Here is a 61,842-nt window from a genome sequence, read left to right as displayed (position 1 = left end):
CAGACTCATTAGCTCCCTTAAATCACCATTCAGCCAACATGCTTGGAGAGCTCTCTAGATATTGGATGGCGTAACGGAATGAGGAGTTTCTCTGAATGTTGATTCTGCCATCTTCACTGGGTAAAATCATTATGTCCTCTAATGGGGGAGTGGGGGGGGGGGGGGGGGGGGGGGGGGGGGGGGGGGGAGGGAGGGATTGATGTGGAGAGTATGAGAATATGGAAATAAAGCTCACATCTACTATTGAACAATTCCAGCTGCACTTATAATAATAATAATAATAACTTTATTTATAAAGCACTTTAAACAACTACAGTTGCCACAAAGTGCTGTACATGAGAACTCATGAACAAAAAGCTATTACAAACAATTAAAAACCGTAAAACGAAGGACTATAAAAAACACACTAAAAATTAAAAGACATTAAAAGCACTAAAAACAGGAGCAATGCCTCAGCCAGTGTCGAAAGCCAACGAATAAAAATGTGTTTTTAGCTAGAGATTGCACTATCCATGTTATCTTGTGGCGAAAGCAATGTTAGATAATATGTGCTTGCTCGACAAATAGCAATTGAAAGTCCAACACATTGCTCATATCTGCCTTAGTGTCTGGAACAGTATAACACAGATCAATTCTTATCCCAGCCTATGTTTACTGTCTGGAAATGTACACAAGAAAGCATATAAAGCAAGTAAAGAGATTATATTTTTACTGACAATAAATCTATTGAATTAGGCTCCTCAGATTAGCAGATGATACTTTCAGACTTGTTTGACATCCAGTTCAGATAAATAGAAACTTCACCCAGCTAGTGAAAAGACCAAAGTCTTTGGCTGTGGACTTTGTTACAAATGTTGTTTCCTAACTATTGACACCGACCGTCTCTTTAACGAGTGTCTGAAACGGAATGAGTTGGTTTGCAACCTTGATGTGTGACACAAAATTACGTTTCCATGCCATCACTGAAAATCATTATTTGCTCCTCTGTAGATCACTCGACACCATTCCTGCCTCAGCTTCTCTGTGGCTGAAACTATTCTTCAAGCCATTATGTCCCTTGACATGCTTTATGAATTTGAGACCATCCAAAAATCTGCCACGGTTTCCTAACATGCAGCAAGGTGTGTCCACCAATTAATCTAGCTTACTGCTCCACCCCAAGGTAATAACTTGATTTTAATATCAGGTTAAATAATAACACGTTTAAAATTCTCACTAATAATAACTTGAGTAATAGCTTGATTCATTTATAGGGTAAGTGATATCTCGATTCATTTTATTTTCATTCTTCCTTTTAGTTCCCTCCTTACTTTCTCCATCATATAACACTTCATAATGATATTGCTCCAAGTCTCCGGGGAGAGAGGTCGCGAAGATCAAAGGGGACCTGGTGTTTGGGGGGGGGGGGGGGGGGGGGGACGGGACGCAGAGAACAAGGGTAACTGTGGTGGAGATGGGGTGTGGGGGACAAAGGGACCAACAATATTTAAGGGTACTTTGTAACTTTCTCTGCACCTTGTGGCAACTGTTTTGTGCTTTGTGCAAAATATTTCAAAATCAGGAGGGTTGAGCAATTCTTCATCTCACTTGTTTAAGAAGGGTCTCAACCCGAAACGTCGCCTATTTCCTTCGCTCCATAGATGCTGCCTCACCCGCTGAGTTTCTCCAACATTTTTGTGTACCTTCATCTCACTTCCTGTTTATATACCACTTATGCTCTTCTACAACTTATGTTCAGAAAGAAGGTATGGAAATATTTAACAAGAATCTGGAGGTTTGGATGATCCTTTGAATTTGAGAGATGTTATCGCAACAAAAAGACACGAAACAATGTGACCACTTGATTTTTTTTAATAACAATTAAAACATGAACACTATACGTTATGTCTTATACCACTTCATAAAGCAGTGACAAATAATTCATACAAAAACTATTCACATTACAGCTACATTCAAATCAGTTTTATTCAGTAAAAAGTTGAATGTACAATTCATATCTCGGAATATATAGTCTTCTGAAGCAAAAATTTTCACTGATTAAGCGCTTAATGGAAGAGTCTGGAACACAATGCAAAGTTGACAATTAAATAAAGCACATTTGTATTTCTGTGTTTGCTTATGTACATGGCAATGTCAGGTCACTTAATAGCAATCTCAGATTTAAACCAACAAGGACAAAGCAGATACATTCTACATGACTTTCGTCACCACATATTATTCCAGGGTTGTACAAGGCTCATATTTAATATGTAAAACGCCCATTGGAGAGGCACAATTACTGGGACCCTTTTAGCACAGATGGTGTGATGATATACAGCGTAACATTATAACAAAGTTGAAACAAACCACTATTGGTGTTGACATTACTCTTTGTATGCTTTGTTCTTGCAATGAATAGAAATAGACAAATGGCTCAATAAGTTATGAATATCATGAGATTGTGCATTAGAGACACTTCATTTTCAGCTAAGCCAGTTTCAGAGGTGCCTCACATTGCTTTGTAATTGCAGAAGTGATTTTATTTTTACCACTTCCACTATGTAGTTTGTTTTGAAATTTACAGCTGAAATGTCATGGAAAAAAACCAGCATTAAATTAGATTGCAAGTAAAATTCTCATTTCAGCACAAGTCAGGCTAACAAAAATTGAGTTGTTTAAAAAAAGCAATTGCGTACAATTACACACGGTCAATAGTAAACAGCAAAGCAAAAATGACTTTAAATCTTAAAACAAATGGATCACAACTAGACAGTATCCTCAGGATTCACCCAATTCATGCCAGTGGATGGATGGGGTGGGAGCATACATACAAAACATTATACTTGAGCTGCGCAATGGTTATTGTGAATGACCCTTCAAACCAATAAAATGATATCATAAGGGTAACTGTTAGAATAAAAATGAGGCACGGGTGGCATCAGCAGTAATATTATAAGCTAAAATTTGTCTGGCCACTGTTGAACCAGATTGTCTGAGCTTAAAGTGCATCATTCACCGTAATGCTGCTTGGAACAAAAATCACTTACACAATGGATCTGACTGCCCAGCAGTGATTTATGAGTAAACCGACTATTAAAAAAATAATGCAAAGTTTTAGTTGTTGCTCAGAAGGCAAATCAATTTGAAAAGTCATATTATATGACATATACATTATGCCCATCCATCCCTACTCTAACACAAATTCTGCACAAGGTTCAGAGCATAGACATTCCTCAGTCTCACCCCTACATTTTCAAGCATACACAGAGCACATTCACCCCCAGCCCCAGTTTTTCACAGATCTAGTTCACCACAACAATTGATTATAACAAAAAGCTCAGTAAATTCAATTCTTTGAATACAAACATCAACACGTAGCCTGGGGAAGAAACTCAACTGCATGCACAAGTTTTTTTTCCAAAAAAAAAACATTAATATGCTACACATACTAAATGAGTCTTCATTAATGTAGTCTAGATTGAGATGGCAATAATAAAAATAACATTAGCAGACCCAGTTTGACAATTTTGAATTAGGTGTTGCAGTAATTATAACCCCATACAAGGACTCCTCACCTATTAAACATTATTCCATTCTGCAAATGAACACTCAATATTTACAAATTATCTAACATGAAAGGCAAGGTTGTCATTTGAAGACGTCCAATCGCATTTTGTCTTGAACTGTATTATCATTCTCTGAGCTGAAGATAGTATGCAGCCTCGTTTCTTTGATTCTTTGAAAAGGGCTACTTAACTGCTGAATAGCAACATTAAAAACTAAAAGCTAATGCACATGCAGAGATTACCATTACAGTTGTTCCAGAAGATTGCAGATAAAATGATCAAATTTAACCTCACTTTTGGTCATTTCTTAAGGCCAAAAAGTGCCTGTTTATCAGCCACCCCAGTATTTTTTTACTATAATTTTACATTAGCTAGTTTGCATCAGAATAGCATTTACCCATTAAGCTTTTTTTTTTTAATATATACCCAAGTGCAGTGTCGTTTGATGTCTGAAAAATCTCCAAACCTAACATTTGAAGAAATTGTATTTCATGCATGCACCTGGTTTATATTAAAAATAATAATTTTAGTTGTCTTTAACCCACAATTTTGCAAGATGATAGAGAAACATGTATTTTTGGCCTTCAGAGCTCCTCCAGTTATATTTTCAGCTGCAAGTGTCAGGCAAATAAATTAACTCAAAATACTAGGATACACAAGTAAAAACTATTGAATGTAGAACTATTTAAAAGTCTTTGTACAATCATAATACTTTTCTTCATTTATACAATCAGGAACACGGTGTTCATACATCAATAATTTCTTCAGCTGTGCCACCACAGCGCAGTTTGTAGCGACCTGTCCGCCAACTTATGGTAGGATCCCAAAGGGCAGACAAGAATATATATATTGTCATCGATTCTCTGATAAACCAGGCAACTGCATAATCAAGTTTTGAGAAACACAAAGGTCCACCCTGGGTTGGAGAAGAGAAAACAAATTATTAATATCTCTGCAGTATTCATTAAAAGATGTGCATTGAAAATATGTAATGGCAATACACAATGTAAAATGAATTGCTAATGCTTAATTTTGGAAAGAAACTGCCACCCAATTCCCATGGTTTCTTCAATGCTAATTATCTAAAGTATTGACCAGATCTCATCAATTGAAATGTGAAGGCCCTGCATTTCTAAGTTTACATATGCCAGGCTTCCAGGGAACATCACAGACTAGTTTATTTATTTTGTTGCTGATTGTGGTAGTTTGATATGTACAATTTGGCTGGAATTTCCTCCATTCCATACTTCATGGGTTTTGAATTACCCAAAATCAGGCTAGCCTCGAGTATTAAATTGTTTCCAGAAGTAGCTTTTGTCCGTATGTTAGAAAATACAACAAAAAAATCATTTGATATGGTAACCACACGTCCACAGTTTCATAATCAATGACATCTAAAACATAGGAGACTGATAAGAAAGAACAGTTACTAGCAGTGGAGAAAGAGGGGAAATTAATTTTACTGCTCATAGGAACAAAGGTATGTATGTACATCGGACATTTGGATAAAAATATTACGGGATTTAATAATAATTTAATAATATTATTTATATATAAGGATGTCCATAAATATGGCAATCATAATCCGGGGACGGCCTGGGTTTATTTTTAATCTCTTGTATTCTACATGCATTCTGTAGTTATTTAAACGCCTACAGGAGAGGGATGGAATTAAGGATGTGGAGATGTGGAAAGTGGAAATTCTCAGAATATTCCAAACCCATTACAGCCCCTTTGCAGGATACACATTGTTGTACTATAATTTTTTCTATTGAACTAATTCAAATGAAATCATAATGTTCCAGTGAAAAATGCATTAATAAAATCACCCTAGCAATGGACACCCCCCCTCCCAAGCAATTAAAAAAAAACATAATTTGCTGAACAAACATTGGAAAATGCAAAGGAAATTCAAAGATCAGCAAACTGAACATTGCTCCAAAGTAAATCTGTACAGTTAATATCCTGTAGATGGTTTTATGACCCACACCAATTGACATTTAGTTCAACTGAAATATTCATTGAAAATCTAGGACAGGGTTTGTTTACCCTAATTTTCTTTCCTACAGCATTCTTTTTCTAAATATACAAACACTGCTCCCTCTTAGCTCAACTAGGGCACAGGTTTTCCATAATAAATTAAAAACAGGTTATGTAGATTCTCCCCCCCCTCCCCCCCCACTCCGAGATGAATTTAATGTTCTGAATCAGTCAGTTACATACCTGGATTCCTCTAAGCTGGATGTAATCAGATATGAACCATGCCAAGCAGTGACACATGAAAAACACCATGATGTCCCATTTGAAAACATGATGAGCTGCCCATCCAATTATTAAACTTGCAACAAAGCACTCAGAGATCGGTTCGCATATAATTGTAGCAGGCAGCATGTTGATACGCAATTTTGACCACCTTATTGAGAAGAACAGCAAAATATTAGACTGTCAACAATACGCTTCATCATGTTTCCCCCTATTTAACACAATGTTCACTCTCTCTGAGATTGCAAGTTCCACTTTAGATTCCCGAGCACTAAATCTGTGCTGGCTCTCTATTGTCGTACTGAGAGAGTGCTTTACAATTGGAAGTGCCATCTTTTGGATTCAACAAAAACCCCATCTCTTCTCCCAAGATAGACAAACAATTTACAAAGGCACAATCTTGAAAAGCAGAGGCCTAATCTCAGGTATACCTCCAGGTATTTATTCTTCTAATAGTATCACTGTTTAATGCTTAACATTTTTCTGTATCATGTTGCTGTTTAGGAAGTTTCTGGAACACTCTGCCTTGTTCTGGTACATTATGGTAGTGGCTATACTTGATCGACCATAAAGTACTTCTAGGTTCATGGATTTCCTGCAAGATAATTTACAAACAAATTTCTTTTCAGATTTATTACTTGTGCCTGCTGTTGCTAGGCATTAGATGCCAGCATTGTTTTGAAAGAAAATCATTTTGAGATTATTTCTTCTTTGAACAATGAAGGCACTTAGATTCACAAATGGCCAGCAGTGATACGATTCCTGTACCATTGTGATACAATGCTACAAATAGGTTGATTTGAGCACAGGCAATATTATTCAATGAAATCAACCTGCTGAACCACATTGATTATTCAACCTCTATTTCTAACGGTCAAAATAAGCTGGAAACTCTCAGCAGCTGACTATGGGTGGAGAGAGAAGAGTTAACAGTTCTGTCCTTCAGAGCTGACACAAGTCAAGGATGCAGTAGGGGGCGCGGATGGAGAGAACAATGAGAATGTCAATGCTAGGGTGCGGACAAGTGAGATTCAATGACACAACTGGCGATGGTGCTGGTTAAGGGTGAGGTGGGACTTTAGGCCACAGAGCAAGGCCATGTTGAATTGCAGCTGATCTGCCTGGAGGAGACAAATTGGAGATGCAAGTAGGAGACAAATAATTGGGAAGAAGAGGAAAACTTAAAGGTACAAAAGGTGAGAGAAACATACTGCAGGTGTTGGAAATTTGAAACAGAAACAAAATGCTGGGAATACTCAGGTTAGTCAGCATTTACAGAAATACGAAAAGTCAACATTTCAGTTTAATGATCAATCAGAACTGGGAAGCCGGCTAAGGTTGGTTATATGAAATATTTGAATTCAAAATATTGAATTGAAGTCCCAAGACTGCAGTGAGCCATTTCAGAAGATGAGTTAACATTTTTCAGGCTTGCACCTGATTGTGTCGGAAGACAGTAAGTGGCCATAAACAAAGAGGGCAGAATGGGAGTGGGATGGAGGATAATTGGCACTGCAAGGCTTAGAGTTACCCTTTAGGACTATTATGTTCTATTATGTGATTCCCCCAATCTGTGTTTGTTTTTTCCAATGCAGAGGAACTACATTGGCCAGATGGAATACCGCACACTAAATTGGAGAATATCCAAGTGAATCACTGTCTTTGCACTGTTCCACTAAACTCCATTGTACAAGAAACAGAATACCATCTACTGATCCAGAGGAGTTGACGGTGGATTCAATTTAAGACAGTCAGACTTTCCAGTGAGCATTAGAACTGGCCAGTTCTGATGAAAGGTCATCAACCTGAAATATCATTTTTTTCCTCTTCCACTAGTGATTAAAAAAAAGAACTTTTTGCCAATTCCTAATTGTCTTTGGTAAGGGTGACAAGGTTGACAAGGTCTCCACTTTTATTAACCTGCTTCTCCCACATTTGTGTAATTCAATCTCTTGGTCACTTCCCTATCACTGATATTCCCATTGTTCTATTTGATGCCTCTCATTTCTCAATAAAAAATCAAACTGCTATGTTGATTTTCTCTCTCCACAGATCCTGGGCCTTGCCTGCTGAATATTTTCAGCAATTTCCGTATAGAAAAAGAGAGATTTTATGCTCAACAGGTGTCTTGACAATCAGTGGATTTTGGAGGTCATTCATAAAACATCAGAATGTTTGTTTTTCGTCAGATATTACTTTGATCCCATTCCCACTGCACAACTGAAGACTCAGCTTTTCTTTATAGGCTAGGTTTCAAGGTCAGTTTATTGTCACATGGTACATTAAGGTACAGTGAGATTTGAGTTACCATTGACTAACATTTTAAATAGCTCATTTGCAAAAATAGTGCATACGCTTAAGTAGAATTCTATTTAAATTTCTCAAGTCATGTTTTATAAGATCACCAATGCACCTAAAGGACTTTCTCCTCAACATATCCAACATCACCACATGCTCAATAAAACTGCTCCCAAACATTCCACTCATTCCATCCCATCTGGAATATTTGCAGCAACAGCACTTGTCACCAAGTCCTTTACCTACAATTATCCACCCAATGACACGACTAGCAGGTGCAAGGTCAGCCAAGAACACCCACATCATTCTCTTCGGGTTGTTTGTGTTCCCTTCCCAGACCCATATCCTCCTCCACTATAAAGCAGTTTATACAAACTCTGCTGTCTATTCCTTACCACTCATCCTCATGCTTGCTGTGTATGGGTTCTCCAGTACCCCAACCGTTACAAACCAAAGTTAATATTTTCCTCTACAAAAGCTTTCAAAGCTTCCTTACTTTGATCACCTCCTCCAGCCCTAGAATTCTCTGTTCCACCCAGCTTTGTCCTCTTATGCATCCCCATTCCTCCATTCCTCCGTCCATTCAAGACATTGATGTCTTGTTTATTCTTCTGTACAGCACTTTGGTCAACATTGGTTGTCTTAAAGTGCTTAACAAATAAAGTTGGATTGGATTGGATTGGATTCAAACTCCTTATGGGCCTGTCCCACTTAGGCGATTTTGCAGCGGACTGCCGGCGACTGTCAAATAGCCGGCAGTCGCCTGAAAAACCGTGAACTGGAACTGCGACTGTAAGAGTGGAAAACACACACACACATCGCTTCCTTCACCAGCACGTATGAATATTTTAGACAGCGCTCCCCCCCCCCGCTTGCCCTGTCTAAAATATTCACATGGTGCAAAGCCAAGGTGATACAGACACACACCGCGATGAACAGGAATGTTAGCGTTGTAAAAAGACGGCTAAAGCACAGTGTACGGTAAGTCCTTTAAAAGAGGGGGGGGGGGGGGAGAAGAAGTGGAGACAACTTTTAAGAAGCCGGAGGTACACAGCCGTGAAGCTCGGCGGACATTTAACATTATCTGTCGGTTATCCTTAATTCTGAAAACTACTGCTTACCTTTTTTTCCCCCAATGAGCCAATTAAATTCACCGGGCAGCACCGGCTCCAACCTACGAAAACCTCGGCCCTCCTGGTGACCCACCTACGGCTCGAGAATTCTCGCTAATCTCCATGGTGGCTTCATTCTAGTTGATGCTAATTTTTCAACATGTTGAAAAATTCACAGCGACCATAATAAGGTCGCGACTAGTTCCCAGAATGCGGGAACTCCTCACGACCACGAAGGTGACTCCCCGGCAACTACCCGCGAACATGTGGCGACTACATAGTCTCCTGCAGTCGCCTAAGTGGGACATGCCCATTAGACACAATTTCACCTTCTATCCTCTCCCTTTAAGAATATTTTTAAAACTTTCACCAAGGTTGTCAGTTCCTCTAGCTCTTTAAATTTTTGTGCAATTATACTACTGCAAACAACTCTTTTTTTTTAAGCATACTATGCTTATGGAGCAATACCAACTGACTGATGTTAACATATTGCACAGAAGTCAGTGGTAAAGAATGAGAACGTCTTAATTATTTAATAGATGCTAAAATACAAAATACTTGACAATATTACCAAAACTTACCTGATCATTCTTGACTGGAAGAGAGAAATGGAATAGCTGCCTGAATTTTGCATTGCTACTTGACTTGCCATAGCAAACTTCCATCCCCTAAAAATAAAATAAACATAAACTAAATTCACACCACGCCCACACAATGCATCAAAAAGTACTTCTGAATAAAATTGGGCAGATTACATCCTGCTCAGCTATTGTTTTATTGCAGATGCAGCAATTAGAATTGAATTGAGTTGAATAAATTTTAGTAGCCATGTATGTATACATACAAGGAATTTGACTTGGTGCTTTGCTCGCAAGTAACAACACGATATACAGTAGAAAATAAAAAATAAAACGTTATAATTTAAACATGTGAAGAATTAAATAAAATACCAGAGCACAAGGAGGCTACAGACTTTTGGCTGTTGAGTAGAGCTACTGCTCGTGGAAAAAAGCTGTTTTTATGTCTGGCTGTGGCGGCTTTGACAGTCCGGAGTCGCCTTCCAGAGGGAAGTGCTTCAAAGAGTTTGTGGCCAGGGTGAGAGGGGTCAGAGATGATCTTACCCGCTCTCTTCCTGGCCCTTGCAGTGTACAATTTGTTGATGGAACACATCGTAAGTCAAAGACAAGGATCCGCATGTGCCCACAAATATTTCCATTGCCAACAAAATATTAAAAGAGGAAAATTTCCCCGACTTCAGATGATTTTTTTAAATTGTCCATTCTAAATTAATCTGTACACTATAAAATGGGTTTAAATGCATTCCTCAAAGGATACAAAGCTTTGGAAGAAATGCAACATAGATTTAACCAGAATGTTACTAAGGCTGCAAGGATTTTGAGTTAGAGTACACAAGGAAGACTTATTTTTCCTGTTACATAGGAGGTTTAGGGCAGGCCGAGGTATTTTGTGTTTGGAAAGATATTGACAGGATGGCTGGAGAATCATTTTCTCTTGAAGGGATCAGCAGACTTGCATTCAGAACTAGGTCACTCAAGAAGTTTTGCAAAGAGAAGCGTGAAACTCTCTCCAGAAGAATAAATTATAACGGGCAGCAAAAGTGTAACCTATATAAAGTGCAAAAGCTGAAGGCGTTAGCTTAATATCAAATCTGAGCTTGCGAAAACTCTCTCAAAGGCACGTGATAATGAGTCAAATTAAATGGATTACAGGGATATGGATCAAACAATTCCCATATTTTTATGGTACCATTTTTTTTTAGAATGAAGCACATGCATTGCCAAGTACAAGAAACTAATACTTCAGCTTAAGCAAACATATAAAAAGGGGACAGAAGGCTGTTCCTGCCCTCTGGATAAGAACTTGGGATTGCTGCATGGTCCGTCTTGATAGAAACTAAAATGCCCCAGCTGGAGAAATGCAACACAGAACCAACCATACCAATGCTCGATTTCTCAACACCAATGATGTCAACAATAAAAGCAAATTCAGCATATAATTTACACAGGGACATTATAGCAAATAACAGAAATATCCATCGCTAGACTTTGGATAATTTGTACAGAACATAAGTGAATTTCCCTACTTATGGATTGTCCAAATACTAACCTGTCTGCAATTGCCTTGGACATAAAATAATCTTCAGCAATATACTGAGCAAAAGCAACAAGTCCACCAGCCTGATCCAACACATCTTTCCTCATTAAACAAGACATTCCAGTTACACACTTAAAGCCAGTTACATTGGCTGATAGATACGTTCTTGGGTGCGACGTCCCAAAATACACCTGTAACACAATGTGATTGTAATCAAAATTCCAGAATCGGGATATATTTTACACATGTTAAAATACAGTAAATATATATATTAGATATTGATTTAATTACTAAAAAGCATAGGATAAATATCGCATATTGCACTCAGATGATATCAGCCATCATTCTGCATTAACTCAAGCTTATTATCATAGTGATGAAAGTGAATTTCTTCAACTGGTTGCAAGCAAAGTAGGTAACAACTTGCACCCAAGGTAATTTTGTACAGAAGATAGCCCCACTTTGTAAGAACTCTATAGCATATCCCGGCAATACAAATCGATACTTATCAGAGCCTCATATTGGCATTAGTGAATTAAAACTACAAACTTCAACAAAGCAGAATTTAGTAAGTTTTAGATCTATATGGATGTCATATTAAGAATACATATAAAAGACTACCTATTAAATTTGTCACATTGAGGACCCTCAGACTATCTTTGCTAGCTTTATCTTGCACTAAACCTTATTCACATTATTCCCTCTGTCATGTATCTGTACACTGTGGATGGCTTGATTGTAATCATGTATTGTCTTTCCACTGACTGGTTAGCACACAACAAAAGCTTCCCACTGAACCTTGAACGTGACAATAAACTAAACTTGTATGTTAAGCATTTGCTTTTGAGTCAACTTGGTTTCACTAGGGTCTAGAAAAGTATTCCATATTTGACCGTCTAGACCAGCTCAAAACACATCCCATCTTTTAAGAAATTACAAAACTTAACAGATTTTTAAAATAAAAGCTGTAAATGCAGTCATCAATGGGTGGTGAAATGCAGGGGTGAAAAACAGCATTATGACATAACAGATGGGGGAGACTTGAAAAGGATGCAGGTTTAGGAAACCTACTGGTTCTGGAGGGCATATAGAGCAGAAGGGAAATAGAATCTGCTGAAGTTACTGAATGAATCTGTCAGTATTAGTAACAAGAAACTTCATAAGCTCCTAGCACATGTTGGGAGCACATGTTGGGAGCAAGAGAAGGAGAGTGCTTGAGGAACTACCAGCAAGGCAGCATAATGATCTCTATACCAGGATGACTCTAAGCAGTGGGCCAGTTGACAGGACAAAACTAACCAGCATTCAACTGATCTGGAGATGGATACATAAAGCAATAACATACTGCACATGACAAAAGAGTGTTCACTCAAGCACAAATTGATGCTCTACCAAGGGGAATTGGCTGGATTTGAAGAGAGATGAGGCTTTGCGAGGATAAAGGTATCAACTATTAGTTTAGCAGTAGCTGAGCCAAATGGCAGTAGCCAGAAGCGTTATAGCAAATAAAGGGACATACAAAGCTGAGCATTTGAAACTTTAAAAGTGCAACGAAAAATGGTTTGGACTGCTTACTTTCCAGTTTCACTATTATAAATAACACGAGGATCTTCAACAAAATCCTTTGACTTGTTTAGCTAAATTGTTTAAAGGTCTACGACTATTAATAAACAAAGGATCTTCTCCAATAAATTCAAAACATGAAGTTATTAGTTTTTATTTTCAATTATTACTTTTTCTTTCAAGTAAACTGGCCATAAATAGTGCTCTAGCAGCCAAATAATTTTGCTCTTACCTGTTCTAAAGTAGCAGCAAATCCCTGTCTGTCTGCAACATATGGCAATCCATGGACCAGACCCACTTTCTCACTCATCATATTGGTCATGTCTGTTAGAGTATCTGGTTTCACTGGACATCAAGGAACAAAGTGAAAGCAGTTTACAAAGTGATCACAGACTTGAATACGTTTCCTTAAGAGTTACCAGCTATTTGCGCATTCTCTCTCATTAACTTTCCGTGGAACAAGAATTAACCAACAAGTTGTAGGCCTGGAGAATTTATTAACTCAGTTTCTCCTGGCCTACTGAATGTTTCCAGCATTTTTCATTTTAGTTTCTGATTTCCAACATGTACAGAGATTTACTTTTCAATCCTCAATCAGTTCTAACACAACTCAGTTTTTCTCTCCCCATAGATAATTATCCAAATAATTAGTTTTATATCTCAGCTCTAGCAGATATTTATCTTTCCGATTCTCCTATTAACACCTCCTCCCTGTCAGACGCGGCAACATTAATAGATCTTCAGAACCCTCACCTAGTTTCGTCATGATAAGATGGATAAGGTCTGTTCTCTCCAGACCCGCCATTCTCCATTTGTTTAAAAGGGCCTACTTTCCAAATTTTCTGAAAATCATCACCCTAAAATGTTGACTAATACTTTCTCCACAGATGCTTCCTGGTTTTTTTTTTTCTCAGACTTACAGCATTATTTTGTTTTAAATTTACAAATTTCTTCAGACCGAGTCAGGGAAAAGAGGAACAAGAGATATAGAGGGTACTAAGGACAAATGAATGGAAGATATGCCTATATCTCCCATTTCCCTTTCCCTTGACTGTCAGTCTGAAGAAGCGTCTCAACCCGAAATGTCACCTATGCCGCTCTATGATCGTTGCTTTCGTCCGTCTGTCCACGTGTTCGCTCGCTCTTGGTGCCGGCGCTTCTCCCCTCAGACTCCGACACACACACACACACACACACACACAGCATGTACGGCAGATCGGTGCGCGCCGAGACCAGGAGCAGGGCGAAGGATGACATCAAACGGGTCATGGCAGCTATTGAAAAAGTCGAACTGAAATATCACCTATTCCTTCTCTCCAGAGATGCTGCCTGATCCGCTGAGTTATTCCAGCCTTTTGTGTCTGTCTTCGGTTTAAACCAGCATCTGCAGTTCCTCCCTGTACAAGGTATGTGCCGTTTTAACTGAACGCATAACTGAAGTCGGGTCGGGTCAAAGATAGGGTCGAGTTTACCGAAATGGCAGAAGTTACGCTCCGTTGCGTACTACACGACAGTCCATTGGATTTTGCAGGAGTGGTCTATCTTGCTCCGCTCTAAGATCCTTGCTCTAAACTATGCTAAGAAAATGTTACAAAAACTCAGGTCAGGTACCATCCACGAAAAGAAAAACTTTCCACAGATGCTGCATAACCTAATTAATTTTTCCACCATTTTCTATTTTATTTCAGATTTATCGCAGTTTTTAAAAATAATTATTTGATAAATACATACATTTAGGAACATCTTAAAGATAATTGTTACCTCGAATGCCACTGTCACAGATCCATACAAGTTCATATTTGGCTACCTCATAACCCGGCATCAAGTTATTTATCTTGGGATTAATGCCAACCTTTTTGCCACCTGAAAGTTACAAAGATTCCTCATTAGTATTACCTGATAAACAATTTATCCAAACACACATTAAAACATTACCTTAAAACATCTGAAAATGGATTATAATTTCACATTATATTTTAATTGTATCACATTTGCTCTATTGATTAGATAAGTCAAAGGGACAGAGTGAAGCCCTTGCCCTAACCCACAGCTGCACAATCAAGGAGACCCAAGGGTAAATATTTCCCTAAACAGTCTTAGTTAAAAATATATAAATAAACCACTGAGAACTTGCGCCACAAATATAAGTGCTGATGACCCACATTAGCCTCCTCCCATATTTGCACCATCCCACCCCAAAGAATTATCCTTTTCAGTTCTCCTTCATAAATACCCCATTTAAATGTATTTGAGCCATTTGCCTCACTCATTACGTGCGTTGGAAGTCTCACATACAGTGCCCTCCATAATGTTTGGGACAGACCCATCATTTATTTATTTGCCTCTGTACTCCACAATTTGAGATTTGTAATACATTTTTTTTTTAAATCACATGTGGTTAAAGTGCACATTGTCAGATTTTAATTAAAGGCATTTTTATACATTTTGGTTTCACCATGTAGAAATTACAGCAGTGTTTGTACATAGTCCCCCTCATTTCAGGGCACCATAATGTTTGGGACACAGCAATGTCATGTAAATGAAAGTAATCATGTTTAGTATTTTGTTGCATATCCTTTGCATGCAATGACTGCTTGAAGTTTGTGATTCATGGACATCACCAGTTGCTGGGTGTCTTCTCTGGTGATGCTCTGCCAGGCCTGTATTACAGCCATCTTTAGCTTATGCTTGTTTTAGGGGTCAGTCCCCTTCAGTTTTCTCTTCAGCATATAAAAGGCATGTTCAATTAGGTTGAGATCGGGTGATTGACTTGGCCACTCAAGAATTGACCATTTTCTAGCTTTGAAAAACTCCTTTGTTGCTTTAGCAGTATGTTTGGGATCATTGTATTGCTGTAAATGAACCGCTAGCCAATGAGTTTTGAATCATTTGTTTGAACTTGAGCAGACAGGATGTGTCTATACACTTCAGAATTTATTATGCTACTACCATCAGCAGTTGTATCATCAATGAAGATAAGTGAGCCAGTACCTTCAGCAGCCATACATGCCCAGGCCATAACACCCCCACCACCGTGTTTCACAGATGGGGTGGTATGCTTTGGATCTTGGGCAGTTCATTCTCTCCTCCATACTTTGCTCTTGCCATCACTTTGATATGTTAATTTTTTGTCTCATCTGTCCACGAGACCTTTTTTTCAGAACTGTGGATGCTCTTTTAAGTACTTCTTGGCAAAATGTAACTTGGCCATCGTATTTTTGCAGCAAACCAGTGGTTTGCATCTTGCAGTGCAGCCTCTGTATTTCTGTTCATGAAATCTTCTGCGGACAGTGGTCATTGACAAATCCACACCTGACTCCTGAAGAGTGTTTCTGATCTGTCGGACAGGTGTTTGGTGATTTTGCTTTATTATAGAGAGAATTCTTCTGTCATCAGCTGTGGAGGTCTTCCTTAGCCTGCCATCCCTTTGCCATTAGTAAGCTCACCAGTGTTCTCTTTCTTCTTAATGTTGTTACAAACAGTTGATTTTGGTAAGCCTAAGGTTTGGCAGATGTCTCTAACAGTTTTATTTTTGTTTCTCAGTCTCATAATGGCTTCTTTGACTTTCATTGGCACAACGTTGGTCCTCATGTTGATAAACAGCAATAAAAGTTTCCAAAGGTGATGAAAGACTGGAGGAAAGACTAGGGGGTGCTGAGAGCTCTCTTATACCTGCATGAAGGAGGCAATTAAACACACCTGAGCAATTATAAACACATGTGAAGCCATGTGTCCCAAACATTATGGTGCCCTGAAATGGGAGGGACTATGTATAAACACAGCTGTAATTTCTACATGGTGAAATCAAAATGTATAAAAGTACCCTTTAATAAAATCTGACAATGTGTACTTTAACCACATGTGATTTTTTTCTGCTGCAAATCGCAAATTGTGGAGTTCAAAGGCAAATAAATAAATGATGGGTCTTTGTCCCAAACATGATGGAGGGCACTGTATGTGAAGAAAGGTCCCAGTCCAAGAGGATATAATTGGCCCTTCATTAGCAAACGAACCCTCCTACCACAAATAAATACATCAAGACACATGGATATTCATTAACAGTTACAAACACAAATTATGTGCCAAGTATTTTCTGAAACCACAAGTAATGTTGAGATCAGCATCAGAAATCTATTAGACTCGTCATAAAATCACAGGAACTGCAATCATAAGTCTTGCATGTCATTAATTAGTGCGGTAGGTTTAGCCAGTTGAGCTCATACCACTGAAAAAAAAAGCATTGAGTAACATACATTCAATTCAATTCAATTCAATTCAATTCAATTTATTGTCATTTGGACCCCTTGAGGTCCAAACGAAATGCCGTTTGAATGCCGTATAACCATATTTCCTTTATTGCTAAATGCTTGACTCAAAGCAGAAACTAATATGTTTAACAAAGAAAAACAGTAATTGCAATGTTTAAAAAAAAAAAAAAAGAAGCTTCGGCACAACTGAAAATATGTGCTATGAAGAAGATAGAATGAACGGGAAGATATAAAGACATAGATGGAATGCCAAAAGGATGTTCCTTTACATGCTGGAGAAATTACCCAATAAAATGTTAGTCATTGTCTCCTCCACTACTTTATCTATTGCTCTTGCCTCATTCTTACTACAATACAAATGAGATGAAGAATACTAAGGTAGACAAAAATGCGGGAGAAACTCAGTGGGTGAGGCAGCATCTATGGAGAGAAGGAATAGGCGACGTTTCGGGTCGAGACCCTTCTTCAGGTCGATGTCGGGGGGTGGGGGACAGGAAAAAGAAAGGAAGAGGCGGATACAGTAGGCTTGTGGGAGAGCGGGGAAAGGGAAGGAGGGAGAGAGCAAGGACTACCTGAAATTGGAGAAGTCAATGTTCATACCGCTGGGGTGTAAACTACCCAAGCGAAATATGAGGTGCTGTTCCTCCAATTTGCGCAGGGCCTCACTCTGGCAATGGAGATGGTCCAGGACAGAAAGGTCGGATTCGGAATGGGAGGGGGAGTTGAAGTGCTGAGCCACCGGGAGATCAGGTTGGTTATTGCAAACTGAGCGGAGGTGTCGAGCGAAGCTATCGCCAAGCCTGCGCTTGGTCTAACCGATGTAGAGGTTAAAGTAGAGATGTAGAGCTGTGCAATAGAACCACATATTTTGTACCACTGAGCTAAACAATCCAATGTGCAGTACTACTTAAATTGTACAGTACTTGAAGCATTTTACTGGGGTTGGGTTAATTTATTTTCCAGTTGTAGTAGCTACAACACTGAAAGCAGATAATTTAGTTTAGTAGGTCTAACAGATGTTTGTGCTTCCCCCAAACCTGCTCTAAACTCAATTTATCTAACCATGTATACTTCACTTCCCATTCATAGCTTTTTGCCTTCAACCTACCATTATATTCAGTAAATTACTTAAGCAAAAATGTATAAATAATGCAGAAGGAAAACACATTTAACTGATTCTGGAACTTAATTGCTTAACATTATACAGAATAAGAACAGGAGGAAGTTATTTATACCGTTGAGATCTTCTGCTGTTCTTCAACATTATGGCTGATTAATAACTTAATACCACTTACTCAGCTCTGATTACATCCCTTGATATCTGTTCAACATATGTCTTAAACATTTTCAACTAAGCATCCAAAATCTACTAGAGAAGGAAGCTTTAAATTTCCATTGTGTAGGTTTAAAGGGGCTTCATTACATCACATCTTCATTAGCCCATAATACAGGAGCTTGAAACTCAAAATAATTAAGACAAATTTCTGTGACTTGTCCTTAATTAAAAAACATTAAACTCTCATTTCATTCTGATAAATGTGCGCCACACTCCCATGGCCAATATATCACACGATACAGAGTAAATTCTGTCCTCTTGTTGGGATTTGACGAGTGTTAAGTAAAAGCAAACTTCCTCTTTGCATTGTAACTTCCTTTAAATAATGAGTGATATCTCATCCGTCTTTTTAATTACTTTTTATCCCTTTGCATTAAATTTCAATGCACATGGGCACCCAAATTCCATTAGAAATATAGTACCTTAACCATTAATATAATTTTCCAATTCCCCTTTCTTGCAAACTTACTTATATTCAATAGCATCGGCATTCTCACTTAATCTGTGACCCTTTAACTTCTCATTCTTACTAGCGCAATTTACTGAGCTATTTAGAAATCTAGGTAATATGAAATTACAAACATTCGGAGAACACCAGCTGATATAGTCGACTAATCAGAAATAATCTTCACTCCTAATCAGAGATTTTCTATCTCTCACTCAATTACCCAGTTACCAGTAACATGATTACTTCCAACTCATGTTTTCATATTTTTTTTGCTAAAAATGTGTGGAATCTTACCTGTCCATTTTAATCCCATTACCACCTGACAACTTTCTACCTCTCTCACGAAACAATTGTTAACAGCTGGGTTATTTTTCACTGGGTGGCACAGTGACACAGTGGTAGAGTTACTGCCTTACAGCGCCAGAGACCCGGTTCCGATCCTGACTACGGGTGCTGGTCTGTATGGAGTTGTACATTCTCCTAGTGACCAGCGTGGGTTTTTCCCGGGAGCTCCGGTTTCCTCCCACTCTCCAAAACCCACAAGTTTGTAGATTAATTGGCTTGGTATAATTGAAAATCGTCCCGAGTGTGTGTAGAATAGTGTTAATGTGCGGGGATCACTGGGTGGCGCGGGATCGGTGGGTCAAAGGGCCTGTTTCTGCGCTGTATCTCTAAATTAAAACTAAACTAAATCAGTGCTGTACCACTGATCAGTACAAAATGTCACCAACAGAGGTTTATAGATTCCAGCAAAATCCTTGCAAATAATATTAAAACAACAGCTCAACAATTAGCTAATTTCTCTCACTCTTTTCACAATATTGTTCAATTCTAAACAGACAATTCACAAACTTGTAATGATTTTTAAAGCAGGAACCCAACCGTGATGGCACAAAAAGACATCAGGGAAAAGTAATTGCAAATTGAATGTTGAGAAAAGCTAGGGAGAGAAGGCAACAGGACAGTGAGTGAAACTATAATGTACAACAGTAGAAACACTTCTGAAAGGTGAAAAAGCTAATCCACTTCCATCATATCAGACACAACAGACCAACTCAATCTTCAGCTTTCTCACTGCATCCAACTGTTCTATTTTCAAAGGTAACACCACCCAAGGCAATTTAGAGAGCAGCACATGTAGACAGAATCTGCATAAATGTGGTATGAATTTATAGAAAAATATTCTTATATGCTTTCATATTAAGGAAGCGTAGGAGCTTATAATTAAGGACGTTTGCAAATCATTATTTTAAGTGTAAAGTGAAGCAAGCCATTCTTCCATGTTTTACTTGTGTTACATCCATACCATATAGATTGGATTATTTTTGAATAGTTTTCATGCACTAATGCAATGTTTCTTTCTTTCTCTACCACTGCCTTATTATTTTGAACAGTAAAATTCATAGACTTTCCTAAATTATTTTAGCAATGGGCTGCTAAAAGCATTTTCACAATTTACAAATTAGCAGCAATTAGTGATCACTGATATAATCTCATAGCATACCTGACAGTTATATAAAATCAAACAAAGTTATCAACTTCCTAACACAAACATCATAATAATAGCACTCTTACACAGTCAAAATGTGTAATATAAAGTTATGGCTGTATTTGTTTAATCATTTCCACACCAAGTAGCAAAATCCCATGCCAACGATGTCCATAGCCTTCATGGTGTTAGAGGTTACGAGGTTATGTCATGGCAGTCATGACATGGCAATGGTTGTGCAATTGAATGTTAAGGATGGTGTTTGAATTGTCAATCAAGTAGGTGACTGTGTCCTTAAGTGCCAAAAGGTTGGAGTTGACACTATACCCATCCAGGCAAGTGGAGAGCATTCCAACATTGATTTGCTTTGCAGATGGTCTACAAACTGATTTACCATGAGGCAGCTCACTGTTTATGTCATAAATGTCTTTATTTCTATAATCAGCAGAACAGAAATGATGATGCAATGTTAGAATGGAGATGAGGAAGAACCTCTTTAACTAGAGCATGGTGAATCTGTGGAATTCATTACCAGATGGCAGTGGAGACCATGTAACTGAATATTTTTAAAGTGCAGATTAATAGGTTCTTAATTAGTTAGGGCGTCAAAGGTGACAGGGAGAAGGCAGGAGAATGGGGTTGAGGGAAAACTAGATCATGATCTATGGTGGAGCAGACTCGATGGGCCGAATGGCCTAATTCTGATCCAATGTCTTATGCTAGAAAACGAGCCATTACATTGCTAAACATTTGCACTAAAGTTGTTATCGGAGCCATCTTAATTTTGGTACGGATATTCATTTATGTACATATGAATGCTATGAAAACAAAAATTGAGAAATTATAAGCGCGTTTTGCGGAAATAGACATAACATTATCAATTTAAATGCAGCTAAACATCAGTTTCTGTCAGTACCAGGAATAACTTTATATTAAATCTGCTTACCAATAAACACTTTGGCATCCACATTTGGATATTTTCCCAGCAGCTTTTTACACACATCAATTGCAGGGTCTTCGTGGTCTTGTATGCAAAGGAGTATTTCAAACTGGTATGGGTAGGAAAGGAGAGCAGAGGTCAGGGTCTCAGTTTAACACCAAAGATGGGGCTTTATGGAAACTCACAGGTAATTAACATCATTAATTAATTGTGTAAATTAAAGTGAATCAATCATCTGGTTTTTATGCCCCTCTGGCATTTCAAAGACCAATACAGCACAGGAACAGGCTCTTCAGACCACAAGGTAGACATAAAATGCTGGAGTAACTCAGCGGGACAGGCAGCATCTCTGGAGAGAAGGAAAGCCCATTCCTTCTCTCCAGAAATGCTGCCTGTCCCGCTGAGTTACTCCAGCATTTTGTGTCTACCTTTAATTTAAACCAGCATCTGCAGTTCTTTCCTATAAATCATCAGACCACAATATCTGTACCAAACATGTTGTCAAGACCAACCTTTATCTGCCTGCACATAGCCCACACCCCTTCATTCCCTGCACATCCATGTGCTTATCAAAAAGTCTCTTAAATACCACTATCGTGTCTGGCTCCACCAGTGCATTCCAGGCACTCGCCAGTATGCCTGGATTAGAGGCTATTACTTATCAGGAGAGGGTGGACAAAATGTGATTATTTTCTCTGGATTGCCGGAGGTTGAGGGGAGACCAGAAAGAGGTGAATAATGTTATGAAAGGCATAGACAGGAGAGACAGAACCTTTTTCTCTACGGGGTGCAATGCCAGAATAGAGGCCATAGTATTAGGTGGAAGGGGTAAAGTTTAAACATAATGTGTGGGGCAATTCTTTAAAAAAAAAAAAAAAATTTAAACAGAGGGTGACAGGTGCATTGTGGCATTTAAGAGGATCTTAGATAGGTACATGGAGGGATATGGATCATGTGCAGGCAGATGAGATTAGTTTATCTTGGCATCATGTTCAACACATCCATTATGGGCCGAAAAGCCTGTCCCTGTGCTGTGCTTTTCAATGTTCTGAAGAAATGTTCAAAGTTTGAATCTACAATTCTCAAAAATACTCAATATGATTGTAGTCTTGAAAACATGGCTTATACCGATCATTGGATCATTGGACAAAACATAATCTGAATAAATGATCTGAAACCTGACTTCGGTGGTGGGAAAGATGCTGGAGTCAATTATTAAAGAGGTAATAATGGGGCATTTGGATAGCAGTAAAAGGATTTGTCCAAGTCAACATGGGTTTATGAAAGGGAAATCATGCTTGACTAATCTTCTGGATTTTTTTGAGGATCTGACAAGTAAAATGGATGAAGGGGTGCCAGTGGATGTAGTGTATCTAGATTTTCAGAAAGCCTTTGATAAGGTCCCACACGGGAGATTGGTGACTAAAATTAGAGCACATGGTATTGGGGGTAGGGTGGTTGACATGGATAGAAAATTGGTCGGCAGACCGGAAGCAAAGAGTAGGAGTGAACGGGTCCTTTTCAGAATGGCAGGCAGTGGCGAGTGGAGTGCTGCAAGGCTCGGTGTTGGGGCCGCAACTGTTTACCATATATATTAATGATTTGGAAAAGGGAATTAGGAGCAACACTAGCAAGTTTGCGGATGACACAAAGCTGGGTGGCAGTGTGAACTGTGAAGAGGATGTTAGGAGGTTGCAGTGTGACCTGGACAGGTTGAGTGAGTGGGCAGATGCGTGGCAGATGCAGTATAATATAGATAAATGTGAGGTTATCCACTTTGGCGGCAAAAACAAGGGGGGTAGATTATTATCTCAATGGGGTTAGGTTAGGTAAGGGGGAGGTGCAGCGAGACCTGGGCGTCCTTGTACACCGGTCACTAAAAGTTGGCTTACAGGTACAGAAGGCAGTGAAGAAAGCTAATGGTATGTTGGCCTTCATAACAAGAGGATTTCAGTATAGGAGTAAAGAGGTTCTTCTGCAGTTGTATAGGGCTCTGGTGAGACCACATCGGGAGTATTGTGTACAGTTTTGGTCTCCTAATTTGAGGAAGGACATCCTTGTGATTGAGGCAGTGCAGCTCACGAGATTGCAGTGCAGTTCACGAGATTGATCCCTGGGATGGCGGGACTGTCATATGAGGAAAGATTGAAAAGGCTAGGCTTGTATTCACTGGAGTTTAGAAGGATGAGGGGGAATCTTATAGAAACATATAAAATTATAAAAGGACTGGACAAGCTAGATGCAGGAAAAATGTTCCCAATGTTGGGCGAGTCCAGAACCAGGGGCCACAGTCTTAGAATGAAGGGAGGTCATTTAAGACTGAGGTGAGAAAAAACTTTTTCACCCAGAGTTGTGAATTTATGGAATTCCCTGCCACAGAGGGCAGTGGAGGCCAAATCACTGGATGGATTTAAAAGAGAGTTAGATAGAGCTCTAGGGGCTAGTGGAGTCAAGGGATATGGGGAGAAGGCAGGCACGGGTTATTGATAGGGGACGATCAGTCATGATCACAATGAATGGGCGTCCTTGTACGCTGGCTCGAAGGGCCAGGCTCGAAGGGCCGAATGGCCTCCTCCTGCACCTATTTTATAAACATTTAAAAAAATTTTAAAAATGCTTCCAAATTGTTGGAAATCTAATTTACCAAAGACTGAGGCGTCATATCCAAAATAAGCTCATAGCGACATCTTAAAAATCTAGCTTCAATATGTCCTTCTAGAGATATAAATAACACGTTATAAATATTTGTAAGGCAAGAGTTAAAATCAAATCACACAACTTGACAGCAAACTAGTCAGCAGATATTTAAAAGCTTTATCAGAGATAGATTGAGACACTTGAAGGGTTTAAGCTAATATCTAGAATTTAGCACAGCTGAATATACAGACAAAAACATTAACTTGTTAGTTTAAAGCAGAGGAATTAATCAATTACCATTAGATACTATGCCAAATGGTCAATTTGTACATGCAAATAAAGGGTTGCCAGAATCATTGATACTAGAACTTGTAGGAGATCAAGTTCAGGACATTTTTCCAGCACCCTCACTCAAACAAATTTTAACTGATTTAGGAATTTATCCTTGCACTTTAGGTGAAATTGAGCCATCTGGATGTTCTCATGCAACATTAACACAAAAATTAAATCAAATGTAGCTATTCAGCTCTAACCAACAACATTTACAAATTTCATTTGTTTTTTATTTAATTATTATCCCTTAAAAAAGGTTTTAATTCCACAAATTCTGATACACACTACTTGAGTGGATACCCACAAGTCAAAAGTTTATTTCTAATTTTATGGATTTGTTTAATCAATAGCAAATTGTAGTAGAAAACATGGGTGAAGCCGGAGCATAAATAAGATATTGACAAAGAATAGAAACCAACAATTCTAACAATCTGGGGAGGAGGAGAAATGGATGGTGTGCAGAAAATATGCAACTATTGAATGCGTTTCTAGTTTAGATCAATGACTTGAACTCAGGAACTCAGGTTAGGAGGATCTAGATTGGAGTAGATAACTCAAACTAATAAAATTCAGTCTGTCTAATGTGCAGTAGGACATAGTGAAATACAAATAATCTTTGGATGATGTTGAAATTGAGCTAAAAAATACCCAGTGACCAACTATGAAACAAACAAAACTCATTATATATCAAATTAGGTATTTCAGAAAGTATTTATTTTGACTTAGAAGTTTTAGATAAGGTATGATAAAACTTCTTCCTGTGCTATGAAATCTGACAATGCTGTTTATCTTGGGCTATACTTTGTGCACTGCCTGGATATACTCAATTAGACTCAAGAGAAAATTTAAAGACCATGAAAATTAGGTCGGTGCCAATTGTAAAACAGTTGAGTAATGAAGGAAAAAAAGGAAAAGTTTGAATTGTCAAAAGAGAGCATGAGAGAGGTTGTCTTACAGACAACCACTTGGACAACAAAAACTCATATGTCAGGCTGTTATTCATTGATTACAGCTCGGCATTTAACACAATCATCCCCTCCAAACTGGTTACCAAACTCGCAGAACTGGGTCTCTGCGCATCCCTCTGCAACTGGATCCTCGACTTCCTCGTCCACAGACCACAGTCTGTTCGTATTGGTGGAAATGTGTCAGCCTCGATAACAATCAGCACAGGAGCACCTCAAGACTGCGTGCTTAGCCCCCTGCTGTACTAACTCTATACCCATGACTGCGTAGCGAACCACAGTGCGAACTCCATCATCAAGTTCGCTGACGACACCACTATTGTGGGGCGTATCACTGATGGGGATGAGTCAGAGTACAGAAGAGAGATCGAGCAACTGTCCATATGGTGCCAGCGCAATAACCTGGCCCTCAACACCAGCAAAACCAAGGAACTGATTGTGGACTTTGGAAGGAGTAGGAGGGGGACCCACAACCCCATTTATATCAACGGGTCGATGGTTGAAAGGGTCAAGAACTTCAAATTCCTGGGCGTGCACATCTCTGAAGATCTTTCCTGGTCCGAGAACACTAACGCAATTATCAAAAAAGCATATCAGCGCCTCTACTTCCTGAGAAGATTACGGAGAGTCGGATTGTCAAGGAAGACTCTCTCTAACTTCTACAGGTGCACAGTCGAGAGCATGCTGACCGGTTGCATCGTGGCTTGGTTCGGCAATTTGAGCGCCCTGGAGAGGAAAAGACTACAAAAAGTAGTAAACACTGCCCAGTCCATCATCGGCTCTGACCTTCCTTCCATCGAGGGGATTTATCGCAGTCACTGCCTCAAAAAGGCTGGCAGTATCATCAAAGACCCACACCATCCTGGCCACACACTCATCTCCCTGCTACCTTCAGGTAGAAGGTACAGGAGCCTGAAGACTGCAACAACCAGGTTCAGGAATAGCTACTTCCCCTCAGCCATCAGGCTATTAAACCTGGCTCGGACAAAACTCTGATTATTAACAACCACTTTCTGTTATTTGCACGTTACCAGTTATTTATTCATGTGTGTATATATTTAGATCAGGGTATATGGACACATTTATCTGTTTTTGTAGTAAATGCCTACTATTTTCTGTGTGCTTAAGCAAAGCAAGAATTTCATTGTCCTATACAGGGACACATGACAATAAACTCACTTGAACTTGAACATACTAGATAGTACCGGTAAGCATAATGTAGCAGGCAAATCTAGAACGTTACTTAAAATTGTCTGTTGTTAAATAAATAACACAGCAATCTTCCAGTAACACTCTTACTATTGTAAATATCTTGCAACAGATAGTTGTTTTATGATCTATAAGTTTTCCCCTGTAATTAAGAGCTCCATGAAACATTCATACGTACTTTAGGATAATCTAGTTCAAAGAAGGTTTCTAAGTTGCTTATGAGGTTTGGATCCACTCCTTTCAGGGGTTTAAGTAAAGATACACCAGGAAGCTTGCTGTACGGCTGTTTATCTGATGTCTTCTTGTTTAGATGAAGGCGGCTGAAGGGGAAGATACAAAAATTATTATGGTTACTAATTGTTTTGTTATTAACTGTAATTAAAACAGACATGGAACCAAGCATGAGCACAGCAAGACTGAATGCAGAGCTCAATTCTGATGATTGTGCAAACAGTTCACAGATGGTATTGGTCCACATGACAGATAAATGTCACGTGCTTAACATTTTAACAAATTACAATAATATCAATTAGCAGTTAACATTAGCATAAATCAAACTGCTTGAGATTCAGTGGGTTAGGCAGCATTCATGAAAGGACAACATTTCGATATGGACCTTCCTTCAGACTGTAGTCCAGAACCAAAACGTTATCCATTTCCTTCCATGGATTCTGCCTGACGTGCTGAGTTCCTCCTGCAGTTAGTTCTTTGCTCAGGAGTGCAGCATCAGCAGTTTCTTGTGCCAACAGTTAATATTACAAAGGTATTAAAACTCCCTTGTTCATTGATTAAGAGACATTCCACTTATTTAGTGAAAAAGCATTTATACTACTTTTATTTAAATATAACCTATAGAAAATATATTTCCAGTATAAGAGTTTGTACCCAGGAATTAAAATAAAAGTATACCCTTCAAGAAAACTAAAACAAGGCAGCAATGAAACACAGAACAATGATAACCAAAAATAAGAGAATTGCTGTACCAACTGGAGGCATTTACTAAAAACCACACCCGAAAGAATAATTAAAACATTTTCATGTCAAAAAGGCTTACAGTTTTGTTGCAATTCTGTCAAAACCAAATGATAAATCACTATTGTTTCCAAGTCTTTTTGCTGTTCTTCACTAGATCCATCACAATTCCCCAAAAAGGCACACAATACTGTAGTAACTCAGCAGGTCAGACAGCATCACTGGAGAAATTATTGGTTCAAACTGGACTCCTTTAAATAGCGATGTTACAATACCTACCTTCAGCGGCGCTGCAGTTCTGCCACTGGCCGGTGACGTTTTGAGTCAAGACCCTTCTTCTGACTTATTTTTCAGAAGTATCTTAAGTCAACAGGCTAGGATCTGAAGAAGGGCCTCGACCCAAAACGTCTCCTATCAATCTGTCTGACCTGCTGAGCTAATTTATTTAATTATCATGACGTGTGTCGAGCTATAGTGAAAAGCTTTATGTTGCATGTTATCCAGTCAACGAAAAGACTATACATGATTACAATCAAGCTGTCCACAATGCAGATACAGGATGCTTGAGTTTCTCAAGCAGTTTTATGCGAATATTAACTGTTAATTGATATACTAGACTAAGTGGGACCCGTTGGGTCCCGTCCCCTCAACGCACACTTGTGGGAGGGGGGGGGGGGGGGCGGCCTGCGGCATCTCACACATACTAACCACCCCCCCACACACAGAAGGGGGGTGAGAGGGGGGAGGAAAAAAGCTGTCAAAATCTGCAGAGCAAATAACCGTGAGCTTTTAAAACTGTAAAGGAATTATTGGTTCAAAATTGATTCCTTTAAAATAAACAGGGAATTTTCTAAAAAAAGGTCAAAAGCTGTCAAACTCTGCGGAGCAAATAACCGCGAACTTTTAAATCTGTAAAGAAATTATTGGTTCAAAATGGACTCCTTTAAATAGCGATGTTACAATACCTACCTTCAGCGGCGCTGCAGTTCTGCCACTGGCCGCGTGCGCAACTTTGGCGCCTTTGTGAGGGGGGGGGGGTAAATTAAAATGCTGTTTTCTCCTGCCTGTCGGAGTCGAACTTTCTCAGGCTGTTCAGCTGCTGTAGAAAAATCATTTCGCCTTCCGTTCTCGGAAGTTTAAAAAAAAATGTTTAAATCGCGGGACAATTTAATCCCTGGAGTAAAATAAAAAGCTATTTCTAATGCCGTCAACGCCTACAAAGGGACGGATCTCACATAGGGGACAAAACATAAGGCAAGTCGTTTATTTTACATATAAACTTGCTTCTTAGGATGACTTTAATCAAAATTTCCTTGGCGATAATGTGATTTTGGCCTCATACGAACTGGCAGTGTTTTTCCTGCCGATATGGGGTTCAAATTCACTGCAACCGCAACGTTCCAATCGATCACGTTCCACAAAAACCCACTCGCAAGATGATTAAAATGCCCATTAATTTACGGGAATTAAACATTAAATTCCTTCCATTTGGCCTATAAATTCATGACAATGAGATTTAAAAATCATGTTATATTGTGAATTCTTGTGTGAATGTTATTTGGACACTTAGGCTATTTAAAAATGTTAACCTTTTCTTAAGAAATGGATAGATGTTTAGATCTGGTAATTGAATTTTGTAATTAGCTATAATTAGGTAACTAACTAATTATATGCTTTAATTTCAGGTCATCCAAGTAAGATTGTTCCAGGGTGGGTACACTTCTTCCCACCCTGCCTCCTGTAAGGACTCCATCCCTTACTCCCAATTCCTCCGCCTATGCCGCATCTGCTCCCAGGATGAGGCGTTCCACACCAGGACATCTGAAATGTCCTCATTCTTCAGGGAACGGGGATTCCCCTCCTCCACCATAGATGAGGCTCGCACCAGGGTCTCTTCCATGCCCCGCAACACTGTTCTCTCTCCCCATCCCCGCACTCGCAACAAGGGCAGAGTCCCCCTAGTCCTCACCTTTCACCCCACCAGCCGTCACATACAACAGATAATCCTACGTCATTTTCGCCACCTCCAACGTGACCCCACCACTCACCACATCTTCCCATCTCCCCCAATGTCTGCCTTCCGTTCCCTCGCAACTCCCTTGTCAATTCTTCCCTTCCCTCCCGTACCACCCCCTCCCCGGGCACTTTCCGTTGCAACCGCAAGAAATGTAACACCTATCCCTTTACCTCCCCCCTCGACTCCATTCAAGGACCCAAGCAGTCATTCCAGGTGCGACAGAAGTTCACCTGTATCTCCTCCAACCTCATCTACTGCATCCGCTGCTCTAGATGTCAGCTGATCTACATCGGTGAGACTAAGTGGAGGTTGGGCGATCGTTTCACCGAACACCTCCGCTCGGTCCGCAAGAACCTACCTGACCTCCTGGTGGCTCAGCACTTCAACTCCCCCTCCCATTCCCAATCCAACCTCTCTGTCCTGGGTCTCCTCCATTGCCAGAGTGAGCAACACCGGAAATTGGAGGAACAGCACCTCATATTCCGCTTGGGGAGCCTGCATCCGTGGGCATGAACATTGAATTATCCCAATTTTGTTAGCCCTTGATGTCTCCTCCCCTTCCTTAGCCCTCGAGCTCTCCTCCCATCCCCCAGCCCTCGGGCTCCTCCTCCTCCCTTTTTCCTTCCTTCTCCCCGCCACCCCCTATCAGTCTGAACAAGGGTTTCGGCCCGAAACATTACCTATTTCCTTCGCTCCATAGATGCTGCTGCACCTGCTGAGTTTCTCCAGCACTTTTGTGTACCTAAGATTGTTTCATATTTGTTTCAGAATGCTTCAATCTATAATAACTGAAAATGTCATTCAGTTCTCTTAATTTTTAAGAAAGTTATGGGCTTTTGACTGTCCTCGATCACAGCTTTTGAGTTGTCAATGGAAAAGCAATAGGGAACAAGATGCTAATTTCAGTATGAAAATGGCCGTAACTTTTTTAATACTGAAGATATGAAAGTGAATTAGGTGTCAAATTAAACTTCTTTTTATGCTTTATCTGATGGAATAAATTGCAGACTTCATTTATAAAATCTCAAAATTTTGTATCATTGCTACTTTAAAATAAAGAGAGCATTTTCCAAAAAAAAAAAAGTCTAAAAATCTGCAGAGCAAATAAAATTATTACCTGAAAAAAGGCCTGAAATTAAATGTAAACTTTAAGAATTATTACAATTAAATCTTTAAAGAACAAAAAAATCATCATTTTCTAAGTTAACCAAAAACAATGAAGTCTTATCTTTAGAGATGGGGAATTCAGCACTTCGTTGTTCACAAACAAAGCGAGAATGACCATTGGTGATGGATTTGAAGAATGTTCTCAAAACGATAGCCCGCTCATTGTGACGTCATCACTCGGGTACTCCTCGGCAGCTCTCGGGAAAGCCGAGCCGATGTGCAAGTGTGGAAAAGAGTGCGCAGCGGGCCGCTCCTATCTGCATCGCAGTTTTGTGAACAATTTTAATTAAAAACTCGGGAAATAATTAATTAAAATTTCAGATGAGGCGATTTTCGAGATCATGTAAATCTCTATCGGAATATGTAAATATTTCACCATTAGCTCCTCGTGTTTTCGAGGAGATGTGAATCACAGACCACCAAGACACACATACACAAATAAACACCACATCCAAGATCAGAGCTTTATAAGTATACTAGATCAATTAGGCCATTCAGCCCATCAAGTCGACTCCACCATTCAATCATGGCTTATCTATCTATCCCTCCTAACCCAATTCTTCTGCTTTCTCCCCATAACCCCAGACACCCTTACTAACAGATGGAAAGAAAATGTCCCTGAATCTGGAGGTATGGATTTTCAAACGTTTGTGTTTCTTGCCTGTTGGGAGAGGGTGGGGGGGGGGGGGGGGGGAAGATGGAGCGACGGTGGTGAGACTGGTCCTTGATTATGCTCTTACTCCAGCACTTTGTGTCCTTGTGTATTAACCAGCATCTCCAGTTCCTTGTTTCTACATCACAATTCCCCGTCGTATTGGCTACATTATTTCTTTTGCCATCAGTTATATGGGGAGAAATCAGGGGTACTGATTTTGGATGATCAACCATGATCATATTGAATGGCAGTCGGTGCTGGTTCGAAGGGCCTACTCCTGCACCAATTTAATCCCTCCCTTCTCAGCCATCATACACAGACATTCATTTTTGTTCTATTCTTGTGCCATTCCTACTTGGTTGAAAAACCTGTTTAACCCGTTGCAGGTTTCCCCAATTGGAAAAAGGGCAGCTATGGTGGCGCAACGGTAGAGTTGCTGCCTTACAGCGCTGGAGACAGAGGTTCGATCCCAACTACGGGTGCTGTCTGTACGGAGTTTTTATGCTCTCCCCGTGACTGCGTGGGTTTTCTCCGAGATCTTCGGTTTCCTCCCACACTCCAAAGGCATACAGGTATGTAGGTTAATTGGCGGTGCATGTGTAAATTGTCCATAGTGTGTGTGTAGGATAGTGTTAATGTGCGGGCATTTAGCGTGGAATTAGTGGGCCGAAGGGCTTGTATCTAAATAAACTAAAAGTTATGAATGTTAGTTTAATTACTTCCCCCTTCTCATTTGATGCGCTTGTAATTGTACTCCTCTGTTTTATTTCAGGATTAACAGCAACTGCAGCATTTTCCCTTTATTGTTTTCAAATGATAATCACATAAAAATATTTGCTTTGCCAAATATACTCTATAATGATTTGAAAGAACAGTTCAGAGAAAAAATAAACCCTGTATACATGTCGATACAGCACAGTTGCTGTAAACCTGTTAATCTCGATCACTCATATGAGCCCAAGCTACTCGTACCTTTTTGTTGAACAGTCCTTATTCCAGGTGTACACAGCCCCTATCCCCTAACTCTTTCTCCGCAACATCAACAATTGCATCGGGACCACCTCCTGCACCTGGGCAGAACTCCTGCCCTAAAATTCACCTCGCCTGTCGGACACATCTATCGATCTCTCTGTCTCCATCACAGGAGATAGACTATTGATGGACACCTATTACAAACTTACCGACTCCCACAACTATCTGGACTACACTTCTTCCACCTGGCTCTTGCTAAGATGCTATTCCCCACTCTCAATTCTGCCGTCTCCGCCGCATCTGCTCCAAGATGAGGTGAAGATGAGACCACACTTGGAATATTGCGTACAGTTTTGGTCTCCAAATCTGAGGAAGGACATTATTGCCATAGAGGGAGTGCAGAGAAGGTTCACCAGACTGATTCCTGGGATGTCAGGACTGTCGTATGAAGAAAGACTGGATAGACTTGGTTTATACTCTCTAGAATTTAGGAGATTGAGGGGGGATCTTATAGAAACTTACAAAATTCTTAAGGGGTTGGACAGGCTAGATGCAGGAAGATTGTTCCCAATGTTGGGGAAGTCCAGGACAAGGGGTCACAGCTTAAGGATAAGGGGGAAATCCTTTAAAACCGAGATGAGAAAAACTTTTTTCACACAGAGAGTGGTGAATCTCTGGAACTCTCTGCCACAGAGGGTAGTTGAGGCCAGTTCATTGGCTATATTTAAGAGGGAGTTAGATGTGGCCCTTGTGGTGAAGGGGATCAGAGGGTATGGAGAGAAGGCAGGTACAGGATACTGAGTTGGATGATCAGCCATGATATATTGAATGGCGGTGCAGGCTCGAAGGGCCGAATGGCCTACTCCTGCACCTAATTTCTATGTTTCTGTTTCTATGTTCCAAACTAGGACATCAGAGATATCCTCATTCTTTAGGGAGATATCCTCATTCCCTCCTTCCGTCATAGATGAGGCCCTCACACGTCTCCTGTGTCCCGCAGTTCTCCTCTTCCCCTCCCCCCAGAAGCAATATGGACAGAGTTCCCTTGCCCTCACCTTTCACCCCACCAGCCGCCGCATCTATTATCTTCCTGTCACCTCCTAAGGGATCCCACCAATAATCACACCTTCCCAACTCCACCCCTGCTCCCTCCGCAACTGCTTAGTTCACTCATATGAGTGAACTAAGTACCTCACCCCGAGTACCCCCACTATACTATGCCTTGCAACTGCAGGAGATGCAACACCTGTCCCTGTACCTCATCCTCCCTCGACTCCATCCAGTCCTTTCAGGTTAGACAGTGGTTCACATGCACCCCGTCTAACTTCATCTTTTGCATCCGACGTTCCCAATGTGGGCTCCTGTACATCGGTGAGAACAAACGTAGACACTTGGGCTCGATCCACCTAGGCCTATGTGATCTCCAGGTTACCAACCATTTCCCCTTCTGTCCTGAGCTTCCTCCACTGCCAGAGTGAGGTCACGTGCAAATTGGAGGAACAGCCCTTATATTTTGCTTGGGTAGCTTACAACCTGGCAGTATGAACATTAAATTCTCTAATTTTAACTAACTTCTACTTTACTCTTCCCTCCCCTACCCCCTTGACTCCATCCTCCATCCTAGTCATTTTACCAGTTCCACAGTACTCACCATTGTTTTCCTCATGAGATCACACCTTCCCTAGCCAACAATGGACTTAAACGGGCACTGCTCTGCCTGGAATCACTTGCCCTGCTCTTTTCTCGCCTCAGAACTTCAAAACCCCCTACACTAGGGGTGAGGGGTTATGGGGAGAAGGCAGGATAATAAGGTTAGGAGGGAGAGATAGATCAGCCATGATTGAATGGCTGGGTAGACCTGATGGGCCGAGTGGCCTAATTTTGCTCCGATCACTTATGACCTACTTTCAGTCTGAAGAAGGGTGCCGACCCAAAACATCACCCATCCTTTTTCTGCAGAGATGCTGCCTGACCCACTGAGTTACTCCAGCGCTTTGTGTCTTTCTATACTAGATCATCAACGATCAGTAGTAACTGGGGGAATACATTTAAACAAAATTATATGCAGGTACCAAACTACTGGATATGTACAAGCTTGTTTAGTATTTTGCCAAGTCTTTATGCTCCCTGCATCCATAAGGGCTAATACACGGCTCTTTTCACAATTGTACTACTGCCAAATTTAATGCAAAAATCACACTGTCAACAAATTTGATAGAGAAATGATTTACTGGAAGTCTGCTGAGGGTTTTTTTTTCCATCAAATGAGAAAAACTGCTAACGCTGCAGTTTTGTCAATCTATCACACCAAATAAACGGACATTTACTATTCATATCAACTGCATGCACAGAAATACATTTTAAATGCTGCATCATTTCAAAATTGTTTCTTTGTTGAAAACCTACTGGTCAATTATCTTGTATATACTGTGGCAATATGGTATTAAGTCACAATTACCTGGAACTTCACAAGTTAAGCAATGACTTGCCTACTGTAATTGAAAGCTTGGCTTTTATTCAAACATTTAGAAGTATGGAATAGCATTTACTGGAAGTTTCACAAACTGTCGTCTGTTGTTAAGATTTACCTCCAAAGGTAAAATAAAACAAAAATAGAATGAAACATTTAATCTTCAATTAGCAATGGCACAATAAAGGCTCATTTTGTTTAGCTCTGGATAATTTTCATGAGGCACTTTAAGTCATTTATATTTCTATTGCTACTTCCCATCATCGGCCAATTGAGGATAGAGAATGAACACAAAACATACTGACACAAGTCTAGTTAACTCTTTATCACAGCACGGTGGCACAGCAGCAGAGTTGCTGCCTTACAGCACTGGAGACCCAGACTACGAGTGCTGTCTGTACGGAGTTTGTACGTTCTCCCCGTGACCGCGTGGGTTTTCTCCGAGATCTTCGTTTCTTTTCCCATATTCCAAAAGACTTACAATACAGGTTTGTAGGTTAATTGGCTTGGAATAAGTGTAAACTATGCCTAGTATGTGTAGGATAGCGTTGTGTGGGAATCGCAGGTTCAGTGGGCCGTAGGGCCTGTTTCTGCGCTGTATCTCTAAACTAAACTTTGGACTTGAATCATACAAAACGGCACCTGAAACATGACAACTCTTATGTACCAACTCATTGTAATATACTATTACGACACTCTTATATTTAACTACAATTGTGCCTATGTATCATAGGATTTTTTTTTAAAACTGTATGCACAAACTGTATTCATTGCACATGACAATAAAGTACCGTTGAACCATTGACGGTAAAGTTGCATTGAACCAACTGAGTTCTTGCAATTACACCAGAACAAATAAAACTATGAAAATCTGACTAGCTGAAGTCATTAACTGGTATCTGCAAAGAGATTGTTGGCTTCTTTATCAGGAAATACAAGGAGCATTTGATCAGTATGATCAAGACATTCAGGAGCTAACCAACCACAAACTCAAGGCTTTCTTATTGGAAGTTCAGAGGTGTGAAGAAGAACCAAATTCCAGGCACCTGGAAGCAAAGGTTCCACAGAAAACCCTTCACCAAAAGGAACAGGAGAAATGTGGAAAGAGTGCAGAAATACAGTGAAAATGATGACATGTTGCAATTCTTCTGTCCTCTCAAAGCCAACCACTGCCCAAACACTTAATGACACACCCCACAGAGATAAACTTACTAAAAATAGTGAGAACAGTCAGTGCCTACTGGAAGTAAGAGTTCAAAATAACTCCACGACTGTAGAGTTATTTTGCCCCAGTGATTCTATTTCGCAGGAAATCAACTGGCTAGGGATTACCATTACCGTGACTGACAAGAAGTAAAACAATGTATACATCAATTGGGGGAAAAAAACTGTAGAAAATAGTACCCCATGTACAATTACAAATATAATAGTTATCAACCACACACAAACCACTCCCAGCGGGTGTAAAGTATTAACACTATTAGAACATATGATAATCAACATATCAGAAATTTAAGGAGCTTTTGATGCTACAACAAATTTGAACGCGTTAAGAGCAATCATGTGCACTTAAGATAACAAATCTAATATTTATAACAAAGACAATACTATGTGTGTCTAAGTTTAGCAGCTTGTATTTACAACAGAATTCTCCTTTGGGAAAAACAAAAAGCCCCGAGAGAGAGCAATGTTCTCATTTATTCATTCCTGATCCTCGCACCTTAGGGAATGTCATTATGGCCCTAATGTCAAAACAGTAACCATGATGACAAGATTGCCACTGAGTAAATCTGGAGATGCTCCAGCAGTAATTAAAGATTAAAAATTAACTGGTAAAGGAACAAAGACAATGATTTTAGCAAAGGACACCAATGAGATAGATATATGATCTAGAAATTATTGCATGAAATGGCACTGGAAGCAAACTCAGTAACTTTCTAAAGAAAAATGAAGGGGAAAACAAGTACAACTGCTACAGGAGATGGAGGGCAATGGGGGCATAATCACACAACTCTTTCAAAGAGTCATCACAATGAGTTATGCGACCACCTCCCCTTATTCCATTTCATAACCTACATGACTTAAACAAGCCATGAGCTATCATGCATGTCACCTAGCTTTGGTAAATAAGAGTAGAATTGCAACAAGTGTATCCATCATCCTTTCAGTCACAAATACCAGGCAATGTGGGTGAAAATTATTTTCCTGGTTCCTCTTCTAACCCTTCAACATCTGTGCCTTCTGGAATTTAATCCTGCTATGTTCAGGTAAACATACTTCCTATTTACTACATCTAGATCCTTCAAATTAGATTTCCCCCAGCCTACTCTGATCCAAAAAAAACTCCAAGCTTGTTCAAATTTTCCTCATAAGCAAAATCTTTGCATGCTGGTAAATGCAACAGGAAGTACAGCCAAATGCAACTGTTAACCAACAAATGCAACGCCTACGTGTACTAAACAATGGCTCTTTTGGACCATGGACGCTGAATCAACAATTACATTTAATTGATAAACAGATAAACAGTCAAATTGAGGAACATCACCATAATCTTATTCAGGAGTGAAAAAGATGATATGGTCTATGTCTGCGTCCATTTCTTGTGACAAGTTCTGCTATAATACCAACATGAAAATATGATTTCACAAGGTCAACTATTATCGTACTGCCAATATTGGTAGCAACAATGGAAATGAGTGATGTAAACATCATGGAAAAGTAGTTTTGACCTGCTCCTCCAGAGGCAATGCTTCATTGAAAGGAAACTACAAAAAAAGGTTAGGCTTGGAAGCAATTATGTTTTTAATATATACTCGTGTCTGTGCTTAAGGTCCCCCCACCTCCCAACAACTCAATGAAAATCTGAGACGGCCTCCCAAACAGGCTATTTGGGTGCCTGTTTAGAGTAGTCTATTAAGAGTGGGAAGGCAGAGTCGAAATAGCAGATTTTGGAGTAGAATAGGTATTATAGAAAATAGCCTGCAACTTAAAAAGGGTTCATTGCAAAAGGAACAAACTAACATCTACATTAAGATAAAAATATTCTATGTGTTGCTTCTTGTTTTTCAATGGTCAAAATCTTACAACAACAAGAGAACCTGGCTATGAATGTACAAAGTTTGATAATTGCAAAAACAAAGTTTATTTTCGAGCTTTATGATTGAAGTTTTAGCAAAGTTAGAACTACAGCAGAAACTGTGTGTAATAGAAGCAACATCCATGTTGCTGGACAAGAAGCCAAAGATAGGCAGAAAGATACATTAATGGTAATCGTAATTCATCTTCAGACTTCTCTGCCTGGCGAGCACCAGTTATTTTCCCTAAACACTTCTGGTCAGTTGAAATTTGATTTTTGTAACTAATTTTAAATGACAATATAATTTTAATCCTTACATTGCATCCAGAGTAAGAGTGAAAATGATCTTATATGGCTTCATTTCAACAGTTGAAGTTATCTTGTGCCTTCACAATTGAATATCAAAAATGTATCTCCAAGGTTTAATTTACAGATTTTCCAATCTCTTTGGCATGTGCAAATCAATTTACTTATTCTTGCCTTTTCAACTTACTTTGGGAGATAATTACCAATGAGTTGTGATTTACAACTTTCAACCTGCAAGATGTGCATTCTTATGATAATGTTGCTGGTTTATTAAAATAAGGAATCTTGAGATTTACACTTTTAAAAACTGAACTACCACTTAGATCTTTCCTAAAAGGTAAAACTAAAAAGGGGAGAAATAGTGGTGGAGAGAACATTGTGAAGAAAAGGCTGCTCTAAATATATCCATTATTTTGGAGTTTACAGTAATTGTGCAATGTGGTTTTGAGAATACAAAGCACAAAAGATGATGTCACTATTTAAAAACCTGCAATTAAAACTACAGATTATACCTTGTTTTTAACATGAGATTGAATTATTCCAAAAACAATACGGATCTTTAAACTACTGTTGAATTTCCATTCTTTTACCTTCCATTGAAAATAACAAGGAACAGGTTTTCAGCATGATTCACATTGAAGTTAAATTATACATTCCCATTGTTCACTTCATCAAAAGAAAGCGGACATGTACTATTCATGATGCTCTTTCCACTGAAGAAAGACTAATATTTAGTTATCTTCAGATGACACCAGCACTGGAAATAATGAACATTAACAATCTGATTTTATTTGAAGCTATCACAATGTAAACGTACTTCTTGTCACTACGACATCTCTCCTTCCAGCCAGCCCCCTTCCAAGTAATTGCAGTTAAGCAAAAATACATTTTCCTAGCTCACTGTTAAAAAGATTTAATGATATCATGAGCGCAGAGCAGAAGGGTTAAAACATTTTTTTAAATCACAATAATATATCTAATAAACCACAACAGGAATTTTAAATGGCAAATCTAAACAAAGAACCATTATTTTGCAGACAGGCAGGATTTTTATTTTAGGTACTTTTCAGTAAACACATGGCCATCCGCTCTTGCAACACTTCTTTTAAATACTGTTTCAAAAATTATAATTTGGCAAAAAACATGCTCTCTGAGAAATAGAATACATAGAGGGAAAAAACTATTCACTAGATTTTTTAATGCTGTAATAGTACATCTGAAATACCAAATTTCCCACATGTACCAATGGAATTCTTTAGAATGAGACGTATATTTGACAGTCACAGCAGGCAGCCAGAGATATTTTTTGCAGCCGTATCCTGCACCAGTTGGAAATGTCAAGCAATGCAGGCTCTGCAAAGTGCCTTTCATTTCCCTCTACAAAATATTTAAACTAAATCTTTACTTTTGCGCTTTTCTTGGTATCACATTTACTTTTATGTAATATTTTACCAAGCTTAAACAAATTAAATGTTAAAGCAACAGAATAGCACAAGCCCACCAACTGACATTTATCCAAATACAAAAACGCCAGACAGATTTATATCTCAGGCAATGGGAAGTTAAATGCTGGATGTGCAATTTTAGTGCATAACATAACCTTTGATTGTGTTAATACCTTGCAACAAGCAAAATGTTCTAACAATATTAAGTAATTTCATAAAATGCCCAAGTGCTGAATTTCCCTTCAAGGGTAATGCAATGTTTTATTGTGGGAAAAAAAAGTTTTTAAAATTACATTTATTTATCTTTATACAAGTGCAGTACGGTTGTAGACTGATTAGCAGTAATATCCACTGAAGTTCTGGCACCTTGTGATGGTGAGTGCAGTCATTCATTTAATTTAATTTAAGATGTAGACACAAAAAGCTGGAGTAACTCAGTGGGACAGGCAGCATCTCTGGAGAGAAGGAATAGGTGATGTTTTGGGTCGAGACCCTTCTTCAGACTGGTTAGGGATAAAGGAAACAAGAGATATAGACCAAATATACTTCTATGATCTTTGATATAGACAGTGATGTGGAGAGGTAAAGAACAATGAACGAAAGATATGCAAAAAACTAACAATGATAAAGGAGACAGGCCATTGTTTTGCTGTTTGTTCGATGAAAGTGAGAAGCTAGTGCAACTTGGGTGGGGGAGGGATAGAGGGAATGCCGGGGCTACCTGAAGTGAGAAAAATCAATATTCATACTACTGGGCTGCAAGCTGCCCAAGCGAAATATGAGATGCTGTTCCTCCAATTTGCATTTAGCCTCACTCTGACAATGGAGGAGACAGAGGACAGAAAGGTCTGTGTTGGAATGGGGAGAATTAAAGCGCCCAGCAACCGGGAGGTCAGGTTGGTTCACGCAGGCAGAGTGAAGGTGTTCCACAAAACGATCGCCAAGTCTGCGTTTGGTCTCGCCGATGAATGAGAGTCCACATCTTGAACAACGGATACAGTAGGTGAGGATGGAGGAGGTGCAAGTGAACTTCTGCCTAACCTGAAAGGACTGTCGAGGTCCCTGGACAGGGCCGAGGGAGGAGGTATAGTGACAGGTGTTGTATCTTCTGCGGTTGCAGGGGAAGGTACCTGGGGAGGGGGTGGTTTGGGTTGGAAGGGATGAGTTAACCAGGGAGTTGCGGAGGGAACGGTCTCTGTGGAAGGCGTAATGGGATGGAGATGGGAAAATGTGGCTAGTGGTGGGATCCCATTGGAGTTGGCGGATATTTTGGAGGATTATGTGTTGTATGCGACGGCTGATGGGGTCGAAGGTAAGGAGTAGGGGGACTCCGTCTCTGTTGCGACTAGGGGGAGGGAGAGCAAGGGCGGAGCTGCGGGTTATAGAGGAGACGCGAGTGAGGGCCTCATCTATGATGGGAGAGGGGAACAACCTGTTCCCTAAACAATGAGGACATCTCAGATGTTCTAGTATGGAACACCACTTCTTGGGCACAGACGGAGGAATTGGGAGTAGGGGGTAGAGTCTTTGCAGGAAGCAGGGTGTGAAGAAGTGTAGTCGAGATAGTTGTGGGAGTCAGTGGGTTTGTAATAGACATCAGTCAATAGACTATTTCTTGGAATGAGACTGTGAGATCAAGAAAGGGGAAGGAGGTGTCAGAGATGGTCCAAGTAAATTTGAGTGCAGGATGAAAATTGGTGGTGAAACTGATGAAGTCCATGAGTTCTGCATGGGTGCAGGAGGTAGCACCGATGCAGTCATCAATGTAATAGAGATAAGAGTTCGGGGATAGGGCCAGTGTACACCTGGAACAGGGATTGTTCAACGTACCCTACAAAGAGGTAGGCTTAGCTGGGGCCCATGCGGGTGCCCATAACTACGCCTTGGACTTGGAGGACGTGGGAAGAGTCAAATAAGTTGTTGAGGGTGAGGATCAGCTCTGCTCGGCAGAGTAGAGTGTTATATTGTGATGGTTTAGCCTTAAATTATAGAATTTTGATATGACATTGTTATTTAAAAGGATTCGTAGGTGAAAGATGGCAATTTGGGGGTATATGCATAGAATATTATAATAACATTTTTGAACAATTCTCATGTAACCTGCATGCCCATTCTCCACTGGCTATAAATCTAATGTTAATTACTCCCTTTCAGCCAGTCTCAGGGTGCACTGCAATTACATTAATTCATTCATCATCGTTGAAAACATTAGCGACACAGTGGTGCTGGTTTCCAACTGGAACGATGACGGACGCACCACACATCTCTGTCCTCCAGTTCCTGCGGACTTCCGCCGCTGGAAGTAAAGCATTTTGGTGTGTGTGCTTTATCATAATTCCTTACAATTTTATGTACGACAGTGATCGCAACTTTTACTGAAGTGTGGATGGCCATTGGCTCGCTAGAAGCCCATCCGCCCTTTGATAGGTCCTGCTGGGGATCCACAGCCCCCTCCTCACCTGGCAAACCAGGTGGGGGAGACAGTTTAGTCGCTGACTATCCGACCATGGAGCAGGTAGCACGAGATTACATGGTACCCGTGGCGGGGGGGAACTCCCCCCAACCTGACCTTAATGACAACTATCAACTAATTATTCAGACTAATAAGAAATGTTTTAAACTATGACATTGAAGAATTAAATCTTGAGTAACGAATACTATATGATGTGTCATTAGTGAATAAATGCACTTGTGAACATGTGTGTAACTTTAGGTGCATTGTATTTTATGATTAGTAAAGCATCACTAGCACAACCAAGCCCAATTTAATGATGAACTGCTTAGAGACAGTAACCCTAAGATTTTTGCCTCCACCACAGTGAGGAGGTGCTTGGAGGATACACTGTGGTGGTGTTAATTTGTGTTTATTGTTGTTTATTATTGTATGATTGTATGTATGACTGCAGGCACGAAATTTCGTTCAGACCGTAAGGTCTGAATGACAATAAAGGTATTCAATTCAATTCAATTCAATTCAATTTAAGAGTCATTGGCATTTCTGTAGATTTCATTTGATCTGGGAATCAATAATAAAGCCAGTATTTATTGTCAATTCCTAAATGCCATTGAAATGAATAAATTTTATTAGCCAAGTATGTATACATACAAGGAATTTGCCTTGGTGCTTTGCTCGCAAGTAACAACACGATATAGAGTAAACAATTAAGAATTGAACATTATAATTTAAACATATGAAGAATGAAATAAAATATCAGAGCAAAAGCAGGCTACAGACTTTTGGTTGTTGAGTAGAGCTACTGCTCGTGGAAAAAAAAGCTGTTTTTTATATCTGGCTGTGGTGGCTTTGACAGTCCAGAGTCACCTTGCAGAGGGAAGTGCTTCAAAGTATTTGTGGCCAGGGTGAGAGGGGTCTGAGATGAGCTTACCCACTCGCTTCCTGGCCCTCACAGTGTAGTTCGTCGAATGGGGGGAAGGTTGCATCCAACAACCTTCTCGGCTGATCGAACGATGCGCTGCAGCCTCCGGATGTCATGTTTGGTGGCTGAATCAAACCAGACCATGATGGAGAAGGCGAGGACAGACTATATGATGGCAGCATAAAACTGGACCACCATTGCCTGTGGCAGATTGTGATTTCTCAGTTGCCACAGGAAGTACATCCCCTGTTGGGCCTTTTTAACTGTGGAGTCGATAGTGGCCTCCCATTTAAGGTCCTTGGAGATGATGGTTCCAAGGAACTTAAATGACTCCACAGATGTGACTATGGTGTTGTTGATGGTGAGTGGGGGGAGGGGAGGGAGAGCTCTCCTAAAGTCTACTATAAATTCCACTGTCTTAAGAGCATTGAGCTCAAGGTTGTGGTGATAGCACCAGGATGCCACCTGTGTCACTTCCTGTCTGTAGGCAGATTCCTCCCCATACTGGATCAGCCCAATCAGGGTTGTGTTGTCCGCAAACTTGAGAAGCTTGACAGAGGAGTCTGTGGAGGTGCAGTCGTTGGTGTGGAGAGAATAAAGGAGGGGAGAGTACGCAGTCTTGTGGTTCTCCTATGCTGAGGGTCAGCGGGCTTGAGATGTGCTTTCCCAGCATCACATGCTGCTTTCTGTCAGGAAGTTGGTGATTCACTGTCAGAGGGGTTCAGGCACAGTCAACTGGGAGAGTTTGGAGTGTAGTAGCACTGGCACAATGGTGTTGAATGCAGAGCTAAAATCAACAAACAAAATCCTTGCACAGGTCCCCTGGCGGTCTAGGTGCTGGAGGATGAAGTGCAGGCCTAGGTTGACTGTGTCATCCGTTGATCTATTGGCCCGGTATGCAAACTGCAGGGGGTCCAGCAGGGGGTTTGTGATATTTTCAGGTGGGCCAGCACAAGCCTTTCAAGGGTCTTCATGATTAAAGAGGTCAGTGCAGCAGGCCTGTAGTCATTAAGACCAGTAATCCTTGGCTTTTTGGGTACAGGAACAATAGTGGAGACTTTGAAGCGGGCAGGGACAGTGCGGGTTTGCAGGGACAGGTTGAAAATGTCTGTGTTGTGCAGGTGGTGGTGAGCTGCCTTCATGAATCACTACAGTGCTTCGGATGTTCGTCCTTCACTGCATTTGGGAAGAAAATTCTAAGATGAAGATCCAGTGGTGATGAAAGCATGCGTCTGGGTTAGGATGGTACACAGCTTGGGGTGTAATCTGAAGGTCGTGGAGCTCCTATGCACTTGCTGTCCTTGTCCTTCTTGGGAGTCGGAGGCTGTAAGTTTGGGAATGTTGGCAAAGTAACCAAGGCAAGTAACTGCAGTGCATTTTGTCGATGGTACACACGGCAGCCACCGAGTGCTAATGGTGGAGTGAATGAATGTTTAGAGTGGCCAAAGAAAGTTGCAAAACATCAAATGGTCTGCTTCAACTGAACAGTGTTGAGTTTTGAGAGTTGCTGACATTGTACTCATCCACACAAGTACAAAATACTGCATTTCGTTGTCTCTGTACTGTACATTGACAATGACAATTAAAGTTGAATCTGAATCTGAAAACAGTTAAGATTCTGGTCAAGTAGAGTTTCCCATTAATGTTGACTCCCATAATATGTATGGTGAGGGAGCTGGTTATGATAATGACACTGAACATCAAGAGCAAGTGGTTATAGAAACATGGAAAATAGGTGCAGGAGGAAGCCATTCAGCCCTTCGAGCCAGCATCGCCAATCATTGTGATCATGGCTGATCGTCCCCAATCAATAACTCGTGCCTGCCTTCTCCCCATATCCCTTGATTCCACTAGCCCCTTCGAGCTCTATATAACTCTCTCTTAAATCCATCCAGTGACTTGGCCTCCAATGCCCTCTGTGGCAGGGAATTCCACAAATTCACAACTCTCTGGGTGAAAAAGTTTGTTCTCACCTCAGTCTTAAATGGCTTCCCCTTTATGCTAAGACTGTAGCCCCTGGTTCTGGACTCGCCCAACATTGGGAATTTTTTCCCTGCATCTAGCTTGTCCAGTCCTTTTATAATTTTATATGTTTCTATAAGATTCCCCCACATCCTTCTAAACTCCAGTGAATACAAGCCTGGTCTTTTCAATCTTTCCTCATATGACAGTCCCGCCATCACAGGGATCAATTTCGTGAACCTACGCTGCACTGCCTCAATCACAAGGATGTCCTTCCTCAAATTAGGAGACCAAAACTGTACACAATACTCCCGATGTGATCTCACTAGTGCCCTATACAACTGCAGAAGAACCTCTTTACTCCTATACTGAAATCCTCTTGTTATGTTTGATGGTCCTTTGTTGAAAATGGTTACTGCCTGGCACTTTTGTGAAGCAAATATGACGTCATTTGTCAGTCCTTGTCGGAATGTTTTCTGGGTCTTGCCGCATGCAGATGTGCACGGCTTCATTTGCTGAGGAATGGCAAATAGAATTCAACGTAATGATCTGTGAACTGCTCAATTTCTGACCTTACGACAAAAGGAAGATCATTAACATCCTTTGATATCCTGGCTCTAGGATGATTGACTACAACCATCTTCCTTGGTGTGATGTACAACTCCATCCATTGGAGTGTTTCCCATTTGTTTCTGTTGGGGTATAATACTGGAATAACCTGGCTGGAAGCAGAGCTCTGTCTAGAGTGCATGTTTTCAGTGCTATAGCTGAAATGTTGTCAGGTTCCAAAGCCATTGCTGCATCCACTCAGCACTATGAGCCATTTCTTGATATCACAGGGCAATAATTGAATTAGTTAGAAACTGGCTTCTGTGTTTGTGGGGATCTCAGGAGAAAGCCTAAATAGATAATTATTCGCCACTTCTGATTCCACATGATCACAAATGCTTCCCTGTTCTCTAGCACTTGTTTACTGGGACCCACCTTCTCAGAGCTTTCTCCTTTAGCTGTTTTTCTGCCAACATCACAACCAGATATTATACCACAGCAGAACTTAGATCAGATCCATTGGTTGCAAGATCACTTGGGTTTATCTGCTGCATGTTGTTGTTTAGCATGCAAGTGGTCCTGTAAGGCAACATCACCAGGCTGACAACTCCTCATTTTAAGTATACTTGGTACTGTTCCCTGCAAACTCTTCTGAATTCCTCAATAACCAGGATTGATGCCCAAGTTCACCAATCAAAGTTAAGAACATGCCAATCCATAAGGTTACTGCTGTTACTGATGATCCATCATGCTTCAAAGATGCCCATACAGGGAAGGGGTGTGGATGATTACAGATATGTGGAAATAGCGACAAAGGTTAGAGGTGATAAGGAGACAGAGAAAGAGGGGGTTAGTGGGGTATTACATTAAATTGGAGAATTCAATTTTCATACCATTAAGGTGCAAGCTACCGAGCAGTATACAGGCTGTTTTATATCCAGTTTGCATGCGGCCTCACTCTGGCAGTAGAGGAGGACAAGGACAGAAAGGGCAGTATGGGAATGGGAATTAAAATGGCTAGCAATCAGGAGCTTCACGAGACCTTGGCAGACATAGTGCAAGTGTTTGGAGAAACAGTCTGCTAGTCTAGCCGATGCAGAGGTCTAAATATTGCCAGAATATTTTTTTTAAATAGAGAACAGGGAAGCCTAGTAAATAAGTACAAAAACTTAGCAAGAGTTTTCATAGATAGTTAAGTAAGAGTTAAGTAAGAGTTGGTCCAAAAAGAAGAAAGTCTAGAGAATTAATAATGGAAAACAAACAGAAGACTGATGAATTTAAAAAAAGTTATTTTGTACTAGTCTTCACTGTAGAGGATACTAGTGACTTCCCAGAAATTGGTATTGTAGAGCGAATCAGGAATTGGAACAAAAGTTCCTGAAAAACAATTATTAGGGAAGGGGTTAGAGTCTGCAGATCCTTGTAGATTTCAACATGGGGTCTTTAAAAAGCGGCTGGTTGATCCAAAAGTTTAAAATCGCCTAGACACGCCTAGATTCTGACATGGTTCTACTGGACTGAAAAACAGCACTAAATTCAAAAATGAAGAAAGTCAGAAACTACAGACTAGTTAAACTACCAATAAAGGGAAATATTAGAAAAATCTGGTTTTATATTTACAAGTTAGGCATTTGGAAAAATTCACACTATCTAGGTCAATGTATTTTTGTGAAAGTGAAATCACATTTGATCGATTATTGGGGTTGTTTGAATAAGTACCAGATCAAATATTGTTGTGGAAAATAAAAGTTCTTGGCATTGGAAGCAAAATACTGGTGTGGACAAAAAACTGGATAAAAAGACAGAGGCATATTGTCTTTTGGTTGACAAGATGTAGGTAGAGGTCACTGCCAGGGGTTTAACCTTTCACCAATGAGTTGAATGAAAGCATCACGATATGGTGATCGCACAAAGATAGACAGGAAAGTAGGTTGTGAATAGGCTATGAGCTTACAACAATATATTGATAGTTATCTGAGAGGACTAAGGTCTGGCAAGTAGAGTATAATGTGGGGAAAATGTGGGTATGTCAGGAATAAGCACAAGATATAAATGGAGAGAGATTGAGTTCAGAGATGTGGGAGGAACTGGGTGTCCTAGTGCATGGATTTGTAAAAGGCTAATATGCAGGTATAGCAAGTAATTAAGAATGCTAACATAATGTTATTGTTTATGACAAGGAAAACTAAATACAAAATTAAAGGGATTTTGTTCAAGTAAAATAGAGCACTGGTAAGAACACACCTAGAGTACTAGAAATTGTATAGATTACTTATTTAAGGGATAGACATAAATATATTTGACTCGGGTTTGCTCGATTGCTACTTGGAATGCACAAGTTGTTTTGTGAGGAAAAAAATGACAGTCTAGGCTTGTTATCCCTCAAGCTTAGAAGACAGAGGAATCTTGATTAATATACAAAAGATCCATTGTCAAGACTCCTCGGAATGCTTGGCAAATATTTCCTGTTTTAGAAATATCCAAAAGTAGGGGTCATTGATTAAAACCAACGGGAAGCTCATGTGACAAATGTGACTCTTTTCTTTGATTCTCTCTACCACCTTTTGAAATCTAAACAAAGCTTCTCAAGGCAGAGGTAGATAGACGCTTGATGTGGTTAAAATCAGATCAGGATTTATTTGAATGGCAGATAAGACTTGAGGGTCCAAGTGGCCTACTCTGGCACATGTTTATGTTAGAAGATGAGATGTTGTGCCTCCAGCTCATCTTGGACTTTTAGAAAAATACGAGATATCAAAAGCAGAACATCAGAGACACAAGACAGATGTTGGAAATTTGAGCAAAACAAAATGCTGCAGTAATTCAGTGGGTCACGGATATGTAAATGGATAACTGATGTTTCTCCCACCGGTCCTGCCCCTCTTTCCTCCTACTCACCCCCCACCTTCCCTCTGTCCTTTTCCACCTACATCTCTCCCTCTGGTTTTACATTTCACTTATCTCCTTATCAGATGCTGGTTTGGCTCTTTTTTTAAATCTCTAGCATGTCAGTCCATTCATCTGCTAATATACACCCCTCCCCCTAACCAGCCCCCACTATCTCTATTCCCTTGCCAGGCTTTGACCTGTCCCACCTCTTTTCCAGCTTTCCCCTCCAATACAATCAGTCTGAAGAAGGGTTCCCGACCCAAAACATTGCCTATCTATTTCCTCAAGATGCTGCTTGACCCACTGACTTCGCAGTGCCCTCCATAATGTTTGGGACAAAGACTCATCATTTAGTTATTTGCCTCTGTACTCGACAATTTGAGATTGTAACAGGAAAAGAAATCACATGGTTAAAATGCACATTGTCAGATTTTATTAAAGGCCATTTTATACATTTTGGTTTCACCATGTAGAAATTACAACTGTGTTTATAAATATTTCCCCCCCCCCCCCCCCCCCCCATTTCAGGGCACCATAATGTTCGGGACACATGGCTTCACATGCGTCTGTAATTGCTCAGGTGTGTTTAATAGCCTCTTTAATGCAGGCATAAGAAAGCTCTCAGCACCTAGTCTTTCCTCCAGTCTTTCCATCACCTTTGGAAACTTTTATTGCTGTTTATCAACATGAGGACCAAAGTTGAGCCAATGAAAGTCAAAGAAGCCATTATGAGACTGAGAAACAAGAATAAAACTGTTAGAGGCATCAGCCAAACATTAGGCTTACCAAAATCAATTGTTTGGAATATCATTAAGAAAGAGAGCACTGGTGAGATTATTAATGGCAAAGGGACTGGCAGGCCAAGGAAGACCTCCGCAGCTGATGACAGAAGAATTATCTCTATAATAAAGAAAAATACAAACACCTGTCAGACAGATCAGAAACATTCTTCAGGAGTCAGGTGTGGATTTGTCAATGACCACTGTCCGCAGAAGACTTCATGAACAGAAATACAGAAGCTACACTGCAAGGCGCAAACCACTGGTTAGCTGCAAAAATAGGATGGCCGGGTTACAGCTTGCCAAGAATTACTTAAAAGAGCAACCACAGTACTGGAAAAAAGGCCTTGTAGACAGATGAGATGAAGATTAACTTGTATCAGAGTGATGGCAAGAACAAAGTATGGAGGAGAGATGGAACTGCTCAAGATCCAAAGCATACCACCTCATATGTGAAACACGGTGGTGGGGGTGTTATGGCCTGGGCATGTATGGCTGCTGAAGGAACTGGCTCACATATCTTCATTGATGATACAACTGCTGATGGTAGTAGCATAATGAATTCTGAAGTGTATAGATACGTCCTATCTGCTCAAGTTCAACAAATGCCTCAAACCTCATTGGCCAGTGGTTCATTCTAAAGCAAGACAATGATCCCAAACATACTGCTAAAGCAACAAAGGAGTTTTTCAAAGCTAAAAAATGGTCAATTCTTGAGTGGCCAAGTAAATCACCTGATCTGAACCCAATTGAGCATGCCTTTTATATGCTGAAGAGAAAACTGAAGATACTGGCCCCCAAAACAAGCATAAGCTAAAGATGGCTGCAATACAGGCCTGGCAGAGCATCACCAGAGAAGACACCCAGCAACTGGTGATGTCCATGAATCGCAGACTTCAAGCAGTCATTGCATGCAAAGGATATGCAACAAAATACTAAACATGATTACTTTCATTTACATGACATCGCTGTGTCCCAAACATTATGGTGCCCTGAAATGGGGGGGGGGGGGACTATGGATAAACACTGCTGTGATTTCTACATGGTGAAACCAAAATGTATAAAAATGGCCTTTAAAAAAATCTGACAATGTGTACTTTAACATGTGATATTTTTTTATTACAAATCTCAAATTGTGGAGTACAGAGGCAAATAAATAAATGATGGCTCTTTGTCCTAAACATTATGGAGGGCACTGTATGTCTTCTGTAACAAAAGAGGTCCGAATAGAAATGGATAGAACATTAAAGTGACATGAAGCACAGGTTGTCCTTTTGACTGAAATGATGATGCTCCATAAATTAGCCAATCAGCATGCAATTCCTCCAAAGTGAAGATGACACATTATGATACTCAAACATTTTTTTAAAGCACACAGTAAAAAACTAATATGTGGATGCCTGATACAGTAAGAATTTCATTGTCCTATCTGGGACACATGAAAATAAACTCACTTGACTTGACAGTAAACTAAACTGAAAGAAATACAAGTGAATTACAGTTGCACTTACATGGGATATTTAGGTCCCTGAATGGTGGGAAGGGACAAAATAAAGTGCAAGTTAGCATCTCCTGTGATTGGAAGGTGCCATGAGAAATGGAGTGAAAATGGAAAAGTGAACCAATAACTAGAGAATATCTCTTCAAAAGAGGAGAAGCAGGAAAGATGTGCCTGGTGCTGGCAACTCTACAATTGGTGTAGGTAATTACAGCGATAATCCATTGAATGTGCAGGTTACCAGGGATTGCAGGCAGGACAAATGAACATTTACCTTGGGTGAAAGGCATATGGATGAGGGAAGGGTGAAATGGAACAGTCAGATGAGAGCTGTGCCAACTCTATTGTCACTGTTTTGGAAAAAAAGGAGGGGGCTCGAGTCAGACCAAAACAAGGACTGTTCCGAAGATCCCATGAACAGATCGACATAACTTGGATAATAAAACAATCAACTAAAGCTAGGAAGAAAGGTTTATTTTATTAAGTATTTTCTAGCTGATGAAAATGCTGATGAAATGAATCCAAGTTTGTCAAGACATAAAGACCAATACAAACTCATTTGCATGCTTAGTTATTTAATAAAATCAGGGAAACAAACAGAATTGTGCTTGTTCGAGCATTTAGTCATAGGGTCATAAGTGATAGGAGTAGAAATAGGCCATTCGGCCCATCGTCTACTCCGCCATTCAAGGATCTCGACCCGAAACGTCGCCCATTCCTTCTCTCCATAGATGCTGCCTCACCCGCTGAGTTACTCCATCATTGTTTCTACCTTTGATTTTACCAGCATATGCAGTTCTTTCTTACACATGGCTGATTTATCTGTTCATCTTAATCCCATTCTTCCGCCCTCTCCCCATAACCACTGACACCTGCACTAATCAAGAATCTATCTCTACCTTAAAAATATCCACTGACTTGGCCTCCACAGCTTTCTGTGGCAAAGAATTCCAGATTCACCACCTTCTGACTAAAGTAATTTCTCCTCATCTTCTTCCTAAAAGAACGTCCTTTAATTCTGAGGCTATGACCTCTAGTTCTAGACTCTTCCACTAGTGAAAACATCCTCTCCACATCCACTCTATCCAAGTCTTTCACTATTCTGTATGTTTCAATGAGGTCCCCCATCATTCTTCTGAACTCCAGCGAGTACAGGCCCAGTGCTGACAAATGCTCAACATAGGTTAACCTATTCATTGCTGGGATCGTTGCACTTAATCCAAAAGTTGCTGCATTCCCTACAGTTACAATTAAGGGTTTCTGACCCAAAATGATAACCGTTTCCCTTTCCACAGATGCTGCTGACATGCCGAGTTTTTTTCAGCATTTTTTTTTTTAGGTTGCATGGGATCCAAGGAGAGACAGATGAATGAGTAGAAAATTGGCTTCACGGAAGGAAGCAGTGGAAGGTTGCTTCTCGGACTGACTAGTGATGCGCCTCAGGGTTCGGTGCTGGGCCCGTTACTGTTTGTCATCTTTATGGATAAGAACATACATGGCAAGATTAGCAAGTTCACATATGATACAAAATGGGTGGTTTTGCCTATAGTGATGGTTGTGAAAAATTGCAGCAGGATCTTGATTGATTAGCCAAGTGGGCTGGGGAATGGTTGATGGAATTTAATACAGAAAATTTTGAGGTGCTGCATTTTGGGAAGCCTAACATGGGCAGGACTAACACTGAATGGTAGGGGCTCTGGGGAGTGGTGTAGAGCAGAAGGATCTTCAAGGAGTGCAGGTGCATGGCTCCTTGAAGGTGGAGTCACAGGTAGATTGGGTGGTGAAAAAGACTTTTGGCACATTGGCCTTCATCAGTCAGAGTATTGAATATAGAAGTTGGGAGGTCATATTGCAGTTCTATAAGACGTGGTGAGGCCATATTTAGAGTATTATGTTCAATTCTGTGCACTATGTTACACGAAAGATGTTGTCAAGCTGGAAAGGCTACAGAGAAGATTTACGAGGATGTTGCAGAACTAGAGGGTCTGAGGTTGAGTAGGCTGTAACTCTATTCCTTGGAGCACAGGACGATGATGATGGGTGATCTTAGTGGTGTATAAAATCATGAGGGATAGATCGGGTAGATGCACAGTCTTTTGCCCAGAGGAGGTGAATCGACGACCAGAGAACATAGGTTTACGTTGAAGGGGAAAAGATTTAATGGAAGTCTGAGGGGTCATTTTTTCACAAAATGTGTGGTGGGTGTAAGGAACGAGCTGTCAGAGGAGGTAGTTGAGGTAGGGACTATCCCATCGTTTAAGAAACAGTTAGAAAGGTACATGGATAGGACAGGTTTGGAGGGATATGGGCATCTGCAGAGTTATTTTATACCATCACCCCCAAGCTGGTTACGAAACTCATGGAACTGGGTCTCTGCGCTTCCCTCTGCAATTGGATCCTCGACTTCCTCATCCACAGACCAGTCTGGTTGAATTGGCAGAATCACTTCATCCTCTGTGATAATCAGGAACCACATCAAGGCTGCATGCTCAGCCCCCTGCTCTACTCACTCTATACTCAGGACTGTGTAGCCGGACATAGTGCGAACTCCATTTTCAAGTTCACTGACGACACCACCGTTTTGGGATGAATTACAGATGGTCATGAGTCAGAGTATAGAAGTGAGATTGACCGACTGACCATATGGTGCCAGCACAACAACCTGACTCTCAATACCAGCAAAACCAAATAACTGATTGTGGACTTTGGAAGAGGAAGGTTGAGGACCCACAATCCTATTTATATCAATGGGACAATGGTGGAAAGAGACAAAAACTTCAAATTCCTGGGCGTGCATATTTCTGACGATCTTTCCTGGACCCAGCACACTGATGCAATCGTAAAGAAAGCACATCTGCGTCTCTACTTCCTGGGAAGTTTATGGAGATTTGGTATGTCATAGAGGATTCTCTTGAACTTCTACAGGTGCACAGTAGAGAGTATACTGACTAGTTGCATCGTGGCCTGGTTCGGCAACTTGAACGTCCAGGAGCGGAAAAGACTGCAAAAAGTTGTAAACACTGCCCAGTCTATCACCGGCTCTGACCTCCCCACCATCGAAGGGATCTATCGTAGTCGCTGCCTCAAAAAGGCAGCCAGCATCATCAAAGACCCACACCATCCTGGCCACATACTCATCTCACCACTGGCTCGAGAGAAGCGTGGGTGAAATCATCTCTCATTACTTTGGGTAATACTCCGGATGAGTTCCCAAGAAGAGCATTAATGCAATCTGTGCTCAAGTGGTAATTCTGTATTGAACAAGGCATAACTGACAGTCCAACTATGTCAGAAAGAATTCCTTGTCCTCATCTGGTACTTCCATAGCAAGTGCCCCACAGCTCTGAGACATGGAGCTCAGGGCTGCACCATGGCTGGACTGGTGGATTTGGGCCATTACTGGGGTCTGGTAGTGGTTACTCCACATGTTGAAAGACCAACATAATCCCATGGTGGAATGCAGAGATTTGCAAAGGTTTCAAGCACAGCAGTAACAGAGAACTCTGTCTCACCTCCATCTACTTCAGGGGTCAGCAACCTACGGCCCCCGGGTCCAATGCGGCCCGTAACCCGAAATCATCTGGCCCGCAGGCGGATTTTTTTCCCTCCTAATCGCCTGGCCCGCCGAGCACCCCGCCTGTGTGTCGAGGCCAAGCACCCCGCCCGAGCGCCGAGCTCTGGCTGTACCGCATCCTGCGCAAAGCCACCAGCATGGCCACGCACCTTCTGTGAACACGTTTAAGAAAGAACTGCAGATGCTGGAAGAATCGAAGGTAGACAAAAATGGTGGAGAAACTCAGTGGGTGAGACATACAAGGATTGCATGAGGCTGCCTCACCCGCTGAGTTTCTCCAGCATTTTTGTCTACCTTCTGTGAACACGTAATTTGATGCCTCCCATCTGGGGTGGGATCCATGTGCACACATGATAGATGTGGCCTGCCATCCGCTCACAGACATGCGTCCAGGCCCCTATGCAGAACAAGGTTGCCGACGCTTGAGCTACTTGGTGTCCCCTAGATCTACTCTCGATCCACCCTCCCCCCCCCCCCCTCTTAGAAAATAAGGATAGAATTCCCCTGGTCTTCACCTTTCACCCTACCAGCCTCCACATCCAACACATCGTCCTCCTGCAATTCCATTACCTCCAACGTGATCTTACCACTGGTTACATCTTCCCATCCCCACCCCTTTCTGCCTTCTGCAACTCCTTGGTTCACTCATCCCTTCCCCACCCCAAGTACTTTCTTCAGCAACTGCAGAAGATGTAACACCTATCCTTATATCTCCTCCCTCACCTCCATCCAGCAACCCCAGCAGTCCTTCCAATTGAAACAGAGGCTCACATATACCTCCTCCAACCTCATCTACTGAATCTAGTGTTCCTGATGTGGGTTCCTATATATCCACAAGACCAAACGTAGACTCGCCGACCGTTTTGCTGAACGCTTAAGCTTGGTCCGCCGAGGCCTAGTAGATCTTCAAATTAGAAGGACAGCATCTCATGTGGAGCCTGGGTAGCTTACAATCCAGCAGTATGAATGTTGAATTCTCTACTTTCAAGAGACTTCTACCAACCCTCCCCTCCCCCCTTCCTCCACCCAAGTCATTTAACCTGTTGATACACACAAAAAGCTGGAGTAACTCAGCGGACAGGCAGCATCTCAGGTCCAGGTCGAGATCTTTCTTCAGACTCTCCTATTTTCTGTCTGAAGAAGGGTCCCAACCCAAAACAGCACATAATTTTTCTCCAGATATGCTGCCTGACCCACTGAGTTACTCCAGTTCTATTTAACCTGTTCCACAGTTCGCCACATTGTATCCCTCTTGAGATTACACCTCCCCTAAGCAATAATTCACATACCAGGGCATTACTCTGCTGAAGGTCATTTGTTGCCAGGCTCGATTTGTCCTTGTCTTATCTTATCCAACTCTATTTCCGCAACTCCTTGGTTCACTCATCCCTTCCTCACCCCCAACCACCCCAGGTACTTTCCTCAGCAACTGCAGAAGATGTAACACCTTCTGTGTGTATCTTTATACCTCCTCCCTCACCTCCATCCAGCGACCCCAGCAGTCCTTCCAATTGAAAGAGGTTCACATGTACCTCCTCCAACCTCATCTACTGAATCTAGTGTTCTTGATGTGAGCTCATGTACATCCACAAGACCTTCCTACTTTCAGTCTGAAGAAGGGTCCCAACCCAAAACATCACATCCATTTTCTCCAGATATGCTGCCTAACCTGCTGAGTTACTCCAGCTCTTTATGGGCTTTTTGTTTTACAGAGAACACTGGAATGCATGCTGGGTTCCTAACAGCCAGGATCCTAGCATAGCTCACACAGCAGTGGTTTGAAGTTTGTCAAGTTCCTGGCACCCAGGCTCCCAGCACATCGCAGGGAGGCAAGAAATTTGTCCCATATTTACAGATTAGTAGTGGAAGCACAGAGGGCTATTTTAAGTGTGATTGGACAGAAGGACCTAGAAAGCTTTAACAAATCAACATACAACTGTGTATGCCAAGTTCCTACATAGAAATTCTTCAACATTACAAATAACGATTAGAATTTAAAATATATTTTATGACTGCTAATGTTCTGATCCGATAATAGCTGCCAGTTTTCAACTATAATGCTCAATTCTTTTGAGTAATGAAACAATTTACTCCCATGCTTGCAAATTGCCCGATGCCGATTTCTTGAAATTACTCAACTAATTTGAAAGATCAAGTATTGCCAAACATTTTTTAATAAACTATATAGTGTACTTGACTCACAATTTTGAAAACAAATAAATTATTAGGGAATCAGCCGAGTTGATTCACATGACTAGTTCAACGCCATAGCTGACGAAGATTATGCAAAGATCAGAAAATTAAAAACGATGTTGAATATAATCTACTCTATAAATTAAGCAACCCAATCATTGCTGAAAACATTTGCAATTACAAAAAAAAATCAAAATATACACCATAGCCTTTTGCAGCCTTCTCTCCCCTACTACAAATAGTCTGAAGTAAGGTCCCAAACTGAAATGTCACCTATTCATGCTGCCTGACTAGCGGAGTTACTTCCGCACTCTGTGTTTTACTTAACTTTATTGAACCTGTGATTCCTTGTGTCCCCGCCCTTCCTTTCCGTGTTTATAGATTTCATCTCCTTGTCAAATCTCTTCATTTAATTTGTCAAATCTCATCGTTATTCAATTTGTCAATCTTCTGCCCACTATGATGATGTTCTATTCAATTTGTTGAATAATGATCAGGAGTTAATATCCAACGTGATGGTTCTTAAGAAATCTTAAGTTCCATAATGATGATGTAATTAAAATGATAAATCAACCATAGGTGATATTAGTAGTTACATTGCATATCAAACAAATATATTTTAAATAAACTTTTTTCATTTCAGGCTCTCTTGAAATGTCTGGGGAACTTTAAAGATTTTTTCAGTTACATAAAACTTTCCAGACCCATTCAAAACTGCCTTTTCTCAATCATAATAATGTATTCTCTAGAATTGTGCACTGTAGATGCAAGACAAAAGTAAAGATATATTTTCACTACCAACACTCAGAATTCCTGCCTCAACTTGGATGATAGAAAGAAAGCCTTCAATTAATAATACTTTTCCTAATTTATGCCGAGAAAAGACCATAAGTATTTCCGAACAATAGTAAAAAAACTGTGAAAAATAAACTGCTATATGATGCAGGTAGGGTGGGGGAAGGGAGAACTGCTTTGCATCATTCCCATCATAATATTACTACCACACGTAAAGACGCACATTAACACAGTTTGTGACAGAGTTATTTGGGATAACGCGATCCATAATAAAGGAGCTATAAAGACGAGTTTATTTTAGAAAAATCATGATATAAGTGTTTGTTTCTTCTTTTAAGTGGTTGCGTACGGTATGATCTGCTGGAACATAAAATATTAAAGGCGACCAGATACACATTAAAAATTCTGACGGAAGTAATGGACCGATTTTATTTAAAAGCCTTTATCCAAATATCAGTCATGTTATACGATTCAAGAAAAATACCCAATACAGTGGAATTAAAATCCGGTTTTAAAAGGTCGGCGGTGCATTACTTTATTTAAAATGACCAACGTACTGTCGATTAAGACCCGGCTTCCTAATCAAAAGGCTACCTAGAGAATGGCTTGAAAATAGGTGTGAGAGTTCATAAATAAAACATGTGCCCTTTGCCACTTCTTGTTTTGGGAAAGGGGGTAATTCTCCACACAGAAAGGGGACAGAACTAAATCAAAGGGCCCAAAGTGACCGAGATCCGCAGTGGGCCTCGATCACATTAAATATTAAGGTAGCCTTGATAAGAAGCGAGGAGGCCGTGGGCACACACACGCCAGCCAAATGCAGAACGAGAAAACGGTCCCCACACCCACCTCCTCAACCCAGCCCCTACCCCAGGCCAGAGGGCCGGGGCGGACTCACCCATAGATGATGGACATGAAGTGCATGAGCCAGAGGATGATGAAAAGGATCAGCCCGAAAATGGAGAGACCCTGAAGAGCCAGGTCCAGCACCGCCATTGTACTCGCTTCAGTGTCGTGTCGTGTCTCGGCCCGGGCCCCCTTGGCGACGCGACGCGACGTGCTCGCTCTCCCCTCCCGCCCGTCTCTGCGCTGCGACTGGGCGTCACGGGCTGGCTGCGGGCGTGCGTGCGGTCAGGCAGACAGACAGACAGACACATATACACAGCCCCCCCCCCCCCCCCCCCCCCCCCGCGCGGAGAGGCAGCAGCACCCCCCCCCCCTCGACAAAAGCCACGCCCCCTTCCTGACCAAAGTCCTCTGTTCCTGACCGTAGACTCCGCCCCATCCCAGTACCACCCCCTCCCCTCACTCCAAAGACCCCGCCCCTCGAAAGACCACGCCCCTCCCGGACAAAGGCCACGCCCCTTCCTGGACAAAGACAGCCGAATCTCCCACCACCCCCTTCCTGCACAAACACCCGCCCTCCTCACCGCTGCCCCCGCCCCCAGGGGAGCACCTGAAATTCAAGGGTAAAGACTACATTGCTTTTAGAAGGTTCCCGACCCGAAACGTCACCTATTCCTTTTCTCCAGAGATGCTGTCTGACTCGCTGTGCTACTCCAGCTTTTTGTGTCTATCTTCGCTTCTTGGCAAACTGCCCGTGGGACACTGACTCAAGGTTTCAAGGTCTCTGACCCTCCCATTTATCCCCTATAACAAATAGAAAAGTAGTCAGCGGGTGAGGCAGCATCTAAGGAGCGAAGGAATAGGCGACGTTTCGGGTCGAGACCCTTCTTCAGATAGTAGTGAACTCACTCTTGTCCATTATTAAATGAAACCCATGATCCTGCCCATTTTTCAAACAAAATATTTTGAATTATCTTTTTGCCTGGGCAATCAACATTTTGACAAAGAGACACAAAGTGCCAGAGTTAACTGAGGGGGTCAGGCAACACATCTGGAGAACATGGATAGGTGATGTTTCTGGTCGGATAAAGAGAACAACCTCAGCAAAATGGTTCAGACTACAGCCGACAAGTAAGTGTCATTCAAAAGTGAAATAGTGAGAGTTCAGGGCCAAGATGTTCCCATAAGAATGAAATATAATGACAACAAATACAAACAGTGAATGAATGGATGAATGAATAAGTTTATTTGCCAAGTATTCACATACAAGGAATTTGCCTTGGTGCTCCGCCCACAAGTGACAACATGACGTAGTCACATTTACGAATGATACATAAAACAACATTATTAATAAAACATTATTGATTAAACATGTGAATTAAATAAAATACCAGAGCAAAGGGAGGCTACAGATTTTTGGTTATTGAGTGGAGCTACTACTCGTGGAAACAAAAGGGTTTTTATGTCTGGCTGTGGCAGCTTTGACAGTCCGGAGTCGCCTTACGGAGGGAAGTGACAACAAATACAAACAGTGCTGGATGTTAAAGGACGACAACAGTTGGATTCGAGGAAATTAGGAAGAATATGGCGCGTATGATACATATGGTCTACGAATGGTATGTTAGCTTTCATAGCAAAAGGATTTGAGTATAGGAGCAGGGAGGTTCTACTGCAGTTGTACAGGGTCTTGGTGAGACCACACCTGGAGTATTGCGTACAGTTTTGGTCTCCAAATCTGAGGAAGGACATTATTGCCATAGAGGGAGTGCAGAGAAGGTTCACCAGACTGATTCCTGGGATGTCAGGACTGTCTTATGAAGAAAGACTGGATAGACTTGGTTTATACTCTCTAGAATTTAGGAGATTGAGAGGGGATCTTATAGAAACTTACAAAATTCTTAAGGGGTTGGACAGGCTAGATGCAGGAAGATTGCTCCCGATGTTGGGGAAGTCCAGGACAAGGGGTCACAGCTTAAGGATAAGGGGGAAATCCTTTAAAACCGAGATGAGAAGAACTTTTTTCACACAGAGAGTGGTGAATCTCTGGAACTCCCTGCCACAGAGGGTAGTCGAGGCCAGTTCATTGGCTATATTTAAGAGGGAGTTAGATGTGGCCCTTGTGGCTAAGGGGATCAGAGGGTATGGAGAGAAGGCAGGTACGGGATACTGAGTTGGATGATCAGCCATGATCATATTGAATGGCGGTGCAGGCTCGAAGGGCCGAATGGCCTACTCCTGCACCTAATTTCTATGTTTCTATGTATGGAAAACGGAAAACATAACTCTGACTGGAGTATGACAAGTGTAGTGGGATATATAATAAAATAAATTAGGAGGGCAAAGATTGCATATAAAATATTTTTTTCACAAATGAGATTAAGGAATATCACAAACCATTATATTAAAGGTAAGTGCATGACCAGGGAAAGTTGAGAATATTGGGGACATCCATACATGGAGCAGAAAATCATACGTGAGGCCTTGTATAAATACTTTTCATCTGTGTTCACTGAGAAGGACAATTTAGCTAGAAAATACAGGGAGGAGTCAGTGAGATTCCAAAACATCACCATTTGAAAAGGAGGTATTCAATGACTTTGCAGAGTTAACGTATTGTCAGGGGATCCCATCTCACCAATTTGATTCTTTTTTTTTCCCCAAGAGGTCATAAAGTGTATGATTAAGGCCAGTGTGGTTGATGGTGGAGGGTCGTTTTTGTGATTGGAGGCCTATAACAAAGTAGACGGGTGTGAGCACCCTTACTGTTGGTTCTACATTTGGATGTAAACATAGGAAGTATAATTAGTAAGTATACAAATGACATGAAAATTGCTGGTGTTAGCAATGGCGAGGACAATATTTATCAGTTGATAAAATGGGCAGAGAAATGGGAGACAAAAATTAATCCTGAAAATGTGAAATGGTGTACCTTGGAGGACTAATTTAGCATACAAAATAAATGGTAAGACCTGAGGGAATATTGAGGAGCAGAGGGACTTTGACGTGCATGTCCAAGGACTCCTGGAAATGGCAGCACCAATAGTAATGGTGATTAAGAAGGCATACAGGATACTTGCATTCATTAGCTGGGACAAAGAATACAAGAGCAAGGAGGTTGTGGTACATACAGCTATATAAAATATTGGTTAGATAACAGCTGGAGCACTGTATGAAGTATAAGAAGGACATTGTTGCACAAGGGAAGTGAAGAGGAGATTTTCTAGCAAGTTGTATGAGCTAGAATGTTTGAGGTATGACGTTTGGCTGGTTTTGTTTTCCTTGGAGTGGAGAGGCCTGTGAGGGAACCTGGTAGAGATTTACAAGGCATAGACAGGGTAGATAAAAAGAAACATAGTAGAACTGTATAAAGCCAGAGCACATTGGTTTAAGGTACAGGCTAGGGCTTTTTACATGGTCTGAGAAATATTTTTTATATTCAATAGTAAACATGGACATGGTGGTCTGATGGGTCTGTTTCTCTGCAGTGTATCTTTATGACTTCATGAAAAGTTAATGTAGTTCTCAACAAGAACAGTGGAGGAAGGTACTGCTCAGCAAAGGATCCTGTTCCCCAATTTGTACAAAACCCAAACATCTGCATAAGCAGCAGTATAGATTTTGTTCTTTTGGTCAGTTAAAAAGAGAGAGAAAAAACACAGATCCGCTATAATCTGATTGACTGTCGCAGCAGGCTCAACGCAACCTATGGCCTACCCCTGCTTCTGTTTCTTATGTTTTTAAGAAATGTAGCTTTTCCATTAGCCAGGTTTGACTTATTGT

At 40.7% G+C, this 61,842-nt stretch overlaps 1 protein-coding gene across 1 annotated transcript; it reads right to left on the bottom strand.

The window, feature by feature from the left end:
- Nucleotides 1-1,835: 1,835 nt before the first annotated feature.
- Nucleotides 1,836-58,426, bottom strand: ugcg (UDP-glucose ceramide glucosyltransferase). The gene is made up of 9 exons (XM_033018176.1): nucleotides 58,115-58,426; nucleotides 26,699-26,840; nucleotides 21,383-21,485; nucleotides 14,657-14,758; nucleotides 13,128-13,240; nucleotides 11,345-11,523; nucleotides 9,799-9,885; nucleotides 5,769-5,958; nucleotides 1,836-4,461 (listed from the first exon to the last, which is right to left on the bottom strand). The coding sequence occupies exons 1-9, from the start codon at nucleotides 58,210-58,212 to the stop codon at nucleotides 4,291-4,293; spliced, it is 1,185 nt and encodes a 394-aa protein (XP_032874067.1). The 5' UTR covers nucleotides 58,213-58,426; the 3' UTR covers nucleotides 1,836-4,290.
- Between the last annotated feature and the right edge of the window lie 3,416 nt (nucleotides 58,427-61,842).

Source organism: Amblyraja radiata, chromosome 3 (genome assembly GCF_010909765.2).
Source record: "Amblyraja radiata isolate CabotCenter1 chromosome 3, sAmbRad1.1.pri, whole genome shotgun sequence".
In the NCBI taxonomy this organism is placed as follows: domain Eukaryota; kingdom Metazoa; phylum Chordata; class Chondrichthyes; order Rajiformes; family Rajidae; genus Amblyraja; species Amblyraja radiata.
Note: the sequence above shows the minus strand (reverse complement) of the source record. Positions and strands in the feature narration are given on the sequence as shown.

What these genes read in the sequence shown, in the direction of transcription:
- ugcg (XM_033018176.1), bottom strand. Translation starts at nt 58,212, where the DNA reads ATGGCGGTGCTGGACCTGGCTCTTCAGGGTCTCTCCATTTTCGGGCTG. An exon ending in TTGAACTAGATTATCCTAAA is followed by an intron (nt 21,486 to 26,698) that starts GTACGTATGAAT and finishes TACCCATACCAG; the next exon opens with TTTGAAATACTCCTTTGCAT. An exon ending in CTGTGACAGTGGCATTCGAG is followed by an intron (nt 13,241 to 14,656) that starts GTAACAATTATC and finishes CTTGATGTCCAG; the next exon opens with TGAAACCAGATACTCTAACA.